The sequence below is a fragment of the Pagrus major genome, chromosome 3 (assembly GCF_040436345.1).
Source record: "Pagrus major chromosome 3, Pma_NU_1.0".
In the NCBI taxonomy this organism is placed as follows: domain Eukaryota; kingdom Metazoa; phylum Chordata; class Actinopteri; order Spariformes; family Sparidae; genus Pagrus; species Pagrus major.
Window position 1 is genome coordinate 7950123 of NC_133217.1, and position 53845 is coordinate 8003967.

Below are 53845 nucleotides of genomic sequence, written 5' to 3' on the forward strand. Positions count from 1 at the left end.
AAAAGTCAACGTGGAACAGACTGTTTCAATGAAGCTGATTTATCTTGGTTTATTGGTCAAAGTGCCAGAAAACGGAAGTGGAACAGAATATTAGAGAATAACTAAGCTCTCAATCAGCAACCAAAATGCTCTCATGGCTGACACTCTTTGATGGAATTGTAATTTCTCACAAACACATATGCTCCCTGCAGCATTTGAAAGCTTAAGACACAAATCTAAATGGAAATCTAGTTTGCTTGTTCCCTGTAGGTCTGCTGTAATTGTCTCTCTGTCAGGGTCATTAGGAAGAGGGAATGTTTCTCGTTCATTTCCACGGGGATTCCTCTTCAAAATGTGCCGCCTGTGAAGGAGAGAAACACCAGACTTCATCGGCCTAAAGGGCACGTCTCGTGTGAAGCAGAGCCGCCGATCTGACGCAGTTCTGCTGGTCGAGAACCTGATTTGATGAGTCGTTGAAGGTGGCTACAGACTGTGAAATGATTTTTTGAAAAAACACTCTGAAGTATCCTCGGACTGCTGGCAGGACAAGATGAAAAGAAGAAGCATTCTTTGGCTGTTAGGAAGGTCAAGGCTGAAATGCGTCGTGAACTTTTTAATGATCACATTTCTGTGTGCGGGGTTTCTCTACACCATCCTCAAAAGATTAAGTCGTCAACCACATGAAAGATGCTGTCACTCACATTAAGTCAACGCCAAGAATGTGAACATGTTTGTTTTTGCAGCCTGGAGCCGTGCAAAATTGGAGAAAAAGAGCCATCTTTATTCTCTGAATGAGGGAACACATTCACATACATTCTTTCCCCATCTCTGTGGCTTTTTTTTCTTCAGAGCAAATAAGCATATTCCAACCTCAAATAATTCCAAATATTTATGTACAGTCTCAAGCATTCAAACATTCATGCTCGCATGGAAGACAAATTCTAACTCCACCATCTAATTTGGACTGTTTTTTTCCAGCTCCCTGCCTTTAACACACTCTACAATCAAAGTATTTAAAGGATGTGGACAGGGATAAAAAAAAAAAGAAGAAATAATTCTGGAAAATACAATCTCTTAATGATACACTGTATTTGCTGACATGCTATCTTATTAGACCCAGCAAAAGATCTCATTCACCAGCAGGCTTGTTTCATATCACATTGGATTCATTACCCATGCGGCTAATGCTTTTTCACACACATTTGCACCAAGGCACACGAACACATGCTTATTTAAGCAGCTGATCCATATGACCCTGTGCTGTGTGATCAACAGAGAGGATGTAAATGCAAGTCGTCACCCTGGAGAGGATGAAACGGCTGGGAGAAGTCATGCACAGTGGATGTACAGTTTTCGACCTGAAGAGAAAACACTTTAAAAAGGTCTCCACACTTCACTACTGCAGAAGATCTACCATTGCTGCTACTTTCAGTCTCCTCCTACTGTGTGTATTTGAGTACATACACATACACAAGCACTCAATCAGAATCTGAGCAGTCACTGGTTTTGGAGGATTTGTGCTTTCTTTTGCTTTTTCTCTTCTTCTTGTCTTTCTTCTTTTTGTCCTTCCTCTTTTTCCTTTTCTTGCTGCGATGGTGGTCAGAGGAGGAAGAGGAGGAGGAGCTGGAGCTGTCTGAATCGGAAGAGGTGGCGTCCTGAAGCAGCTGCTGCAGCTGCTGGATCCTAGAAACGGGAAGGACAAGAGGAGAAGGTGGGGATTAGAGTCAAGTGCAGAAGGACAGGAACACACAACTGATGCGGACTCAGATGCGCGGGGTTGGCAAGCATCTGAAGTGTCCTTGAGGAAGAAACTATCGTTTTCCTAGTGGCAGCATTTCCGGACTGTGGAGTTCGCAAAGTGCCCACTTGTGTTACATATTGCAAGTACTTGCCAACAGAGGTCCAAGTGCTTGTTAAAAACTGCAGCGTGTGAAGGATCTATAAGAACATGCCGGGACACGCCTGGATAATGGGGTCATCCTGTCGCTTCAATTCAAGGCTCGAGCTCAGATGACTTTTAAAATTTTTATTACCAACAAGTGTTAAACAAAGTAAGAATAATTACTCTCATAAATGCACACTTATTTATTAAATAAGTAGAGTAAATGACCCTGTACACTCTAGATGGTTTTAACTTGCCGAGAGACAAGTTAATGGTAAAGATAGTTACTTAAACATCTGGTGAATGGCTCAACAACTACAGTTGACTCCAGCTGCTCCCTAACTAGACTAAAGACTAAAACATCCGCACATCTCAGAATGAGGGAGGAAGCACCACACTGCTCAATGAAATATAAAACATTTGTCAGAAAGGAAGGGAAAACCTAGCTATTTGACATGCTGTATTAGAAACCACTGGAGCCCTCCAATTTAATTAGCTCAGAGAAGTGAGCTGGCACTCAGAGAGCAACGATATCAGAAATGTACAATTTTGGAAGACACTGGCCATGAAAGTGTTTCTCAGAGAAAAGGTTGGCATGCTCTTCTTGTAAAGTGTCCATCAGGCCTCATTATAGTGGGGCTGATCTGACAGAGCAGGGGGATCACCTGAACATTCAGGATGTCACTTTAGTCCTTACCAATAGTCCTCAAAGTGAACTTCATCATGAAAGCACTTCATAACCTATAGTTAATTATTAAAAAAATATTATCCCTTAGCTGAACGTCTTTGGGAAGAAAAGTTGTAACTATAGCTGCAAAGATGAGTTAGTTAATTGATAGAAAATAAGTCGCAAACTATTTTGATAATCGAGTAATCCTTTCAGTCTTTTTTCCAGCAAATATATCCAACATTTGCTGGTGCCAGTTTAATCGATAATAAAAATTAACATGAGTCACAGCCTTATTCATCAGGTATCACATTCACAGTGTCAAATGACGTCATTTTCTACTAAAGCCCCAGGCTGTAATAACCAGTGAACAAGGGGAGCCAGCACATACATACACCATATCAGACTATAAACACATCAATAATCAATCAATAATAATTAAAAAAAAAATCTACTTAATTAGATAAACAATGAATATCAAAATATGTGGGGTGCCGATGAAAATAGTAGAAATAGCTAAATAAGCCTCTAAGATTAGATGGGCAATGCAAAATTTGACATTTTTGGCATGTAGATCAGAGTAATCATTTTTAACTGGGAGTATCTTGAACTTTCGATGAATATAGGTGCACATATTTTTTATATAACTAGCTAATTTCTACATGTTTTGTCATGAAATGTTTTATCCATTACCATGTTAAGATAAAAGACTACCATCATAACAACAACTTGAAAAACAATACTGTATATGTAATTGAAAAGCAAGCTTGCTGGGAGAGGTTGGACTGTTTCACTTCCCTTTCAAAGAAGATGCCAAAATTAATGTGGCAGAGACACGCCACCAAGACTTCAAAGCGCCACTGGCCTTTGAATAACCTTTTTGTAATGCATGCAAAAACACACACGAGTGTACATGTGCTGCTGGTCTGCATGCACACACACACATACCTACAGTGAGCCTTCATAGTCGGCAAGCCTCAACTCAAACATCCTGGTGTCAAACACTATTTGTTAGACAGCGGTACAGAGAACCAGCCACCATGAGAGAATTTCCAGGTCATGTAAGATTGTCGCACTCTGCTGAAGAGAGACAGTCAAAAACTGCATGTTCTCAAGTGTTTGAGCAAACTGTCTTGAGAGCAGCCTCAAAACTGCCTTTTTTCTGGCCTTTCAAAAGATTTAGGTTGAAAACGCTGGCACCTCTTCAGGGAAAATTACTTGAAAGGATATGAAAAACATGAATGTATCACATAAAAAATGTATGTACCTGGTTTCTTTTTCATTTCTTTTGTTTTCCCGAATGATGTCGTACATCGGGTCTTCATGAGCCTAAAAGAATAAAGCACAGTCTGTCATTATCTACTATAAAGAAAAATCATCCCTACTTACAGTGAGAGTTGATGCTATCCCCACTCAACACATTCCAACCATTGTACTGACTCTAGCGTTATGTCAGCATCTTTTAAAAACCTCCCTGTGACAATACAACGGTAGGAAAATATGATTCAGTTGCATTTATGGTAATCATTGCAGGGGCTGCGTGTCCCCGTAGTAGGTATTGTTCCATTACAGGCACAGTGGAACAGGCTGCGTGAATGAGTCTGCTGCCCACATGTTCCTCAGTGTAAACTAAATGTGTCCCGACTCTGTTGTTAACCTCAGCAGAAGGTCCCAGACGCAAACTTGTCTCTGTCACAGCCGCTTGACCTCACCACAACCCAACCCTACATTCTTTAACTGTAGACTATTACTTGATATCTTCTCTAAATAACTCTGGGTGGGCTCGGTTTTTTCTGGGCGGTGAAGAAACTCACCACTCTGAACTGCTCCAGTTTCTGGTTGCCTTTGATGAAGAACGGACACTCCTTGTCTCCTGTCCTGTGGCCATAGCGTTTGCATCTCCAACCTGCAGCAAAGGAGAACAAACGTAAACCTGGGTACTTTTGGAAAAGGAGCTGACGTGAGGGGAGCATCACTGCAGATTTGCCACAAAAAATAGATCAGATGTGGGCCTAAAAGTTAGATTCTTGACCTTGAGAACAGTAGTTTGACAAATAATCTTAACTCAAGGTCACCTTACGGGCTCTTTCTCAAGATTTCAACAACTTTTCATGACCTTTATCTTGCAAACAGAGGATGTTCAGTTGTCACGGAGTAAGTGGTAGGGATGGAAAACAAGAGCCTGTTCCAATCAGAAGCCTACAAACGTATCTATTCCTTTTATCAACGCTGGCATGTTTTTCTAACAGTCAAAAATTTAAAAAACTAAAGATATCAAACTTGTGCGTCTATGTTGCTGGGAACTTGCAACAAGGAAACATGGCACATGTCACATGCATCACATGCATGCCTTTAAACCTTAACTGTGTTCACTCAGAGAAATTAAACAGTTGAATTGGACTAATAAGCAGAATCAATGGCATTGATATCTATAAAAATATTTCCTATTCCTAAATAAAAGGAGCAGTCATATATAACCATACACTCAAATAAAGTCTTATAAGTTCTACACTTGTTGCAAACCAATCCAACTCAATGATTATTTTGTTAGGGTTTTATTCACTGTACTTGTTTTCTTCACAGGAGCACACATGCCCCCACAAAAACATTCATTTAGGATAAAGAAAAAATGTTTTCTTTTGTTGTGTCATTTTAAAAAAGCCAACAGTACAAACTTTGGAGACACACGCCCTGCTCATGCGGAGATGTGTAGCAAAATATGTCCCCCATAATAATAAAAGACAGACCTCCTCAAACAACTCATAAATTATCATTTGTGCTGCACTGAAAGGAATCGAAGAAGTTGTGTCAAAACTTCACACTGTTTTAATTCTCTGCAGTTGAAGTGTTGCTACCATGAACAACTTGAGTCTTTGTGAAGTGAGACATGAATTCTCTGTTTGTCCTCCAAAAGAACTAGTGCGCACAAGTGTTTGCTTTTTCATGTCCATATCATTCACTGTGACGTCTCTCTCTGTCCCTTCAAACAGGATGACATATTGAAACATTTTCTCAAAGGATTGAGCACAGCGAGTCACTCTCAGTTTCTGCTGAACAAATGCAAACTCGTGGACAGGGTCTGTGTTTGTGTGTGTGTGTGCGCTGACTCCCTGGCTGTTCAAGCAGAAAAAAAAAGGAGTGGGACGAAGGAAAGAATGGACACTGAATATAATAACAGTCTTTGTCTGACCAAAAAGAGAGAAGGTGGTCTCTATAACACCATTATTAATCTCTCGCCCTTCATGTTCGTCAGAGAAACAATAGATGTGGTGTTAATTGTGAAGTTCTTGTGGTTACATCTATCACCCGAGAACACCGCTGTCCACACATGGTGGAGGTTTACTCCCACCTACAGTTCTTGAACTATAAGTGCTGCTGTTACTTTTATAACTGATAATAAACTTTAACACCTTTTAAGAGCCTTTTTATCTCATAGTTTCTCAAGTGAAATATCCAAATTGCAGGAGCTGCATTTTTTTGATAAAGGTAAAATGTGTCACAACATACCATTTATATTTTGGGGGGGGGGCTTTTTCATGGCTTTATTGATAGGACCTGTCACAAGAATGACAGGAAACAGGATGAGAGGGGATAACATGAAGCGAGGGCCAATGTTTGGATTCAATCCCTAGGCCGCCGCAGCTAGGAGACAGCCTCTGTACATGAGGTACACGCTCTACCAACTGAGCTACCCGGGCACCCACAACATGCCATTATAAATGAAGCATTGTGGTGCTACAGAGGTACCCTGGCCTACAAATTGTACTCTCCAGATGTAAGGGAGCATGCCTGTTTGGCACAGACCCCAGAAAAATTCACATCATCATCTTTTTTATACTTTCTTCTGTGAAAATGTAATGTAATGTAAAAATGACCATTCCCCCTAAAATCGTGACTCGTACTGCAAATGCAACATTTGTACCAAAATAATCACCCGTATCCATTTGCTGGTTGGTTGGTTTGTCAGCAGGATTATCCAAAAACTACTTAACAGATTTCCACAAAACTTGGATGGATGATGAGTCTCGGCCCAGAATAGAAACGATTAACTTGAGGTTTAGATCCGGATAAAAGGGACAGATCCAGGAATGTTTTTCTATAATGCTGAGAGACAGGGCATTTTCTTGACATTTACATACATTTTTCAGTGAATAATGCACGAATCATGATGGAAAAAAGTCAGGCATATTTAGGTGTTTGATATCTATGAGTGATTACGTATTCATGGATTAGGCTTGATTGAAATAAAGGGGATTGTTTGGCCTTGGCGAAGGTATGTGCTCCACTACGTGCCATTCAAGTTTGCATATTGTTCAGCCTCAATCTACTCCTCATTCTTGTAGGTGTGTGAAGTGTCCTGGTGGTTTGGGGAATATCCAGTGATGGACTAAATCTTTGCAGAAACAACAGTTAGCTGATATTGCTGCTGAATTAGAAGAACTGTACTCACATTGCATCACCTTCACCTCCTTCCCCAGAGGCATCCACAGCCCCTTGGTGGGGGCGTTTGCCAGGAAGGTCCTGGCCTCTTCATTTCCTGGTTCAGCAGGAATACAGTCCTCTGGTTTGTCCTCATGTTCCTGCAACAACAGCTGTCAGCTCGGAACATTTCCTGGAGCAAACAACAACTTTCCAAAAACAAGCTCTTTGGCACTCAGTAAACACATTTTAGTGAGTAACTTCACCTTTATGAATCCTGGTGGAGGTTTCTCATAGCTGCACGAAAGACAGATAATACTGGCGTTTATTATTACATAATTACAGACTCTTTCAAACTTAGCTGCTATTCACAAAACTGGCTAATTAACTGCTAAGAAGAGGGTGTAATACTTTCAGTTGCTAGAGAAAACACGTATATTATATTTATAATTCATGCACAAGTTTGCAAGCTGAAATAGAGAAGTTGTAACTAATAACACTCACAACGTCTCGACGTGTTTCAGTGTTTGGACTTGCTGGCTGAGTTTTTTCGCATGTGTTTTGAGTTTCTCCATATCCTGTCTGGAGGTCTTGTGTCTCTTGTGCTCTCGTCTCTCCTCCTTCTCTCTCGTTCGCTTTCTGTCCGACATGTCGACGAACTGTGCCCCCGAATACAAGTCATTAACTCATAAATAAGGCTGAATTAAAGGATACTGTGTGTACTGACAGTGAGAAGCGACGGGCAATGAGCTAACCAGCAGCTAACTAGCAAACACTTCTCTCTGCTGCTGCGCTCTACTTCCTGTGCGGAGTGATTGGTTAAAGTCCGGCGCCACCTGCAGGACATGCGCAGTAACGCAGGAAGTGCTGCGGGATTTAGTGCAGACAAACCTCTGAATACCCCACAGCAGTGCAAGCACACAATCATTTTCTCCAACAGTAATCATTTCATTACTGTAAGCACTAAACTGCACATTTATGTACAACTTTTTTTGCTTATACATTATAACAAACTAACTTTCAATCATGCTTTGTCACTGCACAGCACCAAGGTTTTCTTCTTAAACTTAACACAGTTTGGACTACTTAGTTGCACAGTTGGCAAAAAAGTGTTTAGAGTTATTTAAAAATCGTCTAATACTGTGTTGAGGAAGCTACTTTGAAAGCATATAATTCTGAGCATGTGTAAATAAATAGCAATAATCAATATACTTATGACTCATTTACATCCAATATATTCAAGCTTTTCTTTCCTTTCATGTCAAAAATGTTTCAGTAATACATTTCACAAAAAATGACAAAAAAGTAATGTAACTACTTAAATCACTATACATATATTTATATAGTTGAACTACCAGACAGCTACTGCAAAATGTAGGTAAACTACTGGTTTAGTTACATGTGTTTCATTACTCCCTTGCAGTCATTTCTAAACACTCATCTCTGATGTTCTCACAGAGTAAGAATAAACAGCACAGCTTCACAGACTGGAAGGTTTTATTTCAGAGAATCACGGTGTAGGTGGAATATAAATGTGAGGTATTTCAGGATCTAAACACATATTGTATATTGAACAGCTAATGAAAAACAGGCAGTACAAAATGCAGCAGATATATTCAAATTCTTGCTCTCAACAGTAACCTTATAAAAGAAAATATTAAAGAAAATGTAAAGTCGTGACAATATTGATTGTCAGTAAGGTTTTAGGCGGATGTGCCTAATCAGTGTAAACAGCAACTCATGAGTCCCATTTTAGATGATAATTATAAATAAATTAAATGGTGACTGCACAGTTCCAAAATCATTTGTATGTGAGTACAAAAATGCAACAGTGGCAACAACATTTATACATACAGTATGTCAATCTGTCATGTTTAGCCAAAGCCTTAAATGAATTCACACAGACACAGTCTCCCCACTGAAGAGGACAGAAAATAAGGAAATACAAAAGTTTTGACATTAAGTAGTATAAATATGAAATAGTTTTAGATATATTTAGCATATAAATGTATACTTGTAACTTTAGAGGGGAAAAAAATCCAAAATGGAAACAGATATTGGCATGTAAACCAGCTCGTCCTGCCTCAAACTCCACCACAGAACCTGCGATCCTTCAGCCATTTGATGAATACTGAACAATTCCTCAATAATTCCAATTTAAATAGCCTCCCCAGGCAAGGAGATAACAAGAGGCGTGTGCTAAATTAGGCAAAGGAAGCATTCTCCTCTGTCTGGCTCAGCAGAAGATGCACTAACCCTGATTAAAAGAAGAAATAGCCAGCCTGGTGCTCCCAGTTGTTGCATTCAGGATACCAGGAGCGCCATTCCAAACAGCCCAGCAACAGCTGTGTTGGTGGGCAAACTGTAACCTTTCCCACACCGGCTCGGAAACCAAAGTTACTTTCTCAAGTTCCCCTTTAGCCTTTGGTGTACACAGGTTACAACATGGGTCTAACCCCTTGTTTTTTTTAAGAGTATACAGAAAGACAAGTCGGGAGATACTCAAAGTGAGGAGAGAAAATCTTTCAAGCCCCCCTTCTTGCTGCCCTGGGTGTCCTCTCGCATGAGTATCTTGCTGAGGCGCTGGACAACCCAATTTTTAGGTTTAGAGGAAGACTTGGATGATGAAGATGAGCCCGACCCTGAGGTGGTGGAAGAGGTGGACCCCCTGGAGGGAGAGAGAGAGAGTCAGGAAGAGAAAGGGATGAAGTTAAGATGCAGTAACTTGAGATTTTGTTGGTTGGCAGGAAATGTTCAACTTGTGCTGTCAACAAGCACATCATCTGTTAAACAGATACCAACATGTACTACCCCCACAGCTAGATGAGGTTCTCTTAATGCTTATTAAATGGAAACATAATCATATGAGTGTTCACACACCTGACACATCATCCTTTCCAACGTGACACCTTCCAAGTATGGTCAAGGAAGGAATTACAGTAACTTACATTTTAGCTCAGGGGATATTAATACCAGCCACCTTAAAATAACTTACCTCGGTGTATGAGCGGGAGTCTTGTCTTTGCCAGGAGTCTTTGGGGTGCCTCTGTTGGAGGACTGTGGGGTCTTGTGCTTCCCAGCGCTCCCTGGTGTGCTGTGGGTCTTAGCGAGGGTAGCTATAAAGTCCCTGTTCATTCCTTTGTGTCTGGATGTTGTATTGCAAGTGTGGCAGGTGGCCATCTGGGATAAGGAGAGAGAAGGAAGATATTCATTAATATTGCATGCCCTGCATCTATATTCCTCTCATGCATAACAAGGTTTAGAGCTGAAGGCATACAAGTCACCCCCCATAGGAATAATTTCCGAAACAATTGTGCAGGTTTTCTAAAAGGTCCTTGAAACGACTGTTACATAATACCAACCTATCTACAACTTGCACAAGCTTGGGTCATCTCAGTTATTTTTCATCAAACCCAGTTCAGCCACAGCTGTCTGTCTTTCTCTGGGACACACCAGAGTTTGTTATGACTTTGTCTGGACATTGATTGCAGTGACAGAATCACTCCAGGGACACGGCGAGCAGGACTAGCCACGGTTGTGGCAGGAAAAGGGCTGTAATGAGAAGTGCTCATGTGCCCTGGGTGACGCAGGCCAGCCTTAAGACTCACCGACGTCAGACTCATCTCACAGCTGAGGAATAATTCACATTGGGGTAAAGGGAGCATACTCATGACAGGGAATCATTCCCTTAACAGCTGAGACTCTTCCCATCAGCCCTGCCAAACATCCCAGAGATTAACTTACCTTTGAAAGTTTGTGCAGCTATGAAAATAACTGGATTAGTTCAAGCAGAATGGGAAACACTGGCTTAGCCTATGAGAGGGCAAGCTGGGGCAGTTGCCATGCAGTTCCACCTATTCAGGGTACAGGAGCTATAAGAGTCGTACGCCAACTTTTCATACATCTCTCTTTTTTTAAAAATAACAGTTACTTTGGCACTTTACTGCACCTCATGTGACAAATTCTAAGCAACTTCCTGGCCCAGATTACACAGGAGCCTATATAAGGCAAAGCATTCACACGCTGGTGAGAGTTACGAGAGCCAGCTGCCGGTTTATGAGATCCTCATGATTCAAGATAACAATTGGCATCCCAGACTCATGCCTACCACTGTCTTGTGTCCCAAAGGTTCAGTGCCTGTAACAGTAATGTCCTTGTGATAAGCGTTAATAGGTATAAGACCGTTGTAAGCCCTTATAAGTTGCTTAACATCATTATTGTGTGAGAAAAGACTATGTAAGTGTTAATAATACTAAAAATAATTGTTTATAGAAGCATTGAAAACACATTTACTGAGCTTCCAAAGCTTCTCTTTAAAGTCACTGTTAAACCTTTACTAAGCTTTATGTTGCTTTAATAAGATTTATACATAATTTATGCATTTATTAGTCGTTAATTATCTAATCTAATCTTTTTAGCAGCTAACAGATCCAAAGCGCGAACAGTGTGTAAGATTAAGATTTATTTTCTTAAATCGTAAGTAATCAGTCAATAAAAAACTGTTCAAAAACAACTAACAACAATCATAATGGCCACAATCACTTTTCCCCCCCCATATACAGCATTTGGCCGTTGCTCTTTCTTTCTGCTCAGTATTCATAACTAAGTCACCACCATCAGATCCAGTGATGATAGCAATTTGGAGACAATCACATCATCCCAGTGATAAGCCGACCTTAAGTGCAAGATAAGCGAATGCGAGCAGCTTGTTTCTCTGATTTCTAAACTAAGAGGCTTAAAGCACCACTAACACAGAATAAAACTCTACTTTTTGTGCCTGGATAATACTTTTCTCCCTGTTGGAAATGCAGCACAAAGTGATAAGGGATATCGATTGACGACTCTTCTTCAACATTCCTCCAAGCCTTCGGTAACTCCCATTAATGACACAAGACATCCAGAGTTGCACAAGGTTAAAACTGGTCAGAACAGACCACCACTGCAGGGGTCAGCAAGTCTGAGGCGAGCTGTCGACAGTCCTGAATGCTGATGAGATGGAAAACTCACCGACACGAAGGTAGCCATTTCAGATTCTGACAGGTGTCTGTTGGAGAGTTGGGTTTCAAAAAGCACCAGGAGTACGGAGTTCCTCTTTCTTTCTACGTGACCGTGTGTGAAAGTGTTTACTTCATGAGGCTGCGTGTCCAGCTTTATACAGACCAAGCCCCAGCAACTCACCCACCCGTCTTTGCATAGGGGTGTGGCTCAAAAGGAGGACTGACCAATGCCCTGTCAAAAGGGTCGACTAATGTGTGGGACAGCCGTTGCTCTGCTGCTGCTTTGTCAGTGGTGACGGCAAACTGGACTCATCTGGACACGCTGTTTGCAAACAACAATCACTACGTGATATAAAGTCTGGACTTCATCTAAGCATGTCCAAACACTGAAATGTCGCTCTGCTCATGTTGTTCTGTATGCAAAATGATGTGATACATTTTTTCCCTTTTGTGAATAAAATGTTCCTATTTAAATCAATAAAACCAAAGTCAAAGATTAAGACTAACACACTGAATTAAAAGCTTTGGGACAGTACAATGCAAACCACTGTGATCATTATAAGAAATACTTGCTGGTGGTAGTTTCTAACTTGTGTTATATGAAGTAATTTCCTCATGTAATATTGGGATAGCTGACAAGGGAGGTCATCAGAGAACTCCCAGAACTGAGTATCGAATACATTTCCGCAATACAATCGTATCGACCACTTTGAAAGTTTGTTCAATAATTTCCAAATTGACACAGCAAGGTGCTCCACAGTCTAAACATCCAATCATCTCTATGGATGGCATGAACATTACGTTTTGTGCTTCCTATGTTCCTGAGTTATAATGATCATATAAGTGGTATAAAACCAATTTCTTTTTAACTCCTAAATAGGCAAGCCTCAATTTCAGCAATTGAGGCTTCACATTGAAGAGAACATTTGGCAGTAATAGCCTTACAATCAAACTCATCATCTCCCCTGAACTTGAAATAACCGGCGCTCAGACTGATTGCAATCGTTGTGTAAAAAGAGGTCATAACAACACAAAGCAGCTATGCTGATGAGGCAGATAAAGTTGAGACAGTGTGGTCTTGCAGGCTTTTCTTGGTGTCTGCAGACAACAAGATGAATTGAAGGGGCTTTACGTAACACTTAGTAGGAATTTATGTGTATTAATCACTGTTTTATTGTAATCTGTAAAATGAGTCTTTCCCTGTCTCTCAGTTGCCTATACAAGCCTGTGGACAGTTTGTTTAAGTTGTTTAATGTTTCTGGACTTTGAATTTCTTTGTGAAGGACTTTCGGATTTTCTGTGACAGTCCAAAGGATGTGACTTTATGCACATTCTCGAGAGCCTCGTCTCAGGGCCTCCCTCTGCTCTGCTAACAGAGAGCAACAGTAGCTAAGATTAATTTAGAATGTGTTTTAATATTTAATATGACAAAGACACGACAGAGGATGTTATACTGACACCTCCGATTCTGGTCATATGGGTGACATGATTTCATGAGAAGCGGACAGAGTAGTGATCTATAGTGGGTAGAGTGGCACTGTACCAGAGGATCTGGGGTCATAGTATAGTGTATAGCAGGAAACATCTATCCTGCTGCAGCATCATCAAGCCAAACATACAATTCTAATGTTTCCTTGGAGGATAAGCGATCGATAAATACTACTCATCTTCACAGTTAAAAAAAAGATCTTTGTCACAAATAGCAGGGGGAAGCTAATTTAGTAATTTGTTGCACTTAGAAAATTTCTGCCTGAAAACAGACTCTGAAACCTCAAATTGAGTCCCTGCATGCACAAACTTGAAAAGTTTTAAAAAAAAAGAAAAAAACCTTGACAAAAAAAGAGCAAATGAGATGGATTACTTCCTGTGTCTCGCTCTTTACAATCTCTACAAGGGGACTTCCATGCTGTGCTTGAAATGACTAGAAACCAGTGTTCACCCTGAGGGAAATAGGACAACAATAGGATCCTTTCAAAATCTTTTGGAATTCATGTAGAATGTAATATTTGTGGCTAAAAGGGCTACAATGCACTACTCATCCTTAAAGATTTGAACGTTTTCAACACTCAACACAAACCTGCCTCTTGTTATCAATTGCTGGCATAGTCAGTGAAAGAAAGTGGAGAAGTGGAATCGCTATATTAAAATAGTTGCACAGCTGGAGTAAAAATAACAAAATACCTGGACTTGTTCAACTCATTCCTGTTTACATCCCCCTATCCATTTCAACATTCTTTGAAGTGTAATGATGAGCGGTCTTGTCACATTTCACACTCTGTATTTGCTTTATTGTTATTTAGAACTTTTCCATCACCACATACCGCCTGTTATTTCCTGCGACAATAACCCAATTTCCTCCTGTAGGTCATTAAAGTTTCATCTAATCAAATTTAAACAGGAAGCTGGAGGCGAACACTCAAACAAAAGCTATTTGTTCCTCAGCTATAAATGTTGCTGTAACACATACATACACATACTGGAAGTGATCAGGGCTGCGGACATTTAGGTGAAAGCCTAGATTTTCCTGGTTTGGACTCAGATGACTATCCAATGATTGCCAAGGAGAAAAAAAAACCCACCATGGCAAGACATGAGTGTGTGGCTCATAGTGGAACGGATCAAACACAGACAGACATCTGGCTTCAGATGGATGTTTACAGCTACAGTGACCTCATGCTGTTTATCCTCTTGTCCTCTAGTTACCACTAGTGGCCCCACTATCATCACCTGGCCGTCACTGAAGCACTGATATTGCAAGCTCAAAGGAATAGAAACCTTCACCTAGTGAAGGTGTGCATGTGCATGTTGGAGAGACTTATCAAAAATATGTCCACATAGAGACACTGTCAACTACAAAACAACACTGACAATAAGGTTGCTGCAAGTCATAATAGCCTGAAATTAAATCCAGGCGGTCACGTGTACCCGTCTAATTTACGCTAATCCTTTGACATGTAGTGTATGCACTTGGAGGGGAACACGTGAACCGGTGCCACAGAGAGATTTGATTTCCTCATCTGGGGCTGTTGATCCTTGCAGCAGACAGACCTGCACAGTGGCCAGTTAAGCATATGGCAAGGAGGATAAACGACCACCTATACACAGCTGGGAGGGGGTTATTTCACCATATGGTCACAGGACAATAATATGAAACTAAAATCCATCAAACAGGAAACACACAAATCACTAACCTGTGAAGTATACACAGTATACACAGCCTTGACCTTTCATTCTACTCTCATCCAAACAAAAAGCCTTTTGGTTTCTGTCTTACAACCTTGGCATGCTTGTGTTTGTGTCTGACGTGAAACTTGAAGCGACAGACAGCCACAGTCACAGATACACTTAACCTTGATCACACACACACACACACACACACACACACACACACACACACACACACACACAGGTATATCAGCAACTTCTGTGCATCCTGTAAATCATGAAAAAGTGCAATCTTATACACCTTGCTAGCAGCCGGCTTTTTTTCTTGAGTCTTGGCATGGCAATTAGTTATGGCAATTTATTCCCTCTGTGGGTGTGAGGAAGACCAACTGCACTACTAACAACTCAAACTGGAGGAGCACTCCTTTACCATCACGTCCCTTCGAAACCAGACCATTATGAAGAGGGAATACACCAATCCTCTCATTTTCACAGTGACTGTGCAGGGAGGGGTTCAAAGCTGAAATCACCAGCAACTCTTTCATTAATGAGCTTTGACCTTTAAGACATGCATCCTACTTAAATTCACATGAATGAACAGGACTAATTAGTGTGATGTTTAAATGAGCAAAAATGTTGTAACTTTCAGTGAGATGTGCAGTTTAGTGCCGTGCAACTGAATCTGTGCCCAGCTGACTGTGTGTAACCTGATACTATTGCAAAATGAAAAGAAGTTAAACACTCCTGAAGGTCTCTTGTGAAAGCCTCCGACCCTAATCAACATAGAAATCCTTGCTTCCTCTGTCTGAGACCTCCCAGGCCTTTTGAGCCACACCTTCACATAAACATAGTTTCCTGAAACATACATTTCTGCCACCATGTGACACACATGCCTGACATTACTCACACATGTAGCATTGGCGCTGACAATTAGAGGACAAATTGCATGAGAAATAGTGAAATGACACACTTGCACAGACACACAAACACATGCAGACCCACATAAATCAATTTAGCGGATGGACTCTTTCATCTATTAATAGCCCCGGCTCCATAAATACCTCCCTTCCTGTCTTTCCCTCTGCTGCCAGAGGTCAGCTTTGGTTGATTAATTTGACCTATGCAGTACGATACCACCCCAGAGCGGGATGATGAGTGAAGTAGATTGAGTGACAGAATTAGGTGCCTGTAAGAGTCTGTAAATTAAATATAAGTTTCCCAAAAGTTTGTGTGCTGATTTTTTTCAAAATGTCTGTATGCGTGTGCTCAAAAGCACACAAATATCTGCACGCAATGTGTGTGAAAGTCATTTGAGAACACATCAATACAACACAATAAAGCCGAAAGCAGAAGAGCAGCTGGGGGATCAATATGAGGCAAGCTGTGATGGTGCAGGCAGCCACTTAGTCACAGTGTCTGGAGGCAGGCTGCCCGGTAAATACACACAGACACCCGATCTGAATGCAGAGATTCTACACACTGCCTTTAAAAAGAACATGTCATATCTGTTTCTCCCTTTCTTTGTGCCTCTGTTGGCGATGATAAAGGTCGCATTTCATCCTGAATCTTACTAGCAGGTCTGTCTCAAAACAAAGCAGAGCAAAGGCTTGAGGAAGGAATCAACATTTTTAAATGATTAATCGCCTCATCCTCAACAAGTAGGATTTATCCAGTTTATATAAAAGAATAGGTTATTCACGATGCTTATGTGTTTCGGTAAATTCTTTTTGAGATGCTGATTGTTGATCTAGTAATCCATTCAATCAGCGATATCTCACCGTGACAAAAGGATCATATAAATGAACGAGTAATGGTTAAAAAAAAAATGTTTGTGAGGTCCCAGCGACCTTGACCTCTGACCACTAAAATCTGATCAGTTCATCCTTGAGTCCAAGTGGACATTTCTGCTACTTTTGAAGAAATTCCCTCGAGGTGTTGTTAAGATATTGCGTTCACAAGAATGGGACAGACAACCTGAAAACATGATGTCTCCGGCCACAGCTATCACTGCCATGGAGGCATAAAAAACATCACATTCTAGTCTTTGACATTGTTATCGGGTACAACACACATGTTAAACGCCTGCACTTCAGTTTACAAAATGTCTTTGTCCCAAGGAATCTACACTCAGTTTTTTGCATCTGGAGCAGCTGTGCTTCAGGGTGGCGCTTGTCTGAGCGCAAGTGGAGTTTTGGGGTCAAAACAAACAACACAGCTTAGAGACCGATTTAGGATTTGGAGCTCCTCTGTGACGATTTTAAGAGATAATTAAGGTGCACACATGCTGACAGAGTGGATTAAAAGAGCAATATAGCAGTGAGTGAGGATCCAAAAACTGAACAGTGGCGGTTTCCAACCCTTGACACCAGTGCCAGCTCACACTACGAATTGCCAAGTTCCAGAGTAGACTTTTAATAGTGGTGATGAAACTAAATGAAAAGAGGCACAGAGGCTAACTGACAGATGACATGCTGATAGGGTGCAGCATCAAGTTCTCTGTGTGGCGTTAACCCTGCTTGTGAGCTGGGCTACAACCACGATGACAGTGGAAAGCAGAAAGGGGAAATTGTGTGTGTGTGTGTGTGTAACCAGAGGAAACTAAAATGCATGCATTCTGATTATGTGTGTGTTACACTGTGTATATTTCAGTTTTCCGGTGTGACGAGGCCCCCTTAGGCTGTCAATCACTAAACTAGCTGTCAGATACTTGCTATGACTAACTGTATGGTTGTGTTAACATGCTTAAAATACTTCAGTACACACTTTGGTAAATCCCTACACACGTGAGAGATGACGGAGTGGTTCCACTTCCCAGCAAGCCTCTGTTTGTATCTAAAAAGCTCAGTGCCACTGCTACTGTTTTAGATTCCCTCCTGGCCTTCGTCTTCCCTAACACATCCCCCTCATGTTATCCCGTCACTCGTTCCACACCCTTGAGGTGTCAAAACCCTCAGTGGAGCTTTTCCTGTTCGCTGAGAGCTAACAGGCAAAGCACCAGCCAGACATCGCTGTCTCCTGTTTCCTGTCATCTCCTGGAGAGGCAAACTCTCTGGCGACATGACTCCAGCAAAGATAAATATGACAGAGGGATGTGGGGAAGAGATAACCAAGAAAGGAAGGGGGAAAGAAGAAAGATGGAGATAATGTGAGGAGGAGGGGGTCAGGCTGATGAGTTGAGGTAAAACATAAGTGAAAAAGAAGAGAAAAAACAAACAAATAGGGGATGAGAGGATGAGAGGTGGTCATTGAGGTCAAGAAGAAGCAATGACATAAATTACAAAGAGAGGTTGGACTCACGTCAGCACCAAATGGCCCTTCTGGGAAAGGGAAGGCTTCTTCAACCACTCATGTTCTGTCAATATGTTTTTTCATGCCTGGTTAATCTCTCGTTCTGAAAGCAAGTGTTGTTTTCAAAGAATTGCATTGTGACTGCACATTCAAACATGCCTATCTACTTGTCTTGGAAGAGTAATTCTTCTGGGGAACTACCAGGTAGAATCACTAATCACTTACTTTAGGCACTAGGTATAAATTCAACCCCCGAAACAGCATGAATGTATGTCCGGGAGGAGCTTGAACTGAACCCTTTTTTTCTTCCAACAAACAACTCTGCTGGGATGTATAAATCTGGGCTCAAGGAGGGAGAACAGAAGAAAGAAGGCGGAGGACAATGCTCTATCCTTCGCTCCATTTAGGGTCTCCGTCTCGCTTGTGGGGCAACAATCCAACTGATTTCCATAACCATTGCTAGATAACCTGCCCAGCATGCATAAACAAACCTGATTTATAATACTTCTAAGACAGAACTTCCCAGAGCTGAGGAAAGCATATCATAAGCTGGAATCCACCCCGAGGGCGGCACATACATACATCCCAAAGGGAGAGCAATATAGTGTGAAATGAAGGGGGATTTACACCCTGGAGTATAAATACTGAACTCCACTCATGTGTATGAATGTGAAGATACATCGGCTGGTCACATGTTTCCGTCTATCTGATGTTTTTATGCTTGTATCTTTGTTTAGACAGGGATGTATTCCCTGAAGTAATAATCTAAGATTAATTTAAATAAATCTTTGTTAAGTCTCTGTCTATGGCTGAATGAGGTAACACAATGGTGATTGAGTCTACGGTTAACTGATGAAAGCCCATGCATTTGCAGTATCACAAAATGTGTGTCTGTGGCGTTATCGGCGACTTTGGGCAAAATCACAAGTGGCGCACAGTTAGTGATGCAGTTTTCCATAACCCTGTAGTGATTTGTCTGCAAGAGAGGGTAGGCAGAGCTTACACACCAGACTCTGTCTTCAACTCCAAGAAAACTGTTACTATGGACGAACAAACAAAGAAAAGAAGACTACAGATGATGAAACTGCCAACTGACACACACAAGACGTCCTTTGGATCTCTGGGAAATGAGGTCCAAAAACACATGCAAATATCAGTGAGGTCAAAGACAAGAAAACAGAGTGCCTTAATACATTACCTCATGAACATTTCAGAGTCATTTCAGATAGATTTTCATCAGTGGTGGTGGTTCTTTAAGGCCAATGCTCAGCTGTCGGCCAATGCCGGGGCTGTCAGTGAGCCTCGTTGGCATTAGTCAAGCGTCAAGCTACTATTGGATCTAGCTGGCTCTTGTCGGCCATTGTGGGTGGCTTTTTGGCTGACTGAGCGTGTCCAATAGGTGGCCAAGCCCGTCATTGAACGAAGTAACTGTGACTGGCTGTTCAGCTAAGTGAATCAATGCACAAGTAGAGAAACGGAAAAAGCCTGTTGCCTAAGTATCCATGATTTCTGCTTATGTTTTGCCCTTATCTTTTTGCAACTTTTTAACAGACATTTTAAAGTTGCTATATATTACTGAGAGTGGGTGGAAAGTGAAGCTTACTCTGCTTTATCATAACAACAGTTTGAGAGTCTTCCAGTTTCCTTTTTCTAAGGACGCATACAGACTACCACCACCTGGTGGTATGGAGAGGTACTTCCTCTCACACAGGCGCAGAATGTAGGCGCTAGCCGGTCATCGGTTGTAATCTTTGCAAAGTGCCCCAGCTTTTTTGCCAAGACAAAGACAATGTGTGGCATCGCAAAAGTCTGCCTCCATCACTGTTTTCACTCACAAGAGGTTGAAAGACTTTATGAATGCAACGTGCCCCGGAGAAGCTACTTACACTAATCTGAATATGTGACTCGAACAAAAACTCTCATTCAGAGCAAGATCCCGGAATTGTTTTGACACTTGGAAGAGCACTGGGAACACAAACACAGATATCTGCATCTACAAATACTCACACCTTGCTTTAAATAAACGTCTGTGCACAACAGCCATGCACGTGACAATGAATTTATATGACAGCCTGTCCTGATTGTTTCTCTGAAAAATCCTCTACTTCTTCCTGTGTGTGTCACATGACTGACAGAAAGAAGAGCAGAATATTGTTTACACAGCCATGACACTCATCTTTGGCACACAGAAATAAAACAATAAAATGATGATACAAAAATAGGATTAAGGGCACATGGTCACTGTGACACCTTATCTAACTCAGGCAAGTATGAATAAAATCAACAGCAGCATATTCTGAAAAGGCCAACTGGCACGGGTTTAAAAACACTTCTTCTATTACATCTGATTCTCCCATTATCCTAGCTATGACCCCGCACTTCTATCTTTAAAGAGAAGCTGAGTGGATCCTTATCTCTTTATTCAGGCTCTTGTGCGGCGGCCCTCTCCCTGTCAGGGTTGTTGTGCTCTGTTCATCAGCATGAAGCCAGAAGGCAAAATAAAGCAAAGCTGTCTAAATTCCGCCTCTTATCTCACCGCTCCACCACTCTGCATTTTAAGGGTATCACCTCGCTATCACCCTTCTGCCCAGCACAGGTGTATGTCGCCTCACATGCGTGGCTTGACTTGTTGCCCCTTAAACCTCCAGGATATGACAGGAGAGTGACCGTGAAAACGGGGTAAAAATACCTCTGAGGACATACTCGGGGTGTATTGGTTTACTAAGTCTCGTGATGAACAGGCATCAACATTCGCCATGTTGACCAGAACACTGTTGACAAATGAGTCAGAGGAGAGGTGCACGGTCATGGCTTAGTCTTCTTCAGGGTAGAACACACAACAAAGTTACGTTTGACTAAGAGTGATGCATCGGCTACGACTTGCACAGCAGTGTCAAACCAGTATAAGTTTACAGATTGGAGATCAGGACTTGGTTCATAAATCCGTCGCTTGTGTGTAAAAATACCGTCTCAAGGTATTAACAAGCTACTAGCTAGTTAAAAACTAAAATATTTAACTCAATAAATGTCTTAGCTAGGAAAGACTTTAGTAGTGTATAAATTGCTAACTAGGACACATCGGAAGTCCCATTCAATCAAAAGCTGTTAACTACAAACAGGAAGTTATGTGTAGTATCATGTGCTGTAACAAAGTGGCAAACATAATAGTTTTAGGGATCTGAAAGATATATTAAACTTAATTGCCAGTCCTTTATAAATGAAGATATGGCCTTGCTTTATTCATATGAAAACAAAGATACGTTTATTTGTTTTTAGAGTAGGTAGTACGTGCGAGTTAAAGGTCAGATATTGTAGGAAGTGAGATTTTGTTGTCTCAAAGCATGTAAAACTATTCAAACCTAGTGTGAAAAAGTATGGACCGAAAGATTAGCAAGATATGGGACCTTTAAGAGCAAGAGGGATATATCGTATTAACACTGACCTAACTGAACTAACATTATTTAACCTTTAACTCTAATTTCAATGGCATAAAGTTCATCATGAAACACTTTTAGTTTGTTTCAGCTCAGATGTGGGGACCTCTTACCTCTTTTACTCTATAACCCAAATGAGTCATATATTAGCAAGCTGACATTAGCATTAGTTTAGTCAGATAGTGACATAACACGTACACCTGGCAGTTAGTAGCTGTAAACGTTTACAAACAACTAATCTCTACATATTAATCACTTTATGTGGAGCAACCCATTTTAATTTAATGATGTATAAATCTTCATTTGGGTTATGATGACTAATAATTGGATGCCTTTTGAGTGGGTTTTCTTCTATAAAGTCTATGTGACATGAAACCACTCAGCTAACATATATATGATTATCCAAAAGATTTTGGGATGATAACATTTAGTTGTCAGCAGACTTTAAATAACAATTAAATCATGTTTAATTAAATCTATGTTGGTGGAGCTGTGATGGAGTTTCTGTTGCAGTGGAATGTTGCTCTTATTCTTATGACTATATCTACATTCTCATATTTTAGAACAATTTAGGTACGAGTTAGACCTTTGAGTCTATGTTAATATTCTCGTAAGTTGCTCACATGATGTCCCTATCAGACCCTGGATCTGACCTTCACCAGTCCACAGAAGTAGAACAGGAAGGGGCACACAGCCACCTCTGCATACAAAATTTATATTACAAGATGACAACTTTTCCTCCTGCAGTTTGTCATTTGACTTCTCCTGTTCACCTTTCTTATCTGCCTTCCACCCTCCTGCTTCTTTATTCACCCTTTCTGTTTCACTCTCTTCTGTTATTCTCCTCCACTTCTCTCACAACCTTTGGTGTTCCTCCTCTTTCTCCCTTTCTCAATCTCTGTCTTCCTCTTTGCCCTCAAAGTCAACAGATGTATAGGGGAGAGAGGGTTCAGAGTGGGTTCAGAGAGCCGTGCACAGTGAATACCTGCATACTAAATGCACCCAACAAGATTTTAATGAGGCAGCAGCATTTCCACTGGAGCTTCATTAGGCTGATGTCATATCACTAGAATGGCTCAGCGCCACCACCAGTTTCCCCGTCTAAATGGGCTTATCAGTAGAGTGGGTGGGTGCTGGCCAAAATAAGCTTTCCATTTTGTCCCGGCCTGGTGCCATCCATTAAGAGGACAGACAAAAAGGACCACTAGAACAATTTTGGGGGTTGTGGGAGGAAACAGGGCGAGTGTTGACAAAGCACTGTCAGGCAACATTAGTTCTCTTACAGTTCAGCTTAATGGGACCACTGTAAAGACTGCAATGATGTGTGGAGCACCATAATGAAACCAGGCACTTTCTGTGGAATGAACACATTCATCTAACGACTGGAAACAATACATTAAGAGGCAATGTAAGGCTTGTTTAATTATAATAAATGATAATGTGATATAATTTTGAACATCACTGAGAATTTCTTTGGAGTCTCGCCGCCCTCATGGATAAGAGGTCAACACCAGCTAACTGAACGTGTTTAACAAAATGTTTGATTGGTTAATTAGAAATACATTACACAGTTTCCAAGACACTTTTATTCCTAAATACTAATATCAGTATCAGTAGCCCCAAACATCCAACTAAAGTCAGGCTGTTAAAACCTACACCAACTACCCTGCTGCCCATACCTCTTCTTAGTTCATTTACACTACAACTAGCGATACAATTCAGGCATAAGTTTTTTCTGCAAAGACAATATTCTGCAGTGCAGTACACCACACAACCAGGTCTGTGGCGTTGTAGCGTTTTGTTTTCTCACCAGTACTGAGGAGGACTTTTGGAAGCGGTGCAGCAAATTTTTCTGCACCAGGCTGAGTCGTTTGCCCCTGGCCCTCCTGCGCAGGACGCTCTGCACCTGTGCCGATGGTCGTGGCTTGGGCCGCAGTCGCATCCGGTGATTGTCAGGCTGCAGCCACTGATAACAGTTCGGACACACCAAGGTGCTCTGCAACGGACTGGAGGACCTACGCTTCGAGCGTGCTGAAAAGAGGAAAGACAAAACCTGTCAGCTAATATTCTGGTGTGGAGTCATGCATATTTCTTTTCAACTCAATAATACCCAGGTAACTAAAGTGGTAGAAGTGTACATGAGGATGAAAATGTTGACAGTTTCCTACGATTTCAAGCAAGCAACGAGGCAAAGAAATATCTCTTTAAGAAAGTTAAGTCAAAGATCAACTTTTTTTAAACAGCTGCATACATATTCTCAGCTGATGCTGTGCTCATTATCAAAACATCCCATGTATCACATATTCACACAGTAAACCACATTACAATATATTTGTCTTTGCCGAGCAACTTTTTATTATTCTGTTTATTCTCTCAGTAGCTACACTTCACAAGACCCTGTCAAATTAACAGTTTTTGGGACAAGCAATTAAATTCTCCAAATCACACCCTGAACATGTTTCTCTCTCAGGGAGCAGCCCTTGTGTTATTTGGAGGAGAAAAGCCTTAACAGCCTTACTGAATCGCACCACTACCTATTGATGTGGTTTTGGCCGGCATGGACCGAAGTGTGTGTTATTGTGTGTGTTTGATCCCACCAGGCAGTCTGCTTCAGACAGCTGGCTGACTCAGTGTGTTTGGATGAGGGTTTAGGAAGGTTTATCAACCTTGACAAGCCGGCGACAAGGTCCTACTTACGACTGAATTCTGCTCTTTGTGGCTATTATTCACATTAGGGCATAACTGATGGGTACATGAAATGAAATGAAAATAAAACAAAAAATTGGAAATAACAAATAAGATTCTTATAAGGACTTACCTTTGGACTTTACGGGCCACTGCCTAGGGAAGAAAAAGAGGAGACGAGATTAGACATTTTGAACATTTATTTAAGTTAAGAACTATTTGCAGTAGAAAAGCATTCATCATCAATTCAACATGCATATTAATTTATTTCAATATTCACTATGTATTAGAACACCTCATTTCACTCTGGAACAATGTAATAAACAAGTTAAGAGGTAAAGTAAGGTAAGAGTACTTAGACTAATATTGTTCCACATAGTCTTGGATTTAATCCATTCAGTGAGGAGCTGGCAGATCTCCTAAAATATATTTGTGTATATATAAACCCATTACAAGATTGGACACCAATTTGGAAAAAAAAAATTGCGTGATGGAAATCATGCAACTGGAAAAGCAAACAGGTCTCTCCCAAACAATATGGGGCAACCGTCCAAACCATTTTAATGGCGTCCCCCCCATAGAGCTGCCTAGGATGCCTCCAATGTTGGAACACTTGCAATGAGCTATTTGTGCAAACATTTTAACTAAGCCACTGCTAAGTCCCTCTAAAATTAGCCCTGGGCTTAAATCGATGAAGGGAAATTTCCTGTCCGGCTGCACGTGTGGCAGGAACGGAGGGCTGTCTGTCTGTGGAGAGGGGGAGGTGGGGTGTGTGGGGTCGACTCTAATCCGGAGCTGACCCGCTGGCTGCTGCGACGGTTGCTGCTGTGGCGTCTGGCAGCACTGGTTTGTTGATGTTCTCCACTTTCGTTCTCAGCCATCCCTTACGTGAGCCGATGCATTATATTGTTGGATAATGTTGGATGCGGCTGGATGGATGACAGGGTGGAGAAAGATTTGCAACCTATCTGCCATCACTCATCCCCACAGTCTGAGTCATTGTCCCTCAATCCCACTCCAATTAAATAATCAGCGACTGGATTAGCCTGTCAGATTATATAGAAGCCCTGTCAGAAAATACTGGAAATGAAGAGAAGCTGTTCAAGGACGATGTGGTGGAATGCGACTCTGCAGAGGACTGATAATGACTCATGGGCCTTGAACATCTCCTGAAACATTTTTCTAGCTGTTAAGAAAGTATTTTTAATCATTCTAGCTGACATAAAAGTCCCCTTTAAGATTGTGAATACATTTCCTGAGATGGTTGCTTCACTACTGATAATCAATTATCATTTGGTGCACTTGACCTCCAACAAATACATCCTGAGTACGTAACACTATACATTCCACCTTGATATGCTGTACTAAAAAAGACATTTCTCTGACAAGGCTATGGCCAGACCACTGTGACTCAAGTGCAGAGAAGCTGGATTCTTGGTTTGTGCTTCCCGCTGCTCCCCTGACTCACAGAAACTCTACACCGCAAAGATCTCTTCCACAGCACTAATCTTATTAACATACTTGTCATGCATCTCCTTTTAAGCACACATTTAGTCATGGTGATGAACACTGGAGATATGGGCCATACATATGAACTACTGACCAACTGGGAAATGCAAAAGGGTGGAGGATAGCGGGGGACATTATGTGTTGGCTGTAATATAATTAGAGACAGAAGCACTGGCTGAGGCCGAGCACACAAAATGAAAAGCACGTTGAACATTTTATTGCTACCATCAGGGAACATAGTGTGACTGCTGCCGTATTCTGAAAAAACTTCATGATGCTCAGACAATTGGTCGAGCTCAGGTAGCGCTGTGGTCAGTGTCTTGACAATGTATAACAGCACAAACTGACTCCCATTCATCAGCTGGACATGTAAAGAGGCTAGAGCTCGCTGGTATTGGTTGAGACATCTGCTGGTGCCTGCTGAAAGGAGCCGCAAGACAAGAGATAAAATATGAGGAGGTATGAGTTTATTAAGAGGGTGAGGGTGGAGAGGTCTTAAAAGGTTATAGCAGTAGGAAAGGAAAAACATAGTGACCGATTTTGGCAAAAATCAATAGTAATGACTGTCAGATCACAGTGAAGTTGGGTGACATGGTTCACTCAGTCAATTGGCAACTATTTAGAGAATTAACAAATTATAAATTAATCATTTAAGTCACATAAGGCCTCAAGGGATGGCAAGCGGTCTGTCGTTCAGTCAGTCAGTCTGACACTATGGTCCAGACTGCAGTCTCTCAACAGATATTGGATGGAACTTATTGAAATGTTGTTAAGACATTCATGGTCCCAAGAAGATGTATCCTTCTAACTTTGCAGATGCACTGATTATTCATCTGGTGCCACCAAACGGTCAAATTTTTCACATGCACTTCACATATGTTAGCATGTGTTACAATGCACCGGTGTGAAGCCTCAGAGCCAGTAGCATGTTTCAGACTTTTAGATGGATGAGCACTGACATTTGACAACTAATTAAATTGACCAAGAAAAAAATTATTGGCAAATTATTTGAAAATCAAGATAGTAGTCACAGCTAGAGGTGGACTATCTGGCCAAAACTATAATATCACAATCTTTTTTCTCAATTTTGAAATGCCCTGTTGACTATAGGCTGACTTGACATAAGCTATAAATTCTCCCTTCGTACTATTTAAACAGATCATTGCATTAAAGATGGTTAATTTTTGGTACAAGCTCCTCATTGGCCATGCTACTAGCTATAGATCACAATGCATTGCTCAGAATTCGTCACTCGGATGAAGAACTGGATGAAGTAATTCGTCCCATCAGCATAGCCATCTAGCTGACCTCATCAGTCAACTGGTTTGGTCATGTAGAGCGGATCTGCTCGTCAATGATGTTATGTGGTGTTCCGAAACAGAAGTAAGAGGACATTAAATACCATAATCAATACAATTCGTTTGAAAAATAGATTTTGGATTGATCACAATCTAAAATTGTCAGATCGCCCACCCCTAGTTACAGCCTGTGTTTTAATCAGTGCTTGTCCAACAAACGCCTCCACTTAAATCACAGCTCCAGTACCACCAGCTGATATTGGATAATCACTGACATATTATTATCAGCAAAGACAATATTCCAGTCTCTGTGAAGAAAAAATAATACAGAATATAATGCAGAACAAAAGCACTTGAGGCTGATTAAAAGCAGAGCCATTATGACATTGTTTGTCCAGCAGACATCCTGCATATTTTAGTTATCAGCACACTCAGTCAGGCTCCAGTTACCAGACACTCGACTATGATGATGAACTTATTGGAAAACAGCTTCACTTGTCTGGCAACGTGAGCCACAATAAACTGACGTCAGTTCACATACAAGGACAAAAACAAACACATGGAACAGGCTGTTGACTAAAAACACTCCTTGAAAACCCCAGTTACACAAACATGCACCTATAAAAATAGACTAATATAATTTTATAATGGCTTTAACCAAAAGTCAATATTGATACACTTTACTGAAAGAGCAACAATCATATTCAAAACCAACTGTAACCGTGATGCAAGCATTCACACAAATACATTCAGTCATCGTCAGCCTGACAGAAGGTGAAGACAGCGGCAGAAGGCAGTAACACGATCTCCAACAAATATGTGTAGTAGTGTATGAGTACCGACACGCACCCACGAAACAAACACACCAAACATACCAGTGACGCATGACCAAAACCATAACCGGAGTGGCGAAGACAGCAGAAACCCACAGAAGAAAACGGAGAGACAGTTGCGGTTCATTAGGACTAAAACCATCACTGACAAACACCGACCACGAGTGCCAGTTATTTGAGTGGATGCTGGTAAAAAGATTTTCATTTCTCCTCAGTTAACTCATCAAGTGTGTGTCCAAAGGCCTCAATCTGAAACGTTTATCCTCAACAGTAATTTCCCCCAAAGTATGCCCTCTTTATTATCACTCTCGCTGAAGATCAAATTCAGTAGTCAATTAGCTCATCACATTTGGTGTAAATTTTGACTGCGGCCATTAATTATAGTCTCCTCTGCCAAGCACTTTGGCATGAAACCAGCCAGGTCCTATAGCCAGTGGTTCAAATACTCAGATTCATGTCTTGCCTGCTGGACAGCTGGTCAAAATTAAACATGGTCAAAATGTTCTCCGCAACCACAGCTTGTCATAGCCAGGGAATCTGGGGAACAGATCAATGCATTAAGGCAGCAGCGGACTCACGCACACATCCGTAAAACAACCCTGATTTGGGGTTTTGCTATTAGGACCTCTGTTTTTGTTTCCGTGCATGGTTCTGCCCACAAGTTTCCTGGCTCAGGTGGGAGTGAACAAAAGCCGGAGGATACAGGGACGTGGCTGGAACCCAACACAAACACAAGCCACAAGAGTCTATACTTTTACACACTTTAAATGTGCAAATACAGAGAAAACTATGATAAAGAAACTCTGAGCACACGGAACAGTACACCTGCAAGTGTACAGGGCCTGCTTGCACACACACAATCTCATTCTTCCTCACTCACACTGACTAAGGCTTAAGAGGATTTCTCCTGAAATTACTTCTGGCTTTCACTTTCCACACAATAAGGCAATCACCACTGTGTGGGATACGCCACCAGAGGAAAATGTAATAAATTCCTATTTTGGCAAAAGCAAGAAAACCAAAGCAGTGAACTGTAAATGAAGAAGCAAATAAGAAACTGGCATTAATTACTATTGTACTTTATTCTAATAGCAATGAAAAGACTTGACAACAGGAGACTAATTAGATAAAGACAGCTGGTACGTTTGAAACTCTGTATGGGTCCCTTTGATAACTATGCAAAAGATACAAGAGAAGAGATGAGGCTTACAGACTGTCTGGCTCTCCTACGCCGTGATTAGAGGGATTATTTTCTTTTCTGCTTTTTAGGAAGGTGCTGTGACCTCACCAATGAACTCAACTGCACTGAAGCTGTGTAAGACTGAATGACAGTCAAGTTAAACTAAATTCATTAGATACACTAGCGCACACATGCTGCACAAACTTGCCTTTACATCTGCACTTGAGCAACCACTGGACACAGCTGGCTTGTGTCCAGCTTTAATAATAAGAAGCACAATTCAATATTCAAACAACCAACAACAATCATGATTGTGGCATCACTAACGACTCCAATTCATAGAAGAGTTGTTTTTTGAAAGCACAAACACAATGATAAACCAAGCTGTGAACGTAGATAGGTCACTAATGATCTGTCACGGCTGCGACACATCCTCGTATGGACAAATTTACAGAAGGAGTGAAAATATGAGCGTGACACATACTTCAGATTTAAAATGCACAGATATGTGGTAAGCGGAGCAAGACTATAAAAAACAATCAAAGCCAATTTTTACATTTTCAATCATCTTTCAGACGAGGTGCGCATGCTTTGGTTTAAAGCTAAAGTGAAGTTTTCAGCTTTAAAAGGGTGAAAATAACATCTTTTCTAATCAATGGGATCTCTGGGTGGACTTGGATTACACTGGACGAGCTGTATGGAGCCATTTCATGTTTTTTGGGGGTTTTTTCTGTTGTGTTTTCTGGTTAAAAACAAGTCACCATCTATTTTAGTTGTTTAGGAGAACGGTGCAACTCTGTTTTGCTGATAAGCTCCAGAAATGCTTTGTGGACTACAAAACTTCAACTGAATTGCCATCTGCATGAGGGTGAACAGTGACTACATTTTAATTTTGAGGTAAACTGTTCCTTTAATATTTCTTAAAACACCAGTAAAGCTTGCCTGTCGTTCAGGACATGCTGAAGATGTTTCATTTTAAGTCAAACTTGTTAGTTTTATGTGTAAATATTTCTGTAAATTCCTAACTAGGCCTAAAACATTTGTTTTGTGTTTTGGTGGATGTCTCATTTGCTGCTAGTCGTTGGAGAAGCACTAACTTCTATATCTGCTAAGTTAACATTTTGTTTCATAAGAGCTGAACTCACATGTTTGCCATTACTTAAGATTCAGTACTAACATCCACAATATTAAATAACACTGCTATGTTTTTCCTCATTTGGACTACTGAAAGCATCTAGAAACCATTCCTGGACAAACTAATGTTACAATGTAAAGATGCCATTGAAAAGTCAATACCTTCACTCTTTATCATCACAGGAAGTCAACCGTTAACACTGGTCGAGCTCCACCACCTAGCGCCGACATGCTGCTATTACAACAATAAAAGGACAGAAAGTAGACACTCGACAGTACATGTAGGATTTAAAACAAAGTTTCTTACAGGAGGAACCTTGATAGCTCCGGACATGTTTCTTTGTACAGCAGAGAAGCGTTTAACATGAAGTTGGTTGCTCTTTCTTCACCATAGGTCTGCATGTTCTGACAGGGCGCCCGTGCGACACGTGAAAAACTGGAGCTCCTCTGCAATTCCGCGTTTAAACTTCTTCCGTGAAGACTTTAATTGACTAATGAGGTGAAACTGGTGTTTAAAAGAGGTTCGCACACACAATGCTGGAGCTGTGTAGGCCAAAAAGGGTTAAAAGTGTGTTAATTTTAATCTAGAAAGACGCTTGGTTGCTGGCAGTTGTTACGCGACAGAAATCCGCGTTGGGTCGCGAGGTTATGACGTCGCCTGCGGTGCATTGTGGGAAGTAGAGTGAAGCAGAAGCACTGCGGAGCGGCTGTACGTTTCAGCAGCTTACTGGTATTTTAACAGATCAGTCTCTCCTAGTTAGTCGTTACACTTAAAGAAAAGGCTAAAAAACAAATAAATACAAAATATTAGCTAAAAAATAAGTGGGCAGGTTCAATCATTCATATTAAAAATGATTTAAAACAAACTTTTAAAAGGCTTGTTGGCTTGGGTATGTGGAATAAGGTTATTTTCAGCAGCAGTCTGGAGTCTATAGGCTACTTGTGATAATATATCAGACTTTAATTATACCTACAGCCAAAGTTAAATAGTCGCACACTAACTCATGGGTACATTTTCTGAAATATTCAAAAATGTCAAGGTATTCAGTCAGCGCAGCTCAGCTCTATTGAACAGATCTCCTTTGATGTCATCCCTCCTCAGATCTTATTGGACAGTAAGTATTACCGATGTTAGACGACAGTGGGGTATGTTGACATCATTATTGCTGTATCCTGCGCATATCAGAGCACTAACAACCCAGGTTCCTTGAGTACAGGAACACATGCATTAGTCCTTGCCATCCGACAAGGACTCGAGGTATCGAGTCTACAAAACTCCTGCAGCGTCCAGCAGTGGCATTATTGTATCGGGTATAAAAAGGGAATTCTGCTGGGAGAAAGAGAGCTACAATGTGAAATTGGATATTTTGTAGCAGCAGCGGCAGCAGCAGCAGCAGCAGGGAGGAAGAGCCTACTGAGTGCGCAACGATGGGTACCCTCTGGGGTGCGGATATCAAAGGAAGCACCCCGCTCACACACACGCCCGGCGGAACAGAGACGTGAGATGACAAGACATAAGTTACAAAGAGGTTTTTGTTCGAGACAAGAGGGGATTTCATTCAGCACTGGCGATAATAACAGCTCCGGCTCTGCTCGTCTCCAAGGACTGATGGCCGGACCGGTGCGTTTTACGCACATCTTTTCCTGGAATAACCACCCTGTTTGACGGTATGTTAGTCACCTTCATTTATGATAAATGCTGAATTTTAATCAGTCATAACAATTTAGCGTTATTACAGCCTTTATTATGGTTCCACGTGAGCCTGCGCTAAATTAAATACCACGGACACCATCATTTTAATAATAATGTTCATCCTATTATGTTCCTTTTGAAACTTTGGCACACTACAGTAGAATATACAGGGGTATACAGGGCATTAGAAATAATCAATACAAACAATAGAGTATTACTCTTTTGATTGTGAGTTTATCATTTTATCATGCTTATTCGTAGCCCACTGTGGTTTAAACACAATTAATCTTTTTTTTTTTTTTTTTTTAAATATCTCTGCTGCTTTGGAGCCTTAAGTCCTCTAAAATGTACTTCTTTCTTTTCAATGCGTGCGTGTCAGTCCATGAAGGGGAGAAAAAAAAAAAAGGGGGGGGGGGGGGGGGCTGCCACCAGACACTGAAGAGATATTAAATCAGTGGGCCAGTCAGTATAGAGCGCACAGAAACTGATGGAGTAAGCTAAAGTGTGAGGGATTGCTCCTCACTTCGTCCGTGAGTAAATCTTCACTTTATCAGGCGCTGTCAGGCAGCCGCTTCCACAGCAGATTGAAATAGCCGAGCGGTGCAGCTCCGCGAAAGTGTAGTCCGCGGATAAACGGATTTGCCCTCACTACCAGGGACTAAATTGACTCGCGATTCGGAGGGAGAGTCGGACACGGAGAGGCGGGCAGGAGGGCAGGCATGGTGCTCCAAGTGCGACCACATCGTCGTCGCGTCCTCGCTGCCTCACTGTGCTGCTGAAATGAAAAAAAAAAAAAAAGAAATAAGAAGAAGCTCCAGGACAGTGATGGAAAGGTAGGCTCAGCTGAATGCTTTCTTATTCCCTGATTCTCAGGTCTCACAGTAAAATGGCACACATGAATGTTGTTGCTGTGATGAGCCCAAAATGCATGATCAAAGACTCCTCAGCTGATCTGCACAGTTACAGAGGAACCTAATTTTCCTGGAGGGCACAGGAAACCTGAAGCCTGTGGAGATCAGTCACACAACTATTAGGCTGTTCTGTAATGTTAGCAAGTCTTTAAAGGCAGCCTGGAAGTGTGAGGGGAACTGATTTCCCATTAGGAATTCAATGGATGATTTTGAGTTCACAGTTGTGCACATTTTCAGAATCAGTTTCATCAGTGGGATTTTAAGTGCCGAGCCCTGCTCCGACTCCCAGATGATGAAACCTGCAGCCCCGGCTGTTTTAATGCACTTCTCATTGAGCCACGGAGGGCCACACCTGTCTCCGTTGTGCTGTAGTCAGACAGGTCTGGTGCCAGCAGGACTCTTCTTTCACCTATGGAGGACTTTACAGGGGATCAGAGACATCCCAAAGTGTCCGGTCAGCATCTGCAGGGAAAAGCCAATCCCAGCAGCCACCATCGAGCCAACCATCACTTCTGAAACGCAACAAAAAGCTCAGGAGAAAAAAGGCACAATGCACTGTACTGCTGCGTGTGTGCAATTACAGTCAGTTGTGTGTGTTGCACATCTCTGTGATGACTTCCTCGCAGTCGTGCAGCTATGACAACTCGAGGGTCCTCTTCAATCAGTTTTCTCCCGCATGCTAATGTGAGTCGCAGATATGCATTTGTCTGCGGCTCTTCTCTGAGGTCATTCTCCTCAGCAGAGCTCCCTGACTTCACACATCTCCTGCTGGAACATTGCTGAGTTTAACAGTCTATTTTCTGTAATGGGTGTGATTATCCACTCGAATTAATAATTAATAGCGTTAAGGTCATTCGGTGAGTCAGTTTTTATGCTGTGTCCTGATAACTAGCTGCATTTGTTTTTGTCCTTTGAGCGTAAACAACTTGTGAGTGCAGCCTCGCTTGTGGACAAATCTGCATGTCCACATTTTCCATACCCGTGCTTCTTAGTTATGAAGGCATTTATCTTTTTAAATGCATCATTTAGTGAGCGAGGCTTCTCCGAGCACCCCCTGCTTGCGGTGCATTTATCACAGTCATTCTTCTAATCACGCTGTGGATGAATAGTCTAATGCGGGAACGCGGAGTACGAGAAAAACCAAGGTCACAGCATCCCTTTGCTCGGAAGAACTTTGTTTATGCGCAGGTAAGTAGTTGTCTTTACATGGCTTCTCACGGAGTTAACATTCATTCATTCACACACATTATTTCAAGGACAACGGCTCTCACTTCTGCCTCTACTTCATTCACAGTCCATAGCCAGATGGCTTTGAAACGCGGTTTCACAAAGCCACTCTGCGAGGAAGAACTATAGTTTTATATTCAACATTTGAAGTAATTACTCCCTCCTTGGCGATTATTTGTGAAGAGGGCTGAGTCACTCAACTGTTACTGGAAGCCGCACATGAACAGGCCAAGAGACTTCATCTTTCTCCTGCACTATTTTCTAACAAAACCTTCCTGCACATACTGTTCTTTTTGATGGAGGAACATGTTGAAACTTAAAAGGAGGTGATCTGGTTATTCGACCTTGTTACGTACTCCTCCTTTATCACAGTTTTTTTTTTTTATAACCAATGCCTTAGAGCGAAATTCTCAACAGGTCTCAGTATTGAAATCCATTTTTAGGCAATGAGAAGCTTTGTGTGTCTCTGAGCAAGGCAGAGTTAGCCTATTTTCTTACATGAACGTGTACATGCACTGGTGTGTGCGCTTGGGAACGCAGAGCTGCTGGTACAGACTACTTAGCCACACCATGCATAATCAGGTTGAGGAGAACAAAGATGTTAGTTCTACAAACAGTGTTTGTGTGGATCAGGACGATCCCGGCATCCAGAACCCAAGAGAACAGTGGCTCTTTCACAAGACAGACACAGAGGGAAGGGACCCAGTGGAGGGACCGGCTAAGGTCTCTGTAAAAGGTTGTGTACCCCTGGAGAATAACAAGGAGAGGAATAGCGAGGAATAGTAAAAGCTTCTTCTATTATGTGCTTTTCAGAATAAAATGAGAAAGGGTTGGTGTTCAAAGACGTGCCCTGAAAAGCTTCGAAAAGCTTTATAGGTGTACCCAACTTTCACGGTAAAGTGGGTATTTGTAAGCCGCTGCACATTCATTTTAAATAAAGGCGCTGAGAAAATCCAACTGCTGTGTTTGACTGATACCAAACACCTAACCTTGAGTCTACCCATAAAGGAGCCAGGCGCACGATTTGATTTATCAAATTGTTGTCATTTAAAGTTGTTGTTAAAAGTAGCTGGTTGGATGTAAGTCTTAAAGGTTTACTATGCAGGATTTTCCTTAAAAAAACAATGTAGACTAAAAATGGAATCTCTCTCCTTTATTATTTATGACCCACTAGAAGTGACCCTGCCATCCGCCTGCGTTTTCTTATTATTTATCTGTGATTCTGGAGGAAGATATCTGATTGTCGAGTCTAACAAGAAGTTAGCTGAAACGACGACAACGCTCACAGTAGCTTTAAGACGTGGTTAAAAGATGTTGCTAGGGGAACCTGTAAAAGCGACACTCGAATCATTGACCATGTGGAAGACATGAAAAAAAGACAAATTTTGCCTGATGTAAAGAGTGGATTTGTTCAAAGGTAACATTACAATGTACAGTCTCATTATATTGATGCCATAATCTTCACGGACACATCACATTGTATATAGTCACGTCTTAGGTTCGCTGATGTTAGCTAAACACCCCCTTTCCCCTTCTTTTGACTGAAAATCCTGTCATCCTCGGCCTCTTAGCCAAGAACGTGTGGCTTCTCTCGTTTCGTTGAGACCGAAACAACTTGGCCTGAATTTGTGTTGTTTCGCCTTGTTCACAAAACTTCACATTGTGAATACATCCTTCCATCGCCTGCTGTTGTCTTTGCTGTCAGCTTCTTGAGGCTATATTGCCTGACGCCCTGAAACTATGTAATAAATACTGCAACAACTGATGCTTTGGGTTGGTAGCTCGGGTCAGACGCCAACCCAAAGCGTCAATATTTGAGGACCTGGGGATGAAACTCAATAATCAAATCTATTTCTCCAGGAAGTTACATTTTGTCGCTTTTAAAAGAGATGTCTCAAACTTTGGTGTTAAATCTTGTGTGGAAATGTCCGTGCCTGTTTGTTTGTTATCTCCCAGCGTCCTTGTTTATAAAGCAAAGGAATGGGCACACAGCCTCTTGCCCAAAGTGGCTGCCAGATGAGACTTTTCTTCCTCCTCTTAACTCAAATCCAAGACAGCTAACTGATTGTTGCGGAGCCAATCGGCAGGCTCAATGTCCCCAAGCATACAGATGCATTTAATGTACATGTGTGCATCCAAATGCAAATGAATTCACGCCTGTGCGCAAAGTTTTATACTGCCGTCACTGTTAATTTATGGATGGACCCGGTGATGTGGTTTGCCTTATGTGATAATGTACAGCTTGAGCAATTGCCATGAGTTATTTGACATTTTTTTTCACTTAGGCCTATCTGTCTCATTACCAATATGTTTATACAACAGTGATATTAATAAACATAAACTACAGATGAAGTTGAGGCACCGGCATTATGTAAATTTGGGAATCTGGTATGCTGATTTTCTTTTTGTTTCCTCAAACTATTTTCTTGATAATGTAGGAATCATGCCTCCTCTCCTTATGATCTGACGGCCGACTAAAACCTGCCTCCATATCACACACTGATCAGAGGAGCCACACCATTGTTACATCCAGCACAATGCACCATTGTTAGGTCGTCTATTGTGTGAATCTTTGAATGGGGGAGGATCTTTTCAAAAGATAAGGTTTAGGGAAAGGGATGCACGGCACGTATCCATCACACTCTGTGTGATCATTGTCCTGATTATGGAGAATAAGTGGGACTTATTACCGAACATCAATACTTCAATTACAAGTCCCATTAATTGCACAGTGTGTTTGCTACATTTTCGTCTGGCAAAGTCATTTCAGTCCTGTCAAAACCCATTGTTGCTGCGGTAATGGAAGGCAGTTCACGTAAAAACAATTTAATGTAGAATCTGGGTGGCCTCTTTCTAAGTTGCCTGGAGCGGTTTCCAGTCGTATGCCATCCATTATTAGTCACTATTTTTGTCAAATGTCCTATATGAAGGTAGGGATGCTCTGTGACTTCGATCACAGCCAATACTCGGTGTTGCTTTGTGCATTTGATGTGGGAGATCAGCTATTCCTGACAGCAAACTTCGAAAGGATCATTCCCAAGTGTTCGGCAGCCTTTTTTTCTTCTCTCTGATAAAATATCTGTGCAATTCCATCTCACATTGTTACCTTCGGAGCTTTTAAAGTCTTCACTCTGACCCAAAAACCTATCCAAAATCTCGCCTGTTTCTTTTTTCCGAAACAAGCTTTTTATTCGGAATAGAAAAAAAAGGGTTAAATAAATTGAATTCTGCCTCTGGCTCTCCCTCACTTTCTTTTTTTGCTTGCTTCGTCCTTCAGCTCCTTTCATCTGTCCTCTCGAGTTCATCTCCCTGTAGTCTCAAATCTAGGTTGGACCCATTTTCATACAAGGAACTAGGCGAGGGAAACATGTAATTGCCCTAACCGTACTGCATCATAAAGGCAAAAGTCTGGTTTAACAAGTGAGGCTGATGTAAGCATCTTTGAAAGGAATGGAGAAAGAATCTGACAGAAATACATCAGAAATTTGGGGTAAATGTCACAGGAAAAAAATTGTCTGTTGAATATTTTCTGTCTTGTTAACGCTGTTGATGTTCTGTCTGCAGATATAGGGACATGTCTGTGAAGCCATGGCATTTTCAGACCTTTGGTTGTGATACACGCAGCTTAGAGTTCACTCAGCTTTGACCTTTTAATGCCTGTTACACTGCAGACTCCCCGAGAGAGACGAGGAGAAAATGAGAGAGAATAACAGAGGCTTCGGGGTGGTTGGGGAATTGATTGCATGCCTCCTGCCTCTTTGATGACAAACGGCTTCCCCATGAGACTCGGCATAAACACCAGTTTGCTTGCACACATTTCTAATTCTTTACGCCCAAATCACCCGAACAGATCTTATTTCTTTTCAATACGTAACGCACAGCTATCATAATGATTACATTTATTCCCAATGACACGCTCCAATTCCGCCACAGGGCTTCTATATGAGGACATTGCAGACAGAATCTTTTTTTCTACGGACCCGTGGCACTAGTAGTCATTAACCTTCTAGTCAGGCAATTTGGGCCAGAGGAGCATTTTTCGCTGGGTGTCGAGCATGGTGCATATGAGGTGTAGCTGGGAAGGCCATCCCCTCTCTTCACAAGGTGAAAAAGGCTATTTTCATTGGCCAGGTGATGAATGTGGTGTCTGTGGCGGTGCATCGCCCTTTTGGTGCTCTCTCTCTCACTCTCATTCGCTCTCCATTAGTATTTTCCTTCATTCTATTACCCCCCTCGTTCATTTCCCTCCCCGCTCCCCGTCTCATTCGTCGCTCTCTGTCACTCTCTTCCTCTTGTTTTCTCCCACTGTCTCACACACAGAATCTATTGTAATTGACTTTATCTCTCTCCCTCCCTCTCTCCCTCATTTCCTTCCTCTCTGTCTCCCTGTCTTCCTCTTCACAGTGGATCAGCTGTTGTCGGAGTGAGCTGAAGGTGACCCGTTGGCTGGGCCAGCGGCTGCAACACAGGACATGGGTCCAGCCTCTCCTCCCCGCTCGTGTCTTGTGTTGCAGCCAGTGGAGCTGCCTGTCTGCCTCACACCGCTGCTGGACTGAGCTCTCAGAACAGATGGATCCCGCTGACGGTGGACCTGGCGATCCTGCTCCCCACCCTAAAGCAAGCTTATAACTTATCACTGTCATTCTGATTGCAGTTTTCCTCCCTCCCAGATTAAAGTCAATAAAATACTTTCGAGAAAAATGTTGCTCCTGTTGTATTTGTGATGATTTCACCCGGATTCAATTTGGGGTGTGCTCAGTGGTCCCAGTCAAGATTCAATACTCGCTTTAGGTCATGTCTTATCAAGCATGTAGCTGCAGCCTTAAGAGAACAGCTCCCCGCTGACATTTGCACTGTGACATTTAAAGCAAAGTTAGCACTGGAGAGGATTATTATTCTTTGGAAACTATAAACACAAGGCGAGCCAAATAGGTTTTTAATGAGCCTTGTCTCGCATCAAATGAAGCAGCACTTCTGACTTTCCCAGGGAGCAAACATCACTGAGAAGCAATAGCTCCTGACAAGGTCAACAGTGGTGTACCTCTGGGTGAGGCAGGAAAGTGCCGGGGAGGCACGTGTGGGCTGTCTGAGCCTCTTTAAATGCCTCCTCATCTTCCCCTCCAGGTTCCAAACCAAAAGCACAGATGAACAGGTTAGAGAGTGACAAGAGTAGCCTTTGTCTTTGTTCTCGTCTCAATAACAAGAGGGGAGATGAGGGAAGTGGAGGGAGCAGGGAAGAGGACACAGATGCTATACAATGCCTCCTGCTACCAGATGTGACCTTGCATTGCCGCTCTAACAACTCAGACTTGGCTAGAAATCACCGTGTGTATGGGAATACAGAAGTGTAGAGAGATAGCGGGGTGTTTGTGCACATCAGGTGTGCTTGTTTTGTATGTGTGCACCTTCGTAATAATGGAGTGTGTGTGTGCGCACGCTTCAGAGTAGAGAAAATGAAGCCATTTTCTGACATGGGTATCACTTGATTGGAATGTAAATCCGGGTGCGGGCGCTTGCTGTTTTCAATCTGCCCACACCCCGATTTGTTTACCAGAGAGATTGGAAGGAGGCTGTGTGCTGAATGCTGTGAGCTGATATTGGCTGACTGTGTTAACCCCGTGTTGGTGCAGATGTCTCAGAAGCAATATTATTTGTTTGCCAGTGTATAGCCCCGAGCGCTGCCAACCACCTACAGAGTTCCATGACCTGATCTTAAGGTAGGCTCAAAAGTGAAATATATCTGAAATGACATTTTATGATTGGTGTAGGCCTTCAAGACTAACCATGACCACTTCAGGGTACCTTCACTTTAAAGTTACTTCTTTCACTTGTGTGTTCTTTGACATTTTCAAAGGATCTCAGTGGTCTCCTTTTGGTTCAAAGACTAAATTAAATGAAAGGTTTGACATTCTTGAAAATGCAACTATTCGCTTCACTGCCTAGAGTTATGTCTGTATGACAAACACGTAGCTATAACTGGAAACGAAATCTGCAAACCAGTACCTCTAAAGTTCACATTTTTACTTGATTTACATTACATTTATTGGGGGTTGTGTGCTGGACCATTTCTTGACCTGGAATAGTGACTTCCTGTCGCTGGAAGTTTCCCCGTAACATCACAATCTTTTTTTACTGGATTGTAAAAACACGGCTAAGCAAAGCTTATCAGCAGCTGGCACTAGCTTCTAAAACCATGCACACATAAGAGTGGTATCAATATTCTCATCTAACTCTCTGCTAAAAAGTGAACGTGCATATTTCCCAAAATATCGAATTACTCTATCAAAAATGATAATACAGTGAGTTTCCCTGCTGCCATCCCTTGTTAACCTTTCATATTGTATGTTACCTCCCTTGCACTGCTGTCCATAAAGAAGCAATTCATTCCTTAAACCCCACGCAAACAAAAGTCCAATTTTTGTAAAGCGCCTAATTAGCTAAATGAAACATTTGCATCTTACACCCAGAGAAGTGAGCAGGACAGATCAGTCTGAGATCTAACAGATTGTTGGGTCTTAACAAGGATTTGCTGTGCCGCATATTTTTCCACACCAGTGCACTCTGTGTCTGCAATCAGCAGTTACAGATTGAGGGAGAGAGAGCGAGAGAGAGCTATCCCCCTTGCTGCTGCGGTTTAAACTCCCTCCTTTAAGGCCTAGTTGGTATGGTAATGCTACAGCAACAATATCAAGTCAAGGAATTTATTCAGTTCACAGCGGGGGAGATGAAGAGAGAGACAGACGGCAGGGTCGGGCGTGGGATCGAGCCGAGAGCAAAGTCCTCTTGTTACAGGTGTCTTGTCACTTTGCGTTAGATTGGATATATGTGCAGAGTGTGACACGGCAGACACCCTGGGCTGAATGTCACGCAACCAGGTCTAAAGACTGACGTTGGTTGGATAATGTATTGTGGTGAAATATAGTCTGTGTTGTGCTCCGGATAAAAGAAAATACAATTAGACATGGAGGGATAAAGTGAGAAAACAGTTCATGGCTTATCAACTGTCATTTATATGCACTCATTCATGCTGAAGTTCAGGTATATAGACAAATGAATAAACTGCAGTATGGCTGAATGCTCATAATCAATTACAGCACATTAAATGTAATAAAAGATAGAGTGCACACCGAGGGCTCATAAATCCAGGCTTGCTCACTTTGGTGAAGGATTGCCAATATACATTGGACTCATTTACGAGACAGAGTATGTGGCGGCGTAATCAATTCCGCAGTCTATTTCAGTCACTGTATATCCATTCACAGTCACAAGGTCGTAATACATCTTGTGTGGTGGTGCATATTATCAGTGGTGGAATGTTAAAAAGTACATTTACTCAGGTACTGTACTTAAGTACAATTTTGAAGTACTAGCGCCAGGTGATAGGGACTTAAAATCATATTGTAGTATTTTTTAGGCTATATCGCCATACACAAGATACATCTCAACATTTTGAAATCTCAGAAGCACTTCATAAATGTCTTTATAAATAAATCTTTGACAAAATACCTTGATATTGATATTTTCACAAAATATTAACACAATGAGTTTGTGTTGATTTGTGTATGATACCACTCCTATAATACCAAGCTACTTACGTCTTTTGTTTTGTTTCTATTGAGAGACTCCCAGCAGCAGAAATGACATACTGTTTATTTAAGTAGGCTTATATTTTAATGCTAATACTTCGGGTTGTAACAGAGCATGTTTACACTGCGATATTGCTACTTTTACTCAAGTAAAACATCCAAGTACCTCTTTCACCACTGCCTATTGTAAAGGGCAGTGGTGAAAGTGTAGAATGGAATATGAATGGATGTATTCATGTATTGAATATGGTATAATGTGCCGTGAAAACTAACATAAAGGAACTTAAGTAAGGAGTTCATCCTGAACGGGGTTGGTGGAGCCTCTTCTGTGTATAAGTGTTTTGACCTTAGTTTGACGTAAGACACACAACTATGGTTGAAGTATATAAGAAGTTTATGTGTATCATGAGATAGAAGTGGAGATGATTGGAATAGTGTTTTGAGAAAGATCATATGTAATCTTGTGACTTACAATTGGATGTATTGTTTTTGATTATTACAAATGCTGAGGAAAGACTGCCTTTCCTCAGTCAACACCTAAGTGCTGCTGGTGTGTGGCTCTTGCTTGCAAGCAATAAAGAACTTCTAGAAAAGAAATATTGTGTCGAACTTGGTGTTTGACCAACTCTCATCTGCACAAGACAAGCGACTGATTTTCAGTTGCCACGACAGCACAAAAAACACCTGGTTAGGGTTAGGTAAATATCATTCTTCGGCTTAAAATACCTGTTTCAGTCACCACAAACTAGGCTGGAGTAGTTCTGACTTCTCATCAAAAATATCTGTTTTTCCAACATGGCTGGAAAAAAAAGGTCTCCTTAAAAATATTCAGTGGTTTAACACTTACAAATGTTGAAACGCTGTCTTGAACTGCGGTCACCTGCCTGGCAGCCGTCTTGCCTGTAACTCCACCACCATCCCCTCCACCTCCCGATATGGAAGTTAGTTCACAAACATGTAATGGGAACATGATATGACATATTTGCAGAAGTGTCAGTAAGGTACGTAGCCTATGAGATGTATAAATGTTAATGTATCAGTGGTTTGCAGAAACGTTAACCGCCAAAATTTTACCCTGGCGACTGGGCTGGGGAGCGATGAGAGGAGAGAAAACCTACTGAAGTAAATCAAAGAGTGTGTGAGAGAGGTCCTTCTCCGTTAATTATAACACACCTCTGCAATCACTCTGTAGAAGTGAGGAATATACAGTACCTGACTCCATCTGAGGACCCTGAGCTTTTAGAACAGACCCAATGTACCAGCACTCCCAGAGGAGATGACAGAGGAAGTGGCCCTTTTTCAGCATCTTAGAAATGATAAGAGCTTTTAAAGAGAGACCGGAAAGGAGAGCGAACGAGAGAGTGAAAGAGAGGGAAGAGGAAGCTGAGTATTAATGTGGGGGAGTTGGAGATGGCAGGAGAGGGACGGAGAGATTGGCAGCTGGGAGAGATAAAGACAGACAAGCAGGAAGGGGGAAAGTAAAGGGAGGGAAAGAGAATAGCAAAACAGAGATAGGGAGTGGCGAGGAGGGAGAGGCAGCAGGCTGAGATAAGTAGTGAAAGGGACGAAGCTGGAGAGGCAGGGGATGGAGAGGGAGAGAGTCTAGAATAGAGCGACTGGGGATGATTTATTAAAACTGAGCGAGGCGCCACTTCAGAGACAGCTGCCACTTCTCACCGAGTTTCAGACGGGGTGAGTGACAGTGACACATCAGTCAATAGAAACTTTGTGCATGTGTTCAGCAGAAAAAGTTCTGAACAATGTTTGATAATCTGACAGTGGAGGTCAGCAAGGTTGAGGATATCCAGAAGACACACATAAGAAACTCTTAAAATATCCCAGTAGTGTGGTGTCACAGTTAGTAAAAGGTTCAATACTCAGTCTCCATCTTTTCTGTGCTTTGTTCTACCTCTTCTCCCTCTCTGCGTTCAATGTAGTTTTTCAGAGCAAACACAGACTCAGGATCTCAAAGCATGCAAGGGTACACTTCCAATCACCCTGAAATGGAATAAGCAGTCTGAGAGGAAGAATGAATAAGCGACATTTTTACCCACTGCAGTGTCAGCACACAAAACAGCCACTACCAGCATTACAATGTGTGCCTTCTTCAGCGGTGTAGTATAGATTTTGCCCACCTACGAGGGGAAGGCAAAAGGAGCACACAATGGAAAGAGATTCTGCAGTATTGTGTGGCTTTGACAGCACTCAGCACACTTTGATTTGAGCTTTCAGAGTGATAGGATACGTTTCAGGTGCATTAATATGCCAAAAGGACCAATCACTGCCAAACTGCAGTGCCAATTGGGCCGTGTTGTAGGGAAGTTATAAGCTTTATCCAGCAGTGTGATGGGGCAGCTTAGTCACTTCAATCTGTGAATAAACATGACTTAAGACTTTCACATTGCGTGTGGGTACATAGGCCCAAGTTCAATAGATCTGCTATCCACAAAAGTTAATGGGAAGGATTGGTGTATCACCTGCAAGCAAATCTGGACGTATGTACTGCAGACAATTTGAAACTGGGATATAGCTTCTTCAAATTTAAACTAGTTTGTCATTAAATATTTGCACAATAAAATTTGCCTCGTTCACACATTGTGTCTGTATGTTCATATGTGGTTGTGTGTGTGTGTGTGTATGTGTGTGTGGGGTCCTTAATGCCCTTGAGAGGTTCATTGAGTTGATGGAGAGATTCGGATCACAGATTTCCTGTAAACCCACTGAGGCGTATCGCAGGAACAGGCAGTCAGACATTTCATGATGGCCCCTGGAAGCACTTGTAAGCTGTTGAAGTGTGACTTTGATAATGCAAACGTCAACATACGCTAAGCCTCGCCGGGCTGATGGCCTGTAGTTTGAGGGGAATTTGCTGAAGATTTTAATAAAATCCGGTATTTCATCATCACTGTTTTGACACCTGGGGTTAAATCGATTCTACGCTGCCTTTAGTTATGGGGGACGGATTAAAAATTCCTGCTCTATTCAGGGGATGTCTTCTTGCGGAGAACATAAATAGACTTGAACTTCATTTCTCGAGCTGAAGCAATTTAAGCAAAGTAAATAAAAATCTAATGTTGTCTTTTGGATGTCATTTTCACAGCAGAGAGGCGTACGCTGATGGGAAGAAAATGGATCAGAGGAAAATGTCCTCTCTCATCTACTCATCTCCTGTGTTGTATTGGATGACCACCGTCTCTCTCTTCATGTCAGCTCCCATGAGTAGTACTGATTCAGCTGAAGGGCCCATAGCGGGCAGGCTGAGGAGGATTGTGTGTGTGATGCTGTGTATGTGTGTCGGAAGTGTGTGTATAAAGATAGGCAGAGGCAGACAGGGAGAGGAAAAGCTTCTAATCAAGCAACATCAACATTTCTTAAAGTGAGGTGGAGGGAAAAAAAGAACTCATATAAAAACAGACAAATGGAAAGTCGTCGTTCAGAGACAGGCAGAAGAATAAGGAGGTAAAAGTAATTAAAAAGCTGAAACAGAAAAGAAGACAGGGATGACGTGAGAAAGTAAAGCAGAGGAGAAATGGAGTCAGGCTACTGAAAAGAGTCCATACGTCAACACTTTTTCAATATGTCATGTTTAAAACGTCCATATTCACATTATCATATTGTACAGAAAGTCAGAAGATGTTAAAAAAACAGATGTACAATCAGATTTTCCAGCCAAGGCTGCACAGATATTAACATTATCACAAATGTGTTGGTGTGTGTTCAGTGACTTTTTCTGTGTACAGGTAATTAATAAAATTAAAGAAAAAAATGACAATTTTTTTGTCCTTAGAACTTTTTTTTGTTTTTTGATATCATAACAGCCTTAGTCCATGTAAGAGATGAATTGTAAGAAAACAGACCAAAAGTTCCTGATGCAGCAAATGTGAGAACGGTGGTTGGAGGCGGAGAGGACAGAGGAGGAGAAACAGAGGACAGAGGGAGGGATACGAGCTTCAAACGATGAGAAATGAATCTCCAGCTGACAGCAGATAGGGGTCAGTTATGATAAGTGTCCCCCTCTCTATCCTCAGTGGGAGTATAGTCCAGTGCTGAGTTATCAGCTGCCAGTCCCCTGGTCAGGTCCCGCAGACACAAGGTGACCTTCTGTGAATCAGCCAGTCGGTGGCAGGGAGCCGCAGACTGCTGACAGTGACAGGTGTTCACTTTCAGCTCCCAGCTCCCACTGGCACACTGTCATTATGGTTTATTCATTCAATCTGAATTCACACAAAACTTTAAAAGGGTAAAGAGGTCCCCCGCAGGCTGGACATGAATCAAACATTCTGCACATACAGTAATCTCTTCTTGATTGTAAAAAGAAAAGAAAAAAAAAAAGCATCAATGTACATTCAGTGAGCGACCAGATGCGACAGGGAAGGCGTAAATGTCGACACGCTGTCAGATTCGCTCAGAGATGATGGGAGGCCAATTATGAGGGTGTTCCTTAAAGGGCCAGAGCTTTCAAATGGGTTAAGAAGACAAAAACTAAAGTGATGAATTGCTGCATTTCCTGACTGCCTGGGCTAATGTGTTTTCAACAGAGCCCGCTTTTCCACTGAAAGTAGTAACGATTGTAATACATCAGTGAAATGTGATTTTAATGTGTTCAGGTTCCAAAAGATCTGGAGGGGGTAAAGTAAGGTTTGTCTTTTAATTTACTATCGAGACACGATTTCCCATTCCATTATTAACTCATTTTTAGTTTATCACATTACAAGATTCATCCGCAGTCCATCCAGCCTTGCAAATAAAATAATGTGCACATGTCTTTAAAGGGACTGCTCACCCCAAAATCAAAAATATTTTTCCTCTTCCCTGAACTACTGTCTGCATAGTTTTGGTGTGAGCTGCAGAGTTTTGGAGATGTCGGACGCAGAGATGTCCATCGTCTCTCAGATATATAGAACTACATGGCACCTGGCTTGTGGTGCTCAAAGCGGCAAAACAATACATTTAGAAAAACTCAACAGCATTGTCTCTTTCCAGAAACCATGAATTAGTTATTCAAGATTATCCACAGACCTTGTTGTAAGCTGTTTCATGTTTTCCTTCTCCCAAACTACACCCGCCAACAAAATCACCGAACAGAAGGAAGCTAACCAAGGCTAGCTAACTAAGCTAACATAGGTGGTTAATGTTACAGCTCAGCAGAGGAGGCCACAGCCCAAAATCACAATCGCATTGCCTCAGTGGGCTTTACAAAACTTCCCATATTAAAACAAAAAACCCTTTTAGCAAGGGAAAGACGAGAGCCATTGATGTGTATATCCCACACTGTCGCGAGGGTCTCTTCAATGAGTTGTTTCACGCTTCCTTCAGCGTGTTGATACAGAGCTGAAGGAAGCATGCAGGCCCTCATTGACAAGAGGCTTGTGGTAACAGGTAAGAGGTAGAATATGTATTTTTGATTTTGGGATCAACTGTCTCCTGAAGAGTGCTGGAAAAAAATGTGTAAGATATTTTCAGGGGCTTCTCAAATCTAAACCTGATAAGTCTGAATGTGATGGCATTCACAACTGGAGCGGAAAGGAAGATATTAAAAATCTTCCGTCACGCTCCGGCAGTTGCCAGTCGCTCACTGGGGAGTAGGACTTTGGTGCTGATGATGTACATTATTTGCCGGCGGTGGGGTGAGGATGTTTTTTATGAGGCCAACGGCCATGAAAGCGCCAGTGTGTGGACTGGCTCTGAACACTTGTATTGTCCCATAGCTTTTGATTAATATGAAGGGTGGCTGAGGAACAATTCTAACAGTGTTATCAGGAGCAAACAGAGGGAGACGAGGTGCCCTAAAGCTCAGCAGGGGCCCCATCAGTGGGTACCCACGCGGCCTGGCTGCGATTCATACAGCTGGATTGATAGCGTCGGATGTGGGTTATGTTCTGTTTACCTACGTGTATGTGTGTGTGTGTGTGTGTGTGTGTGTGTGTGTGTGTGTGTGTGTGCTCACAGCTGGGATGGAGGGAATTGTGTTTCTGTGTTTACCCCATGATTGAAAATCTCTCTTCCACTGCACTTAACAGCTGATTGGTTTGACCTTGCCGACACAATTCATTTATTTCATAAACCACCTCAGAAACAGAACTTCCATCACACTGCTGTGTTTCACAGCTAAACCTATTTGTGATGTGAATCATTTGAACCAAAAATAAATACTATATCAGATGAGGACAGATACGTATTTGCCTGATTTGGGAGTTCCTTTGAAGACGAAGGAATAGCAAACAGGCTAGCATCATTATTTAAAGTCGAGCCATGCACTTTTATCTTTACCAGTTGTGCGATACGCTACGATGATTATCTGTCTCGCTTTTAATTACAAATACCACACTGTTTCCCTACAAATGAGGCTGATATATGACCAGCTCCCTCTTCAAATCTACTAATCTTTTGAGTGTTTGCGACCCAAAAGATGTCCCAAAAGAGTGTGAGAGAGAGAGATTCTTATCGCAAACAACAACCCCCCCCCCCCCCCCCCCCAGGAAGAAACCATCAGCAGCTGCCACACTCATTTAAGTAGGAGGCAATTATAGCAATTTGACAGTTGTGCTCATTTCTGAATGGATTCTGTTTCAAAGGGGCAGACCTGGCTTCCTGCCTAGCACTCAGAACTTTGAGGCTGTTCTGGCGAAGCAGCTTCGTTTGCATGCCATCCTCCTCTCTCCTCCGCTTTCTCTCTCTCTCTCTCTCTCTCTCTCTCTCTGTCTCTCTCTCGCCACCCTATCCCCTCCAATTGTGAATCAGAAACAAACAAGTTAGATGCTCACTGGACTGAATGTGATGCGTTGCCTGCACAACGGAGGGACGGGGCCTGGGGAGTGTGGGGTTGGATGCGAGATTGGAGAAAAGTGAGGAGGTGGATGTTTGTGTGTATGTGTCTTTTAGACACTCCCATTTGGCCCCCTGGCTGGCGAGGACTGACTGCTGAGTGGGCTGATTGGCACATAGACAACAACCCCCCCTCTCCTGCTCATCTCCCTCTCGTCTTTTTCCTCCCTCGCTCTGTATTGCTGATGATACGTTCAGCTCAGGGTCTACTTCAGCTGCATGAACAAGTGGATGGCGTTTTGTCCTGCAACCTTGGTATGGTCATTCAACATACACACTTCAACAAAAAGACAAGCACACACAGCGTCAGCCTTGGTTGGCAGCAGCTTGAGAGAATAACACACTTGTCCTCAGTGATCAGACTCCTGCTGCCATCACAATTAGTATTCAAGGAGAATGAAGCTCACCACACTGACCTTACCAACCACAATTCTTACTTTAGACAAGAGTGTCACACAAAAGAAAAACCCTTCTTATAGGGTTACTCTAAGAGAGAATGTTTTCACTGCTTTCAAGACAAACCAGCGTGATATACCACAATATGAGAGGTCTAAGACACAGCACACATTGCGACTTATAAGAAAAGCACAAGTGTTACTATTAACAACAATGGCTCTGTTCTATTAAAAAAAAAAACAGCAAGCCATGACAGTGAGCCAGCATGCACAATACCAGGGCACCAAAAACAAAAGTAGCTAAATGGAATTCAGCCATCATTAATTAATTGTTTACACCTAAGTTTATCCAACTGTGAATGTCAATGTGTCAACGGTGAGAAAGGTCTAACACAAACACTGCTACGAAGCTTAAGTTGCTCATTAGCAGCCAGCCAAAGAAGATCCATCAAACAGCACTTTGATGCACTGAGACGACTAATAGCTCTCCAAAAGACCAAATCATTTGCAAAAACAACAAAGAGCAGTAATCGCAAGCTGAAACTTACCCGCACATTTTTAGACAGAAAAAAATGTTACACAAATCCCAGGAGGACTCAACTGTGTAGCAATGAATAGTGACTCATAATTTAGTTACTTTAAATTTAAAGTGTTAAATGGCTACTTCATTTACACAAGCTCTTGCACATAAAGACTTAAATATAAACCTGCACTTTATGTTGCTAATTTCAATGTATTTATTTGCTGAAACAAAAAACAAAACTATAAGCATAGAACAGTTTTGGTTATTTCAAATAAGAGATTTCTGTCCGTGTTGTTTTGCTGAGTCATTTAAAGTGGGTGGGGTACAGGCACATCTTGAATGTGGGCTTTGCGGGTTGAACGACATGTTTCCTCAAATGTTTTTGTTTGTTTGTCGGGTGTGTCCAAGGTGTTATCTAATCAGCACCGGTGTGTTGTTGTGAAAAGTACCAAAAAGTCATACCTTAGTAAAAGTAAAGAAATCATCTTCAAATATCACTTTGGCATACAGAAAGTTACCCATACGGATAGTACTTGAGTAGAAGTCTTAAAGTATCTGATATTAAATGTACTCAAGTATCAAAAATAATTTCCTGGCAATAAATGTACTTAAGTCAAAAGTACAAGTAAAAGTAAATTGTACAGATATTTACATGCATGTATATACTAGTTGATTATTGGATGTAACTAGTAACTAACGAATCAAAATCAAGGAAATTTAGCAAGTAAAAAACAACATATTTGCCTCCAAAATATAGTAGAAAATAGAAATGCTCAAAGTACAGTACTTGAGTACATGTATTTAATTACATTAATTACATTCCATTATTGCCGGCATTATATAATCCCACTGTCTGTATCCGTTTCTTCTTCCCCCCAGGCCACAGTCACTGAAATTTGATCAAACCACGTCCACACAGTCCTCATGAAGCAGCTGAGTTTTTGAGTGTTAAATTCTCATAAAAGAATACCTAATTATTATTAAGTAGTAGTTATTTTCTGAATGCTTGCTGAATCATGAATGTTAAATTCAATAAAGAAGCACATTTACAATGCCTTTAAGCAAAGGAAGTATGACATATTTCAAGAACTGTCTTGCAGCGCAAAGCACCAAAAGCTCAGATTGATCCTAAATCCTAAAATGTTGAAACGTGTCAGATTAACAACAGGATCTGAGCAGAACGGAGGGTTGTTTTTTACGTTGTCCTTCATCGATCATGTCCTACCATTTTCTTTGTCACTGTTTTTCATCTTCAGTCCCTCTGCGTCTCAATCTAGACCACACATGTGTACACCCACTCCCAAAACAGACTCCTCGCTGAGGGATTAAATGTAAAATATTAACCAGTCCTGTGAGCATAATGATGCATTTCTGATGGATATTCTCACCCATCAATTTATGGGACATGTGGTTCACAGAGATTCGACTGTAATGATAGGCCATTCCTTCACATCATGGCTGAGGCCATAAAAGAAGCCTAACCTTCACTATCAGAATCACTAATTGATAACCATATTCAGTCCTTATGGCTGAAGGTCACTGTGGCTTCTGCTCTATGGGGAGCTAATAAGCTAAGGGAGAGTGTGGGCTAGAATCCATCTCCATTAAATTAAAGAAGCCTGGTCCCTCAATGTGACCTCTATTCACTATAATTTATTGCACGAACAGAGTAAATGAACATCAAGCACAAAGGACACAGAGCTAATGAAATCATTGGCCCAACAGTTAAGTCAGTTCAGATGTGAATAGAGCCGTAATTGAATAGAGTTGTGGAGAAGTGAAAAGGCCTCAACACACATTCCTTGCATCACTGCTGTGTCAGACTTTATTAGTCCTTTGACAAACTCAACATGCATGTCAGCTCTTGGCTTCTAATTTTAGAGGTAAGATGACTGACTTAAATAAACTGGCACTCATTAGTGGGAGACAGGAACCAGAATCTTGCATCAGTCTTGTTTTACAGCTCAAGATATGAGCTTTTCCTCCAAATAGATTAAAGGACCCTGATCTATTGTCGACTAAAAATAGGGGTCTCACTTTACTTTAGTATCTTATTTGTTATCTTATTTTGCAGAGAGAGTAGAGGTGACTCAGGGCAGAGAGCAATTTGCTGATCAGTTTGGGTCAGACTTGGTTTCAGAAGGATTTATCGACTGAGCCATTTGAGAGCACCATCCCTTTATATTTGTTCAGTTCTGCAGCCAGCTTGGATCAGATTGTTATTTCCATTAAGGCGGTAAGGCAATGCTGGGTAAAGGGTAATTAAACGGGATGTTTTCATTGCAGTCACTAGATGGCGCTCTTTACTCAAACTGCTTTCATCTACTCTCACAGCCTGTGGCACCAGGTCAACTACTGACTGTTCTTCAAATCCGGCTCTACCCATGTTGTTCAAATCTGTCAAATGAGAGAGATCTCAATCATAAGCTCTGCAGCTGCTGAGCTGAGTCAAACTGCAGATTGTCATAAAGGGCAGTGATAGGCTTAGTCGGCCGCTGACCAACATATCAAGAGCCTCTTACAGACCTATTTACAAAAAGGGACAGGCACACTGGAGTTGCTCTGGATTTCAATAAAACCTCTTAAGAAATAGGTGACTTTTGTTTAATCTTAGAGCAATTTAGTTAGGCAGAGATCCATTTGGGTTAAGCTTTTGCTTGAACAAAAATCCACATGTACTGGAGGTTAGAAGAACATCTGATGCCTTTAATGTACAGGCAAATCTGCAGTGCCTTCACAATGGAAATACTACACTACAACAATAATTTGACCGAATGGGTATGGCCACTAATTTAGGAATGAAGAGCAAGTAGGTCATGGTGCATCTGTAAAATATTTAATAGTTTGAATGGGGGGAAAGGTTGAAAACGCAAGACCTGTACAAGAGCCCTCCTTGTAGCTGTGAAAGCACCAGATCCCTATCACGGAAAGGGGACCCTTTTCAGTTCCGGATGGGGGCACATCAGCCTCACAGAAAGAGGTGTCAATTGGTTTCAACTGGGGAGAAGAAAAGGAGGAGGAAAGAGAGGGAGGAATAAAAGACATTGGCAAGTTACCAAGTGGTGCAGGTGTCTGCCTGACAACAGGCTGCACTAGTGGATTGCACACTCAGGGCAAGTGTGGTCCGGCCTGAGCAGGACCTACAGACTATGGGAAAACAAACCAAGCCTATAATGGCAAACACACAGAGGGAAGGGCTGTTTGTGTGTGTGTGTGTGTGTGTGTGTGTGTGTGTGTGTGTGTGTGTGTGTGTGGCACATTGTCCATTCATGCGGTGGACCAATAGATCCTTTCAGCATTCTTGTGAACGTCAAGACAGGATTTAAGACACTGTGTGACTTTAAATTTTGTGCAAATGCATCCAAAGCTCACGTAAAGCTACATGATGTAACCGCAGCCCATCATAAATTTTGAAATCTGAACCTCATCCAAAACTGAGTCTGTAGTCTTAAGAAAGAAAACAAATTTCACATGCCTACATTTGCCTGTTGTCACATAAATCACTCAATTAAATGAACTTCATTCCTTGTTTAAAGCTTTTGATCCTGATGAAAGAGATTCATGTTCTGTGAAAAAATAAATAAATCACCATGTCAGTACCAAAAAATTTTGATTTGCTCATGTGTGTGCGCAATGTAAGCAATTGTGTGGCGTTTACTGTACACATAAGTTATGTTTACATAGGCCTAAAGACTTTCCCTAATGTTGTCACCTCTTAAATATACTACAGATTGAACAGTGTGTTGAAGTAGCTCTACGATTTAATACACTGATTGACATTTTAATACATCTTTGTCAATAAAATTATGAATTTAAACTCACAGTGCATCTAGATGAGGTGTTTACAGGGCACACACCGACACACAGCATCTCAGATGCTACTTTTCAAGTAAAAGTCGTGGATGTCGTTAATATTTCTGAATTATCGCAGTTTCTGTTCACCTAAAACTTCACCAAAACACACGTCTGGAAGTTTTTTTTGGTTCCACTTTGAAGTTTTAAGTTTAATCTTCGCCATCCGGCACTGAATACGTACTCACTGATTAAGTCAATAAAACTTGAAGTGAAGTAGCGGCTATAGCTTGAGGCAAATCGCTGCACAGACTAATGACAGCTAACACTGGTTAGCATAAAAGGCTGCGTCAAGCTAACTAGCGATGACGGTCCCAAAACCGGAAGTAATATTTAACAAAGTTATTATGTCTTTTTGTGCAT

General features: G+C 41.7%; 2 protein-coding genes across 2 annotated transcripts; both read right to left on the minus strand.

The window, feature by feature from the left end:
- Positions 1-739: 739 nt before the first annotated feature.
- On the minus strand, positions 740-7739 carry rp9 (RP9 pre-mRNA splicing factor). Its single transcript, XM_073463121.1, has 6 exons — positions 7452-7739; positions 7214-7244; positions 6979-7108; positions 4343-4434; positions 3796-3857; positions 740-1662 (listed from the first exon to the last, which is right to left on the minus strand). The coding sequence occupies exons 1-6, from the start codon at positions 7595-7597 to the stop codon at positions 1458-1460; spliced, it is 666 nt and encodes a 221-aa protein (XP_073319222.1). The 5' UTR covers positions 7598-7739; the 3' UTR covers positions 740-1457.
- A 687-nt stretch (positions 7740-8426) lies between these two features.
- On the minus strand, positions 8427-31096 carry rmp24 (ribonuclease MRP subunit p24). Its single transcript, XM_073463228.1, has 5 exons — positions 30778-31096; positions 24650-24672; positions 23642-23862; positions 9943-10127; positions 8427-9615 (listed from the first exon to the last, which is right to left on the minus strand). The coding sequence occupies exons 1-5, from the start codon at positions 30870-30872 to the stop codon at positions 9450-9452; spliced, it is 690 nt and encodes a 229-aa protein (XP_073319329.1). The 5' UTR covers positions 30873-31096; the 3' UTR covers positions 8427-9449.
- Between the last annotated feature and the right edge of the window lie 22749 nt (positions 31097-53845).

Excerpts from the sequence above, each read along its gene's own strand:
- rp9 (XM_073463121.1), bottom strand. The coding sequence starts at position 7,597 with ATGTCGGACAGAAAGCGAACGAGAGAGAAGGAGGAGAGACGAGAGCAC. Across the intron at positions 7,109-7,213 it reads CTCCACCAGGATTCATAAAG|GAACATGAGGACAAACCAGA; the intron begins GTGAAGTTACTC and ends CTGTTGTTGCAG. Across the intron at positions 4,435-6,978 it reads GGAGGTGAAGGTGATGCAAT|GTTGGAGATGCAAACGCTAT; the intron begins GTGAGTACAGTT and ends CCTTTGCTGCAG.
- rmp24 (XM_073463228.1), bottom strand. The coding sequence starts at position 30,872 with ATGCAGACCTATGGTGAAGAAAGAGCAACCAACTTCATGTTAAACGCT. Across the intron at positions 24,673-30,777 it reads GAGCTATCAAGGTTCCTCCT|GCAGTGGCCCGTAAAGTCCA; the intron begins GTAAGAAACTTT and ends TTTCTTCCCTAG. Across the intron at positions 10,128-23,641 it reads AAAAGTCCTCCTCAGTACTG|ATGGCCACCTGCCACACTTG; the intron begins GTGAGAAAACAA and ends TCCTTATCCCAG.